This window comes from Lactuca sativa, chromosome 7 (assembly GCF_002870075.4).
Source record: "Lactuca sativa cultivar Salinas chromosome 7, Lsat_Salinas_v11, whole genome shotgun sequence".
In the NCBI taxonomy this organism is placed as follows: domain Eukaryota; kingdom Viridiplantae; phylum Streptophyta; class Magnoliopsida; order Asterales; family Asteraceae; genus Lactuca; species Lactuca sativa.
In genome coordinates this window covers 2224682-2296770 of record NC_056629.2, presented here as the reverse complement: position 1 = coordinate 2296770, position 72089 = coordinate 2224682, and the positions used below count along the sequence as shown (strand labels likewise).

Sequence of the window (72089 nt, the reverse complement as noted above, 5' to 3'; positions counted from 1 at the left end):
AATATGTATCATCAGAAGAGAGTCCTGCAGATCCTTTGACAAAGGCTCTAAGTAAGGTCAAGCATAATAGACATGCTAGGAGCATTGGTTTGAGAGGTGATATTAGTTTTAGTAGTTATATGATTAGTTTAAAACTTGTAACAAAATAAATGTAATTGACTTTTGGTGATTAAATAATAAAGATTATTTATGAGTTTGTTTACTACTTTTGTCAATTGTTTATTCTTGTGTTTTGTTTTGCATGTTTTACTCTCATAATAATTTGATTTTTCAAATTCCACAGTCGCTCATACTTTTGGAAGTAATTAATGAATTAATATTGTCATGAATTGGCTTGTATATTGTATAAGGGAGTTAAACATAGCAATTTTATTCTACAACATTCATGAGTACTTAGAAATGGAGATTTAAGTATTGGATAAACCCACACTCAACGAATTACTTCATGGATTATATCACGAGTAATTTTGAGAGGATAATATCTTATATTCTTAAAACGGAGATATATGAGCTGTACTTTACAAGTCGGTTGTGCATTGGTGTTATGAAAACACATCAGTAACATGATGTTATAAAATGCAGTGTCATGTATGATTTGGTGAGTATAGGATACAAGCATACGATTCATAGTTTATTCGTTCCTTTTCGCTAACGGGAAAAGCAATATCTTTGGGCCCTTTGGTGATTTGGTGTTGACTTATAGTGTTGGGCCCAGCCGGGACTACATTGATGTGTTCAATTTGAAGTCTGATGTTGTCATCACAAATCATAAATCGGGAAACAAAACTTGGAAAATGAGATTGATTCTAATCTATGTATCATTTCTATATGATATCTAGTAGAACGGAGGAATATTGGATCACTTATCTTAGGGACAACGCCTGGTCAGTTTAGAGTTCGGCAGTTGCTATGGAAGCACTCTTTGCTATCTAATTTAGAAGTTATAGTGGTAATTGCAGTTATAGACTTATCTAAGTGGGAGACTGTTGGATTAGGTGTCTAAGCTAGCAAAATCCTTTTAGGTTTCCTTCGTACCTAGTAATTGAATATGATGACTTTTAGAGAGAAAGAGAGAGAGAGAGAGAGAGAGAGAGAGAGAGAGAGACTAATTTATTAATTTATTACATGATTAATAAATAACAATAAATGAATTTATTGATATGTTATGGAAATAATATATTAATTAGAAATAATATTATTTAATTAATAATTATTTTAAAATTAATTTTAGGATTAATTGGATTAATCAAAATTACAAGGGTCCAACTGAAAATATTCAATAGTTGAACAATAGGTTCCAAAACCTTCATCTACATGAGGTGGATGGTTTTTGGGAGGGCGTTCTAGGGTTTCTAGAATATCCCTCATATATAATTAGGGAGTAGATAATTATCAAATTTGAGATATTAATATAATATTCAAATTAGGGTTATCTAGGGTTTTCTAATTTGACTATAAAAGGACCCCTTGGGATCTAATTTTCGGCCATCTCATTCTCACAAGGAATAGCCAAAATTTATCCATCCCATATCCTCTCTCTTTAAGCCTCATTGTTGCTAGGGTTAGGTGTGAACCATCAGATACACGAGATTTCTTGCGCTAGCTTCCAAGTTACTACAAAAAGGATTTTGATTGATTATCTACTAGTATAATCAAGAGGTATGTTTTTCTAAACCCTTTTGTTATTTTTGAAAATACTAGGGTTCTTGATATTCAATTGGTTATTGCATTCAATAGTGAAAACATAGATCCTTTAGGTTGCATGCAAACTCAGGGCTTAAGTTTTTCGCCAAAATATGGTTTTTGTAACCTATAAATCCCATCACCAATCACCTCTCTTCCCGCCAATTTGGTGTTCCAATCGCATATTTGTAACATCTATATATGTTTTCAGTTTTGATGCAGCCTTACACATATCATAGAATGCTAACCCAACAAGAATAATTGTTGTCACTTCTTCTATCTCAACCTAACCTAGTCTCTTCCTTAATTGTATATTCTTCAACATAATAATCACAACTAGGTTTGGGTTGGGTTCAATCATAAATCAACCCGAACATGCATGTGTTACATTGATATTGTGGCATAGTGGGATAACTAAGGTTATTAGTTTGTTTTGCCTATGTTGTTTGGCTGAAACGAAATCATTAAAATCCTTATACTTTTTCCCCATAATGAACAACTTTAATGCTGGAAATAACAACTCTCTTGGTATGGTAATATCCTTGTAAGATACATCCACCATCTGAGCTTCACCTTTCACAATAACATGAGTAAGTTTTGATTCATTTTCAATTTTCATTTTTTTTATAGAACATCAGAATCTGGAGCCTTGGGTAATGTAGTTTCATCAGAACCAGTAGTAAGATTTATAGCCAAGTGGAGAAAATTCCATCTCTTGAAATCCAATTATAAGATAAATATATTTTAGGTATTATAAATAATTTAAAGTTATATAAATAGACTTTAGTTTATCGTACGGTACTTAAGTATCTTGTTAATCTCAACAATATCATGGTTATTGCTACTAGGGGTGTTAAAAATGCTCGAACCCGACTAACCCGACCCGAACGCAAATAATATAAATAGGGTCAGAAAGTCAAATCGGGTTATTTGGGTTAACCTGACAAACCCAATATACATATAGGGTTTGGTTTCAGGTTGATTTATATGATTTATTTTGGGTCTAGGTTAACCCAAATAAAAATAATTAATCCATTCCACAAATAATAAGTTTTTTACATACGATTCAACTTATTGACACTATATACATTAAATGCACAAATACATCTTCTCCAAAACAAAAGTTTGACTATTTCTTGTTGTCCACGTTCAAAACCCTTGTTCGTTGTTATACAACATATATCAAGGTGAATTGATGAGTGTTTTTATTTATTGCTTACTGTAGTAAAAAGATTTTTTTTATTACCAGTCAATGTTTTTATTTATTGCTTACATACAAGCTATATCTTTGATGCGTGCAATTAGCTACACCTAATTTTAAATTTATAACCTAACTAACTTAACTAACTAAAATACACTTAGGCAGTGTACCCAGTCGAATTATAAAATAGTTTAGGTAAGTCGGGTGTCGATCACATGGAACAATTTTAATTACTTAATTTACCTACTATTAAATTAACCTAAGTTCTAGCAGAGTAATGATTTTTTTTATCTAATTTTGAAAGTTATAATTAAACTATTCACTAAGATAGGACAATGTGATTATGTATTGAATGTTATAATTAAACTATTCACTAAGCGTGTGCTTATTTTATGAGGATGAGTTGTGTTAAGCAAGAAACGTTAACAGAAGCAAAGGAAAGGCAGTTGGAAAAAAGTTTAGTGTCTTTTGTGAAACTCTTTGTAATACCAAACAGATCTTGGGTATAGTTTAGGGTTCGTTTGATTTCCTTTCTAATTGGGTCCAAAGGGTAGACTGGGACCAAAAAACTCAATTGGCATGTTTGACACATCCTCTAAAAAGTTAGACTCAGTCCAAACCTTAGACTCAGTCCGAAGAAATGTGTTGATTCGGTCCCTTATTCTAGAGTGAAGGACCGGGACATATCAGCTCAAAAATAATCAATTCTCATTATTCCCTAAACAATCTTCTACATAGAAGCACAAACTGGAAGAAGAAAGTGATTCCATAGCCCCCGTCGTATTCCTCCACAGCCTCCGTCCTCTTCCCCCGTCGATTACCTCTGATCACGCAGCCTCCGACCAACCTTCCTCCAACTCAAGTGTGACCTGCTTTCTCCTGCGTTTCTTAGTAATAATTTGATTTTGTAAGGAAAAAATTAGCAGTGAATATCCGATTTCTTAGTAATAGTTTGATTTTGTAGTACTCATCAAAATCGAAATTGCAAGGTTACCGGATCTTTACTTGTAATTCTACATATCAAAATTTATGAGTATGTTCTTGGTGCGTGTTGTTACTCTATTGTCGTTGATGTAATTTGAATTATCGGAGTTTTACTTATCTCAAGTTCATGTTACACATATCAAATGATGAACTGCAATTATAAAGTTTTATTTCAATTTCACGTTTAGCTTCTAATTTGACCTTACAATATGTAATGTATATTTGATAAATTGGGATTTGAATAACCCATTGATACAGAATCAACCTCAACCCCTCTGTAATGTCGTTCGAAAACAAAACTGACTAATCTTATTTCAATTTATATACATCCAAACCTACCTCGGAATGCTAATGGAATATTTGTTACTAATTAGATTAGAAAATTTTGACTTCTACCACTATAGAATAAAAAAAATGTGTGATGGTCAATGGTTTTGGGGATGTTTTATGTATGGTTGATCTCTATGTCCAAAGTTCCAATCCCATTGAAATTAGTTGCAGGTTTTGGGTTTTGAGTTTCTCAAGTTCTAATCCCACCGAAATATTGATGTCTTGAATTTTCACATTAAGATCATATTGGAAAACTAAAATATTCTTTTTTCAATGTGTCTTGGAATCTAGATATAGTGTCCTGGTCTGTTAGTTAAGTTTGAAAATTAAAGGACAATAGAATTAGTTATTTCCATCTAGGGGTAATATGGTAAATTTTCATCTTTTTAAATGTTTTTATAAAAAAAGTATTGTTATAAATTAAATGGTAAATCATAAAGGATTTTTTATAATGTTGTTTGAGGGTAACATAGTCATTTTGTGCAGTCTGTCAGATGCAAAATCAAAAAACAAGTTTCAGTCATAAGTTAATTCAGTCAGAACTTCTAACCTAGTCAGCTTCTAACCCGATCAGCTCTAACCGAATTAGCAACTATCAAACGACCCCTTAGTATCAACTAATTATATCTACTTTTGTTGTAAATATCCAACTAAATCTAATATTTTGATGTATAATATTTGTAAAACGTTTATGCGTATTTTGTGTATAAATGTTATAAGAAATCTGGTTATTACAAGACTAAAAAGGTTTTGCAGTATATTCAATAGAAAAAATAGTAGAATATACTTGTATCGTCTTTTTCCCTCATGAACACCGTTAACACTCAAGTTCATTATATATGGATATTTAATGATTAACCCAACTAACCCCATTGACCCAGTCCTATTAACTCGAAACCCGTTTGACCTGAACCTGTAGAACCTGTAGCTTAATAGGGTCGGGTTTCGGGTGAAATTTAATTTTAAAAAACCATTTTAATCCGAAACCCGATTGATTTGACCCGATTAACACCTAACTGCTACTACTAAATGACCTTCTTGATTAAAGTAAGGTCAAGGGTTGATTCCTGACGATGAAATGTATATGAGAGTAAAAAAGCCCCTTTTAGTATATACATACAAATACATGAAAAAGTAAATCAGTAGCAAATCTAATCTAATGAACCTAATAAAACAAGAGATAAGTCAACAACATTTCTATATTCTTTCTCATTCAGGCATCACATTTTAACCAACACCTACAAATCTACAATGCTTTGCTTTAAACCATATGTTGATTAAAGCGGATCGAAAGATCACAAAGCCTCATCATTCAAAGCATGTTGCATTATTTGTAGAATAAACTATCTGACACGTTAGATCTATAATATACATTATTATTACAGAGATTAACGGTGTTGAGACGAAAAATAATGATTCAAAATTTTGACTTTGATTGGTAGCCTTCGTTATTGTGATTGCTAATTTTTTGCGGTTAAATCAATTTTTCTAACAGTGCAACATTCGATTCGACATAACACTTTAATGGTATGTGGGTATGGCTCTAACTTCGAATCTCGTATAAAAAAGTTTGTTCAATTGCACATGGAAGAAGGTCCAGTCTCCAATGTCTAATGTATTGCGATATATAAGATGTTTACAATTCAACAGGACGTTAGAATCTTGTTGACACCTATCAATAGCAATAGCAATATCATTCTATTTGTTTTTCAACTTCATTAATCATTTTTTAATATTACTTATTTCTTATATATATATATATATCTATCTATATATATATATATATATATATATATATATATATATATATATATATATATATATATATATATATATATATATCGTGTTTTCTGATAATTGTACGTTTAACTAAACATGATTATAATTATAAGGGTAGAAATATGTATACCACACTTTTTAGATAATTTATTTATAAAATGTTCAGTTAAGTGTAACAAACATATAAGGGTAGAAATATATATATATATATATATATATATATATATATATATATATATATATATATATATATATATCGTGTTTTCTGATAATTGTACATTTATATTACTTATTTCTTTTATATATATATATATATATATATATATATATATATATAAGAAATAAGTAATATTAAAAAATGATTAATATATATATATATATATATATATATATATATATATATATATATATATATATATATATATATATATATATATATATATCGTGTTTTCTGATAATTGTACGTTTAACTAAACATGATTATAATTATAAGGGTAGAAATATGTATACCACACTTTTTAGATAATTTATTTATAAAATGTTCAGTTAAGTGTAACAAACATATAAGGGTAAGAGTATAAACAACAAAATTCTGCATTTTCTTTTATTGAATTAATGAATGTTGCAATGAAAACTATTAATTGTATGAGTAATGCAACTGAAATTGGTTGTTTTGATCATTGATACATATGAGTAGCTAAACGAGGCTTTGCAACAGCCATCAAGGGGTTTGCTCTTGGCATTGTCATACCATACACTTCTTCCGTGTCAATATCCTCACATCTCAATCCATCAGCCGGGCTCCAGTCAAAGCAATGGAAAAGTCGAGCCAATCCCATTAGAACAAATGTCACACCAAGAGGCGCACCTGGACATTTCCTTTTTCCCGCACTAAATGGTAGGATTTTGAAATCATCTCCATGACTTATCTCCACCCGACTCCCATCACCAGTCAAATGTCGTTCTGGACGAAACACATTGACGTCATCCCATATGAGTGTATTCCTCCCAAGACCATGTGTGTTAATGAAGACACGTGTCTTGGCAGGGATGTGATAGCCGTTGATCTCTGTGGCACGTATTGACTCATGTGGAATTAGAAATGGTCCAGCTGGGTGCATCCGAAAGGTTTCTCGTACCACACATCTTAAGTAGTTGAGATTTGATAAGTCCGACTCAGAGACCATTCGATCAGGACCAACAACATTGTCAAGCTCTTCTTGGATCTTCTTAAGGACACGAGGATGTTTGATTACTTCAACCATTGCCCATTCGTTAGTTACTGCTGAAGTATCTGTTGCAGCAGCTATCATATCCTAAAATTTAAATACATTGATCGTTACTTATTCATACACACATGGCCCACTTTATACTGTTCCTAAGCATGTTAGGATTATAATATGTGTATTAATAATGTTGAAACCATTTATACTACCTACTAGAGTTTTGAAGAAAAAAATATCACCTGAAGAAGAGCTTTGATTTCGGTATCATCCATATGCTCTTTACCATTTTCACCGGTCAAAGAGAGTAAAACATCAACAAAATCCATATATCCTTTGTCTTTTTGTTCCTCGTTCTTCTTTCTTTTTCTATGTTCTTCAATTATGTTCATATGAAAATCATCCACCCTTTTCTCCACCTCCCTCATTTTTTTCTCACAACCATACGGGTCTACCCATCTCCAAAATGGTAAATAATCACCCAAATAGATCAAACCTAACAACCAAAACAACTCATGAGTTATGTGCATAAACTCCAAGGCCTCTTTTGGCCCAGCTGAGCCCGACCCAAAGTATTGCTTCCCTAGCAACATTCGGGTCACATTGTTCATAGAAAAAGCACCTAAAACTTCTCTAAGGTTAATCGGGCCTTCATCTTGGGCCAAAGCCCATACATCTTGTACTAAATGTTGGGCTTCGCTTGCCCTTTGGTTTGCAAAAGATTCAAGTCTTTTTGTTGTAAGAAGTTGCTCCATGCAAATCCTTCGCATCCATTTCCATCGAGGACCAAAAGGTGCTAGTGCAACATCACCACAATTGTATGCAAGGTGGATTGCAGCTAGGGTCTGTGGGCGCGATGCAAAAACATCATCCTGTTGGATAAGTATCTCACGGATAATCTTAGGGTCATTGGTGGTAATGGCATCGATTTTTCCAAGACGAAGGTATACCAATGGTCCATAGCGCTCACAAAAAGAAGCCAAATCTCTATGAGGCAACGACCCTAATTGGAGGAGATTACCAACAATGGGCCACCTTGGTGGCCCTGGTGGAAGTCTACCTAGTGTTTCTGTTTGTAGTGAAAATTTGACAACCCATAATGATATAATTCTTGATATGAGAACCACAAAGACAATAATAAATGTTAGTTGTTGCAAGTCCATCACTTCTTGATTTGACAAGAGAAAGATAAAATGTCCCATTTGAAGAAAATATAAACATATTAAAGTGTACTTTTACACAATTTTTGCATGCTAAATTTTCTTGACATGTTTAGGTTTACAATTAGGTATGGATCGGTTAAACCACATTCTTTGAATCGTTAATATCTACCTACATAGACCTCTATTTATTGTTCAACTAATATGGTAAAACATTGTTATACGCATGTATGGAGCATGTCAAACTTGTGTATAAATTATAAATATATTTTTATAGAGAATAATGATCATCTCTAACACATTATGAATGTTTTTTTAATTATATTTCATACCAAAATGTAACGATCTATATTTGGGGCTATTTTTTTTATTATAACATTAATATTAAGATTCCAATTGTTTTATGAGTCCAATCAAAATAAGTATAATAATTATAATAGATATATTTCAAAATAAATAAATTGACAGTTGGATACATATAGAGAAAACGTATCTCAAATTATAGCAACCATATTAACTATTAAGTCAAATAAAATCTTCCTTAATAAATCAAAATCTTTTTGACACATGTCATCTTTTCATTCATTTGGACACATGACATTTTTTAGAATTTTAGAATTTTTTATTTTTCACTTGTCATTTTATTGTATTTTTATTTTATTAAATTAAAATTCCACATTTAATATGTAAGGTAATATATATGTAAGATATTTATTAGAAAAGATTTATATATGTAATGTATTTAATGTATTTTATCCTCATTAATTTTAATAATTTATTTTTTTTCTTATTTTTCTTATAAATTCAACATTTTCAAATTATTAAAATTTCATGTATATATTTTTTAAATAAACTCATGTAATACATGAGTCTCACACCTAGTAAGATAACATAGAGGTATAATGATGGAAAAAGTGACTATTCAAATCTATAAGGGTATCTAATTAACGATCAACCAATATAAATTAATCTAAATGCAACATATTTTTTTCAGTGGCAGAATCAGAAACTTTTATAAGGAGTGACACAAAAAAATTCCCGATAAAAATTAGTAAAGTAATTTTTTTACTTAAAGTTTCATTAGCTATAACAATCTAGCACAAAAGCCTTACATTTTAAAGTTGACATCTTCTTTCCCATTTTCCGAAAACGTTCTATTATTACTCGTTCGATCTTAAAAATCCGTAAGTGTTTTTTTTTCTACACTATAAATAAAAGCATCAATCGAAAAATCATCACTAGTTTTATTACACAAGTTGGTCATCAAGAGTTTCACTGCAAAAAAAAAAAACATCTTTCAACAAGTTTGGTTGCGACGGTCAAAATCAAAATCAACTTTAATAACCTATAAACAAAAGATCTTTAATGCCCTTCAAATTAGCAAATCTCACTACTAACACAATTAAAAATTTAAAATATACAATTAAAGATTTAAACATAATTTCACCAACAACATAACAAATGCATGAATAATTAACTAATTTTAAGTTTTCAATTTAACATCTAAATTAAACAAAAGTAATTTAAAAATGGATTTTAAATTATTAAATGAAATTTAATAATTAGTCAATGGGCTATTTATTGTATTTAGTGGGCTATCAAATTGTTATTTAAATTTATTCCTACATGAGCCCAATTGATTTCGCTACTATGAACACCTTGTAATATATAATATATATATAAGGCGTGTTCGGTAAAATTAATTGGTAGCGTGTAGTGGGTAGAGATTTTTAGTGTAGCCATTCAAATCTTACAGCACAGTGTAAATGTTTTAAGAAATTTTCCGACATACCACCTTTAAAATCATATGTGCAACCTCTAAGATTTTGTTTTGTGTCCGCGACCGAGCTTGTATACTATATCAGCTAAAGTTAATAAATTTATATATTAAATATGATTATAAAATTACATATAATAATTTTATATATTAAATATGATTTAAATTACATATAACAATTTTAGTATTTTCTTAAATGCAATGCTATTTAGTTATATGCATCAAAAATAATTTTTGGTCAACTTTCATTGATTTGAAATATTTATTTACAAAAATATTATCGGCTTCGCCTGGTTTAAACTTCAGTATAAATATTATAATTCTAATAAGCTAACAAAATGGTTCTATGGTCTAGTGGTTAGGACATTGGACTCTGAATCCAGTAACCCGAGTTCAAGTCTCGGTAGAACCTATTTTTTTCTTCTTCTCCTATTTATGAGCACTTTTAGTATTATATACATTTGTAGTCCCTGAAGTTTGGAATTTACTTTTAACAAGTAAACAAATTATTTTTGGACCGTGGTTTATGCCTTGTTCTTATTTCTTTTTCCCAAATTTAGGACTTTTTTTTTTTTTTTTTTTTTTTTTTTTTTTTTTTTTTTTATCAATTACAAATTTAAGGTACAGTTTTTTTATTAATAGCACCAAAAACATGAATATAAATCAAAATTCAGAACTTCATTTAGCAAATATAAAATAGAAAAAATTTAGATCAATCTCAACCTAAAAATAGGCATGGTTTCGGTGGAAAAGGATGCTATAAGGAAAAACAAGTGAAATAAACTTATAGAAACTGACACCCGCTAATAACATGTAGGATTATAATGCAAATTACGAACCCCACCAAAACTATTAAGGGCTAAAAAAGCAAAATACGAAAAGTAAAGGACACTCACACTCTGCTTTTAATTAATTAATTGTAAATTTGTAATTGTAATTGTAATAAACCCCTTCCATCTCTTTTCTCCCTTCATCATTTGCTCCCTCCAATGGAATTTGAACGTAACCAGGGGAAACTCGAAGAAACAGTGATTCGAATCCTTAAAGGTGCCGATTTAGAAATCACCAACGAGCTTGTTGTTCGAAGAGAGGCCGAAAGACTGCTTGGCATCGACCTATCTAATATAACTAGCAAGCGGATAGTTAGACGAGTCGTTGAGTCGTTTTTGCTGTCTACTTTGCCGATCGATGAAGTTCAAGAAGGAACAGAGCACGTGGAAGAAGTACAAGTGGATAAACCACCTGTTGACAATCAAAAAGATGCTTCTGATGATGGTGGTGGACGTGTTATATGTAAGGTGAGTTCTCGAAAACCTAACTTTTGAATCAAGTTTTAATCAACGATGAAACTATTAGAATATATTAGGGAGACGTCAATTAAGCTTATTTTCATATATGATTTATATTGTAACTGAAACTGCTTAATCTAGTGAGCTTTAATTGATAAGTCCTATTTAGTCTAGGGTTTAAGTCATACTCACTCAGCTATCCAAAAAAGTACATTTGAATATTTCAAAAGCATCAATTTTCATCAAAGCGATCGACTTGTGATCTATACAGAGAAAAATGCTAACATCATCTAATTTTACCACATGTATGTATGGCATGCATAATATTGTCGTTAATTTGCATCTATTCTTTGATTATGTTTAGGAGTACCTCAATAGACATCATATTTTAAAATTCAAATGTAGCTTCTTTTGGGGGGGGGGGGGGAGTTATTTGAATTTGGTAGAAGTTTGGTGTTTTTGTGAAAAGTTATTTTCAGTTGTAAAATGATTCATAGGTACAAGTCTAGTGTTATATCACATCGGTTTACAATTACATGATGTGTTTGGTATTTCATGTAAAACTAAGAAGTTTGGTAATTAAGAATTTAGTATTGGCCCGTTGAATAATAATCTTTATGAAAAGATATTTGGTTGTTGAGCTGACTTGTTTGTTTTCGTTTTCCCATGTTGTATAGCTACCAGGTATGATGAGAGTGTCAGTTAAAAGGTTTAAAAGGACAAAGTTGTTGTCAATAAGGGAGTACTATCAAAAAGAGGGAAAGGTGTTTCCTTCTGGTGGAGGTGAGGTGACCACTTGTAGCTCTTCAATTTTCATATTTTTAATCATGGGCAACAAATGATGAATGCATTTGATATTAAAATCTCCCCTCTGTGAATCTTCTCATAGTTTCAATCCATGTTTGTTTTATTGTTATATGTGACAAGTTTTGGTCCTAGAATGAAGCTTGGTTGCATATTTCCTCTAAAAACCATAATCGACACTTTTTTTTAATAGAATTTATAACTTCCCATGTTACTCATGTTATGTTCCCTTGAAGGATTAACAGTTTTTTTTGTAATATATCATAAAAACAGTTGATTATGGTTAGTCTTTAATCTGTTTATTTTTGTGTTATAATCAGGAATCACCTTGAACCCAAAAGAATGGTCAACAATTCGTCCTAGTTTTGATGATATACAAGAAGCCATCACAAAAATGGAATCAATGATGAGGTAAAAAAAACGAAACCTTACTTGTTCTGCATGAAATATATATAAAATATATGGTAGAATTTATTGTTCACTGAGGATTTAATTTAAAGATATAATATTAAGTAGTAAATGTTTAAAACCACATCAGTCTCATTACATTCTTAGAAAAATCTGGATTTAATTCAGATTAGAAGGCAATGGAATGAAGCAAACTTCAAATCCATCAAGATCAAGTAGGTTGCAAAGTATTGTGCCTCGCCCACTCATCCCGATTGCAACTACACGTTTCACAGGAAGAAATTACTACTGCTGGAAACGCCAAATAGAATTGTTTCTAAAGCAGTTCAAAGTGTATTATGTTGTTACTGAATCATGCCCAGAAATCTCTGTTTCACCAGCAGCATCTTTGGAAGAGATCTGTTTGGCGAAATCACATGCATAGATGTGGATGAATGATGATTACATCTGTCGCCATAGCATCTTGAACTCCCTGTTTGTCCAACTCTTTGACCAATACTCAATAATTAAAACAACAAGTAATGCGAGAGAATTATGGAAGGAGCTTAAGTCACTGTATGATGATGATTTTGGAACCAAAAGATGTCATGTCAACAATTACACTCAGTTTCAGATGATTGATGGGGTTTCTGTTGTGGAACAAGTCGAACAACTTCACAGGATTACAGGCAGTGTTACAGCCTCCGGGATACACATAGATGAGAGTTTTCATGTAAATGCCATCATTTCAAAGCTTCCTCCTTCTTGGAAGAATTTCAGGGCAAAACTGATGATACATCAAGAGTATCAACCTCTTGATAAGTTGATATACTGGTTGAAGGATGAGGAAGATTCCAGAAGCAGTCAACAACAACAGAGGTGGTCAAAAGGGAAAGACATGCACATGAGGAGGGGGAGAGGGTTGTGCTTTGGATGTCATAAAGAAGGACACCTACGTCGGGATTGTCCTTTTAACCCAAAACCATAACTCAACATGAATCTCATACTCTGTCTATTATTCATTTTAACCATTATTTTCCTTCCTACGTGATCATGTATGCAAGGCTATATATAGCCTTTATGTGATGAATATAATACAGTGTATCAGCCTATTGAAAAGCTTCCTCTGTATTCTTTCCTTTTTCTTCTCGTGTACACTGGGAAAAGATCATACTTGTTTTTTTTCTTCTTTGTTTAGTCATAACTTGTAGGGGCTGAACCAACAGTTCTTGTTAAGAGCTAGCTGCTTCCAAGTTTTAACTTCTTGTTGACGAGCTTCATTTATAAAATTTCTTTTTAAAATCGGTGTAGAAGTTATCATACAAGTGTGTGTCATAATTTAATTATTGAAATTAGTATGCAAGTGTGTGTGTGAATATGTAGGTAGGTGTGTTACCATTCCAAATTTCACATTCAGTATATATATATATATATATATATATATATATATATATATATATATATATATGTAGTTGTAGATTATTATTTTGTTTAAGTTATGTTTACACAGTCATACGTGCTTTTGAGAAATTCTTCCTAATGCATGTTTGGTGTTGATCGTGTAATAAGGGTGAGCAGGGTGCGAGATTTCAAAAAAAGAACCCAAACAACATGCATTAAGTAATAAATGATCATTATATATATATATATATATATATATATATATATATATATATATATATATATATATATATATCGTATTTGTTTTAGCCAGGGTTATATGATATGACAAAAAAAGCCTAAACCAAGTAAACCCTTCCTTTGCAGTTTGCAGTTTGTAGTTTGTAGTTGCATACTCTCATGACATGGTAGGCACCCTTTTCCTTTTTGTGAACCTTTTCACTGCTTTCTCGTTCTCATCATCCAAGTTGATCTTGGATCTAGTGGGTGTTCTTTTCTGGCATTTCTCGATGATGACTTATTATCCTTTTGACATCATGTGATATACTATAATACATGCTTCTTTACATTCATGTGTGTATGTATGTATATCATTCTTCTTCCTTGTTGAAGCCGGTAATTCTTTCACTACATCTCATTTCTTATCCAACTCAACAAGTCTTTTCTTGCGTAATATGTCATCTCCTTGACAATGCAAGGTGAGCCACATTTTGATTCCATATATAAAGGCTTCAAAGAATGATCGTATAAACATGATTTGGATTTTTCTAAAGTAATATGGAACACAATGCTCACATTTGATATTGATGGTGTTCATAGAATGAGCACAAGACCACAAGGCAAACCTAACACTTACCCCATGATCCATTTACTCTATCAATATAAAGGTAGTTTCTTATGTAATTGCTATAATTGGGATTTATTTCAAAGTATGGTGCTCTACTCAACAATAACTTGAAAGTATTATATTGTAATAATAGTTATAAATGAAAGAAGTATATTAAATTAAAAAAATTAAGAATACATTGCTATTTCTTGCATTTGCCTATAAAATAATAATATAAACTTGATGAATAAAATGATGGGTTAGATGCAAGAGATAACGATATATAATAATATAGACGCATTTATGCAAACTTAGTAAATAAGTTGTCAAACCCTGAAGATTATTGGTTGGATGATAAGGCCCACTACGACATCGGAAGTTCGAGAGCACGACGGTCCAAGAATAATATTTTTGGGCTTGAATTGTATGCAATTTGAGGAACAAAATTTATCTCTTCGGAAGTCGTAGATATAACATGATTATCCTGATAATATGAAACATGTAAATTCTTGTGTTATTTTATTTTCACACATTTTAAAATTTTGTGTATGTGAGTATGTCACATTGTTAATCATAATCATAACTAAAGTTTACTTGAGTCTAGCTAACTCATTAATATGAGCAAAATTTTGAAGAAATGAAGGGTGGAATCAAAGAGGTTATCTTTATGCGTTCTAGAAGATAAAAACCTACAAACTTGGTCACGTTCATTTTATGAATGTAATGTGATTAAAGCATGTTTTATCTCAATATTGATAAATGCTAAGAGGAAGCCTATCATTATGCTACTTGAAGATATTAGATTGATATAAATTAAAATAATGGATAAAATAAGAGAGAATGATGCGAAATGGGTAGATGATATATTCCTGGTTATTCAAAGACACATTAACACTTGAAAAACAACAAAGGTATTGGTTTGTCACTTGTATGCTTAGTTACTATTTTTCATAAATTAACTTTTTCTTATTTTCATATAGGTTTTAACATGGACTTTCAAGTTCGGTAGGGTCGTCAAATTGGACAATTATATTGTGTTTTTAGATGACACGAGACAATACAAATTCTTATTTATATAACATGAACATGACATGATACGGTGCTTCATTTTTTTATTAACACGGAAATGATCCAATTAAACTACGATAAACACGAAAAACTCAGATAAAAGATTTCATAAATAACCATTAGTTTATTTAGTTCATGCTTAATCATATAGAACATGACAAACATGAAAAAAATAACATAAAATAACAATTAATTTATTTAACTCATACTTTACAAAACACAACAAACACTGTAACGTCCCAAAATTTACAAGGTAAAATTTTTATCTTTTTATTTAAACATAAACACGTTTATTATTTTCTATCATTCAAAAGTATATCATATTAAAAATATTTATTAGAGTACAATCCCAAAATCATAAAGTTGCGAAAGCATGGGTGAATGTGCTGCGATCAAGCCGGACCCTTCCTTCTCGAACCAGAAGTACCTGAAAACATTTTTAAACATAAATCATAAGCACAAAGCTTAGTGAGTTCCCCAGAATACCACATACCATACATATATGTCAGCTCAAGGCTATACCGAATCTATTTCACCCCCGAGTCTATTTCAAATCAGATGTCAGCATAAGGCTGTACCGAGTCTATTTCACCTCGAGTCTATTTCAACTCATATGTCAGCACAAGGTTGTACTGGGTCTATTTCACCCTACATAAATATATCAACAGACACATAAGCATACAACACATACAACAGGAGTCACAAAGACTACAAGCACATACAATCCCTAATGTCCTACAGTATAGTAAGCAAACTCATCTTAGTCTGCTGATAATCCAACAGATGCTTGGGCTACTAGATCGGAGAATCCCTGCGCTAACCAATCAAATACAATCATAATCAATAATTGGGTCACAAACCATAATTGGGACTTAATTCACCAATCTTGACTCCTAGGGTAAAAGACTATTTTATTAACTGAGGCCCAAACTTAATGGCACTTAAAGCTTAATAGTGTCCCAAATCCAAAAGACACTCAAGGCCCAATATGGGCCCAATTCCACAAAGTCCGAAAGCCTAACGATGGCCCATCTCAGCAATACTTGTGGCCCAACAAGAGCCCAAAACCCTAAAGTCCAAAGGGTAGCCCAAAATCAAGGAAAAACCCGTTGTAGTGTATGCCTTGCGTACAAAACTTGTACGCCCCACATACGGCCCACTAAAGCATAAAGTACAACTCGCATTAGCTTGAAATCGGGGACTTCATGCATACGCTGAGCGTACACATATGTACGCCCAATGTACTCACCAGGTGACCAAAACTTCACATCAAGCACTTAATGCTTAAGACCAAAACGTCCAAACACGGATCTAGCCTCTAAATAAGTTCTTAATCAATAAAGTTGGCAACTTTATCCCTTACATGACTTAATGGGACCCAAAACCCGTTTTTATCCCTCTAAGTCCAAAATATGAACACCAACTTTAGCATGGCTCCTTAAAACCCATCAAGATGACATTTTTATGCACTAGCAACTTCAGAAATGCTAAGAACACTCAAGAACAAGCTAGGGCTTCATATTTAGGGTTAGAGGGTATGGAGGCTGAAGATAAGAGGGTTGAAAATGAGTTAAGGCCTTTAAATAAGGTCCAAGACCCTAAATTAGGGTTTGAGATTGAGTCGCGTACGCCTATCGTACATCTGGTATGCCCAACGTACGCGAAAGAGCCTTCACGATTACTCCATCCATGTATGCCCAACGTACACGGCATGCTCCTTACCGATCTATCTTTCGATGACCATAACTTTTGCGTCCCAACTTTGTTTTTAATAATCTTTATATCCATGGAAAGGTAATGAAGAGCTTTACAACCCTAACTAATCTCCTTTGCCTTAAAACCTTCTGAAATTAATGCCAACATTCATGAAAGGCCTGCACCATCACTTTACTGTCATAACATTGGGCTCCAAAGCACACACCGAACACTCGGTACCCACAACCTACATTATTCACAACCACATGGGTCTAAACCTATCTTTCCCAAAGCTCTAAGCCTTACGATACTTGATCTTCGGGTCACGACCCCAAATTATGAAATGAATAGGAACAAGGTGTTACAAACACATAGAAAACAACAAACACATGTTAATATCGTGTCCGTTTTCTGTTGAATTTTGACCACAAACACGAACATGGATGACACGACATACCATCAAGTTTTTTTTACACTAGAGACAAACATAAGACATATACAAATTCCAATTCCAATTTCGTCTGACATGTCGTTTTGTTTTTGTCTCGTCGTGCCAACATATAACACTCCTACTGTATCAGTAGGGTGATCTTTGATATGTTCACATGTTCTCGAAGGAACATTAACAAGAAATTGTGTGACGTTAGTTCACTAGAAAATTATACATTTTGTGTCTCTAGAACTTTTATAACTATCACTTTGCTCTTATAGTGTTTCTTTGCAAGAAACGATTTCTACAAGAAGCCGCATCCCTTGATAACAACCACTTTATTGTCTACCGAATCATAAAAGTAGTATAGCTTTGTTTCTTTACGTATGTAATAAATCAACATTTGTGAATTCTGTCTGTTTGCATCTTACACATACATTACATCCCGCAAATCCTAATATAAAACAATGTGGGAGCTTTCCATATCTACATATGGTGTGATGTCTTTCGAATCTAATACTTGAGACCAAATTTAAAGTGTGTATATGTTATTTTCTAGGCAAAACCCCACAACTTAAACGATTCGTTCCAACATTCTTAACATCATTATACGTCTACAGTGGTTACTCATCTAAGACATACCATTCAGTAATGATGTTTTTAAATAAAGACATGTGCGAATGTGTTTCAAGTATCCTTTAGGATGGACATGAGTTATTTTGGCTCAGACTTTTTGTATCAATAGAATTGTGTAATTGTCATTCCTATAACTTATTTTAAAACTTGTTTCAAGTATCCTTTAGGATGAGTCTTTTTCCCTTGAAACATATCCTTAAACATGGGATGATTGAGAGGGGGAAGGAAAGGAAATGGAAGAAAAAGAAAAAGAAGGGATTTTGTTTCCTTCCCCTAAATATCGAACTCTAGGTGTTATAGTCTACTCGCTCGACCATTGTCTTATTTAAAAAAAGAATCTTGTTTTAAACATGAGAACATGATGCAATAGTCTACTCGTTCGATAATTGTCTTGTTCTTAAACAAAATCTCGTCAATATATACAATTTCATTTTTAATTGTTTTAGTAGTTAGCTCTAGTTTAACTCGATTGCTGGTTTATAAGTGAATAAATCAAAAATAAATATATCTCAATTTTGGTTGTGTAGCTTAGAGGTGCACAAAAAAACCGGTTCATGATCCAAAATCGGTTTTAAAACCGAAACTAAACCGATTTGGGTGAAACTGGGTTGGGTAATTTTCAGTTTGAAACCGGTTTCAAACAAAACCAGTTTGTATAGATTCGGGTAATTTTCAGTTTTAATCGGTTTCAACCCAAATCAATTTTGATTTCGTTGACTAAAACAAGTAATTTTCAGTTTTAACCGGTTTTAGTTCGATCCGGTTTCAACCTAAATCGATTTTGACTTCGTTGACTCAAACCGAATCGGTTTAAAAAAAAATAAAAATAAAAATTTGTGGTCCGTTGGTGTAACTTGCGTTTTAAGTTTTAACAAATACTCGATTAATTCAAATGTTCAATCGATAGTAATGGGCTTGACGAAGCCCATATTCCTTCATCCCTCGGTCCCTCCTTCCTTTACTTTCCTCATTTCAAATTCTTGGACACACGCTCCAGTCCCACCTCATTCCTCATTCTTCTCCTTCACATTCACAGTCTGCAGCGCTTCAAATCGATCATTTCTTCCTACGCAGGTGCGTTTTTTCTTCACTGCTTTCTAGTTTTCGATCCCTATTACCTATCACTCTTGAAATCTTAGTAGATTTTCATTCATATACTTCTGATTTCCAGGCTCTTAAATCTTGTAAAAACCCTAGAGATGGAGTGGAATCCACAAACCCTACAGTTTCTGTCCCAATCTTTCCTCGGTACACTCTCCCCTCAACCAGAACCCCGCCGCCGCGCTGAGAAAAACTTGTCCGACGCCGCCGATAATCCTAACTACGGCCTTGCCGTTCTCCGTCTCGTTGCTGAACCTTCCGTTGACGAGCAGATCCGCCAATGCGCCGCTGTTAACTTCAAGAACCATCTTAAAACCCGGTGGATGCCCTCATCTGCTACTCCTATTCCCGATAGTGAAAAAGAGCAGATTAAGACTCTAATAGTGCCTCTCATGCTCTCAGCTACCCCGAGAATCCAGGCCCAGCTTAGCGAAGCCTTAGCTGTGATTGGGAACCATGATTTCCCTAGGTTGTGGCCGGCTTTGCTTCCCGAGCTTAAGGCAAGTCTTGAAACGGCTATCAACGCGAATGATTTTGCTTCAGTTAATGGTATTCTTGCTACTGTAAATTCTTTGTTTAAAAAATTTCGGTATCAGTTTAAGAGTGATCCCCTACTGCTTGATTTGAAATACTGCTTGGATAACTTTGCTGCACCATTGTCGAGTACTGTTGTGAGTATTTCTGGTAAGATAAACGAGGCTGCTGGGTCTGCTGCAACACTCCGTCAGTTGATTGAAGCACAGAGGATCTGTTTTAGGATTTTTTATTCGCTCAACTTTTTGGATTTGCCAGAGTATTTTGAGGATAATGCAGATAAATGGATGAAAGAGTTTAAGAATTATCTGACTGTGAGGTATCCAGCCATAGAGGATAGTGGTGCAGATGGTGTTTCACTTGTTGATGAGCTAAGAGCAGCTGTGTGTGAAAATATAAGTCATTACATGGAGAAAGAGGAGGAACTGTTCCAAAAGTACTTAAAAGAGTTTGTAGAAGCTGTTTGGAGTCTCCTTGTAGTTGCATCAGCATCACCCAGCCGTGAACGGCTGACTGTGACTGCCATCAAGTTTTTGACGATTGTGAGCACAAGTGTACACCATGAATTGTTTGCTGGCGATGAGATATTGCAGCAGATTACTCAGAGCATTGTTATTCCAAATGTGATGTTAAGGGATGAAGATGAAGAGCTGTTTGAGATGAATTATGTGGAGTTTATTAGGAGAGACATGGAAGGGAGTGACCTTGATACAAGAAGGAGAATTGCGTGTGAGCTTCTCAAGGGTATTGCTGGAAATTACAAACAGAAGATCACAGAGAGGGTCTCAACACAGATACACAATTGTTTGGCAATGTTTGCTGAAAACCCAGCTGCTAACTGGAAGTATAAAGATTGTGCGATTTACCTGGTTGTCTCTCTTGCCACAAAAAAGGCAGGTGGTGCTTCAATCTCAACCGATCTTGTTGATGTTGAAAGTTTCTTCAGATCCGTTATTGTCCCAGAGCTACAGGGACAAGATGTGAATGGTTTCCCAATGTTGAAGGCAGGTGCATTGAAGTTTTTCACGATGTTCCGTGTCTTGATCCCTAAACCCATTGCCATGGCTCTTGTTGGTGATGTGGTCAGGTTTCTTGGTTCGGATGTAAACGTGGTCCACTCGTATGCTGCCACCTGTATCGAGAAGCTTTTGCTTGTGAAAGACAACAATGGGGTGCATTCACAGGCAAGATACAGTTCAATGGACATCGGTCCCATTCTTCCGGTTTTGATGACAAATCTTTTTGGTGCGTTGGAGAAGCCGGAATCAGAGGAGAATCAGTATATTATGAGGTGTATCATGCGAGTTCTTCAGGTTGCTGATATATCCCCTGAGGTGGCTTCACCCTCCATTACCGGGCTAACCTCAATTCTAAACAGGGTCTGTGAGAACCCGAAAAACCCGGTGTTCAACCATTGTCTGTTTGAGGCGGTTGCTACACTTGTGCGAAGAGCATGTGAAAAGACACCTTCTCTTGTTCCAGCCTTTGAAAGCTGCCTTTTACCGAGCCTCCAGATGATCCTTGCTAAAGATGTGACAGAGTTCTTCCCTTACGCCTTCCAGCTGTTGGCACAGCTTGTGGATTTAAGCAGGCCTCCTGTCCCTGCACACTACATGCAGATATTTGACATCCTGTTAACACCCGATCTGTGGAAGAAGTCTGGAAATGTCCCGGCTCTCGTTCGTCTGCTTCAGTCGTTTCTCCAGCAGGCACCCAATGAGCTTAACAGGGAAGGGAGATTGAGAAATGTTCTTGGGATATTCAACAGGCTCGTGTCCTCACCCGGCACCGAAGAGCAAGGATTTCATATTCTTAACCCGGTGATTGAGAATCTTGGGTATGATGTGATGGCAGAATACATGAACCACATCTGGGCTTCCTTGTTTACCCGCCTCCAGAACAGCAAAACCCCAAGACTTGTTAGGTGTCTGATTATCTTTATGTCTCTGTTCCTGGTGAAGCATGGGATACAAACTCTTGTGGACTCCATAAATTCTGTTCAGGCGAATCTGTTTCATGTAATCTTGGGACAGTTTTGGATACCTAGTCTGAAGACCATCACCGGGTACACGGAGGTTAAGCTGAGTGCAGTAGCATCCAGCAAACTACTGTGTGAATCAGCATCCCTGTTGGATCCTGCAGCGGAGGAGCTCTGGGGGAGGTTGCTGGATGGTATTGTGACTCTTCTGTCCCTGCCAGAGGAGGAAAGAGTTGAGGATGAACCGGAAGTTCCTGATTTTGGGGAGGCAACCGCTGGTTATCAAGCCACTTTTGTTCGTCTCCACAATGCTGGTAAAAAAGAAGAGGATCCTCTCAAGGAGATCACTGATCCAAAACACTTTTCGGTTGCTTTACTCTCAAATCTCTCTTCTCAATTCCGTGGGAGGTTCCCCCCACTTATTACCAAATATCTTTCTCCTGCTAATCAAGCTGCACTTGCTCAGCTATGCAATTCCTACAATCTTGCTATACTATAAAAAGTAAAAACACAGGTAATCCTCTTCTTCTTTATGTTTTATTTTTTCAACCTTTTTGCCAGTCATTTGTTGATGATATGATATTTGTAGCTTTCCTCTTATCTCTTTTGTGACTAACCCCAACCTCCCCAAGTTAGAAATAGATTAATATAGCTTTTAGCCTTTTACTATACTAGTATAGTATCATCAAGAGTCAAGACAGTATCTCTCTATCTGTTAATTTGACCAATTTGGAAAATAAATATGTTAATTTAGCTGCAGAGTGATAACATGAACATGGTAAGTTTTTTGTATTATTTTTGAAACTATAATAATCTTGGGATTGATATTGGCTGTTGTGAAGTGATGAAAATGGGAGCCAAAAATGTTTAAGGGACCATTTTATGAATCACAATAACAAGGTTATTATTTAATTAAATAGAGGCTTGACTGCTTGAGGTTTGTGTTGTGATTAATAATTTATTAATCACAATAACAAGGTTATTATTTAAATAGACCAGATTAAAGTTGAGATCCAACTTACTTATTAATCAAAATAATAATATAACGGAAGGGGAGGTTTGATTTGTGAATTGTGATTTATCACATCCAATCACAAAGGGCAAAGGCAATGTAGTTAAAAGTCTGAAGAATTGATTGGATTAAGCATTTTTTTGTAAGTAATGCTTTGCTTGAAAAGTGGTGTGACCTTTTGAGTTTGTTTGTTTGGTAAAACATTAGGATTTGGTCTCTCCCTCTCTCTCTCTCTCTCTCTCTCTCTCTCTCTCTGATGGATGGATATTCATATACTAAACACATGACATGACATGACATGAAATATGTATTTGCTTGGTTGTGAGTTGCGACATACATGAATGTTAATGGTTACTTTCTATGACATTTTGCATGGCAGGATGGTTGGATTGGATTATGTGGATGGAAGGTGGGATTTCATACAGTTTTGTTAAATAGCAGCAGCAGGTGACATATAATATAATATAATATATGGTGAAATCCACATTTTGGCAAGACCAGGAGTATAAGGGTGTTTTCTTTCTTTTCTTTTATGTCATGTGTTGTGTGTAACCAAAGTCATTGATTCAGGTATTATATGAGTGGATACGTTTCTTGTTCCTCAACATCCTATCATATTTTTCATTTTCTCTCAATTTTTATATACAAACCCAATCACTACTCCAAACCCATCATACCTGTTGTCTGCTAATTAAGTATGCATTAAATATACGGAAATTGAATAAACTAATCATTATAAATCAGTTTTTGAAATGGTTTAAATCTTCAAATTCGGAGTTTCAGAATTGTTCATAGGATTTCCAGAATTAAAAACGATTTTTTTTTTCTTGAAATTCCAAAATTGTTCATTGGGTTTTGGATTTGTTTTTGAAAATTTGTAGTTTTTTTTTTTGAACTTCGAAATATCAGGCTAAATTCCGGAATATTGGTTTGGAATCTATTTTATTTTCAGACAAAATGTTTTTCAGTGTGGAATGTCTATTTCGGACAAAATAGTTATTTATGATATTTTTTTATATTTTTATTATTATTTTTTTTGTGTCTTCAAATACACATTATTTAAAGATTAGATTACTCTTAAATATCGTAGGATATTCTATTAAAGAGTTAACCAACTTTTAAATTTCATACATCTCAATCCTTTCAAACTCCTTCCTTGCAAAACTACCATTTTGTCAAAGCCAACCTATCATTCTTAATGATCACGTTTCTTTTAGTTTTATGAATATTGCACAAGAACTAGTCGGAGACTTTAGTTTATAAAACGATTAATAAAAAAGTAAATTAAACTAGGATTTTGTCACCCTGCATTTTGCAAAGTGAACCGCAAAAGTATATAATAAAATAAAATTTCGTTCTAAAAAATTATGTATGAAGGAGACGGACAAAAATTAGATTTGAAAATGTATCTTTATTCGTGTTAGAGATTAGGATTTCAGAATAACAATAATACTTGATAGTACATGGATTGTGATTATATCAATTTCCAAAATTTGCAATTTGTCCTTGTAGCCTGGGTACTTGAATTCAAAAGTCAGATAATCCAAAAATTTTGATTTAGATTACAATAGCTTGATGCCAGGATGATAAAAAACTTCTTACTTCCCATTCTTCATAATATTTCAATATGAAAAAAATGCAAAAAAAATCAAAATGTCGGCTTATTCAAAACCCCAATTATGATATCCTTTCTCTTCCAGCTCACACCTTGGAACGCGCAGTTCTTATAGAGTTAAAGACGTTTTGACATCTTAACCCGAAATGGCTGGGGAGAGCAAAGGTTTTTTTTTGAGGGAACAGATTCAATGAAGACGGAGAGGGGCCTGTAGCCTAGAGGATTAGAGCACATGGCTACGAACCACGATGTTGGGGGTTCGAATCCTTCCTCGCCCACAACCGGCCCAAAAAGGAAGGGCCTTTCCCTCTGAGGGGTAGCAAAATCATGATCAGGATAACAGACCAAAAGATATGGAACTTGGGTGTGGGTCTTTTGTCGAAATGAAATAACCTTTTTATTTATTATTTATTGTAAATGAGTGAAGCATTACACATAATATGCCCGCCCCCATTAGCGTATTTTTTTATGCGTCTGTAACTCTTTCTCAGCCAAGATGGGGCATAATAAGTACAAGTATTAGTAGCATAACAGAAAAGCGTTCCTCGTCATTAATATGTTTGCTCGCGATAATTGTAGCCTCTCGGGAGAATCGATGACCGCATATTTGATGCACTGTTAGTACTAGCACATCTGAGAATTATTAATTGGATAGTTGTAAATAGTCCCAGGGCTATGGAACGAAGGAGTATCCCGGGCCTACACCGAGGTGTTGACGATGATTTTCAAATCTCCTGAAGTAGGATTCGAACCTACGACCAATTTGTTAACACCTGACCCGTAATCGCAACGACCCAATTGCAAGAGTGAAACTCTACCAACTGAGCAATATCCCCCCCTCCCCCCCCCCCCCCCCCCCCCCCCCCCCGAGCCAAGTGGAGCATGCATGAAGGAGTCAAATACTTCTTCTATTCTTTTCCCTGTTTTCCCTGGCACAACTGGCCCATCCTGGACTTGAACCAGAGACCTCGCCCGTGAAGTAAATCATCGCACCTACGGTCCAACCAATTGGGAGAGAATCAATAGATTCCTTTTCGGGAGCAATTCATCCTTCCCGAACGCAACATACAACTCTCCTTTGTACTGCGCTCTCCAAGTGTGCCTATTCCCCCCTTTCTTCCTTACCATGGAAAGTCTTTGTGAAATAACTCCGATGAGAAGAAAAAAGAAGGCTTTAAGAGACCCTCCTGGCCCAACCCTAGACACTCTAAGATCATTTTTCAAACCTGCTCCCATTTCGAGTCAATACATAGATAAATAGACACATCCCATTGCACTGATCGGGGGCGTTCGTAGTGACTGAGGGGGTCAAAGACCAAGAAGTGAGTTATTTATACCAAACATTCTTCTTACGGCTAGATCCAATCTCCTGGTCCATGCGGAAAGGAAAAAGAATTTCACGCTCTTCCTTTCGGTAAGGGAGGATTAGGGAAATCCTATTGATTTCAGCTTTCTCTAGACCTCGAGGAAAAGCATGAAAAAAGGCTCGAATGGCGTGATCCCTCCGTCACCCTAGAATGAAAGGCGTGATCTCGTAGTTCTTGGTTTGTGAAGATGCGTTGTTAGGTGCTCCATTTTATTTTCCTATTGAGGCCGAACCTAAACCTGTGCTCGAGAGATAGCTGTCCATACACTGATACGTGATGTATGGATTCTTGAGAAGAGAGGAGCCATGGTGGTCCCCCCTCCCCCCTAATCGCCCGGATCCCACGAGTGAATCGAAAGTTGGATCTACATTGGATCTCACCTGAATCGCCCCATTTATCCTCCTGAGGAAAAGTTTGGTTTCAAACCCCGGTTCGAACAGGAGGAGTACACTATGCTAATGTGCCTTGGATGACCCACATCTCAGGTCAGGCGCCGATGAGCACATTGAATTATCCTTGTGGCTGAGAGCCCTCACAGCCCAGGCACACCGGCATAATTATTAGGGGCGCGCTCTACCCATTGAGCTAATAGCCCGTCGTGCGAGCCCCCCACTGGGAGCCCACTATGCCAAAAGCGAGAGAAACACCATCTCCCTTTCCTTTTTTCGCCCCATGTCGCCACACAGGGAGCATGGTGACATAAAAAGGGGGATCCTAAAATACAATTATGATGTTTGTGTTTTTGAGAGACATAAAGTTACTAATGATCAATTTCGTATATGTGAATGATCAACCATTTTCCTATAACATTTATACTTGCACTTATACAAGAAAAGAAAGTAATTAAAAAATGTTGGTTACACCAATTTGGCGCCAAATGGAGGGTAGTTAATACTTAATACACACAACCAATGTCTACATCATAATGATGTCATCAGTAAATTTTGGTGGGAAAATACAAGTTAGGACTGTTTCCTGATACAAAAATCCGTTTAGTTAACAAACAACCGCCAAAGGCTCTGCCCCTTGGACCCCGCAAGGGGAGCTACCCCTTGGAACCCCGTACCTAAGGGCATTGCCTTCAGATCCTTGTATGTCCGAATTCATATTTAACACTCCGAGTGTGCACCTGCACCTCCAGTCTTTCAGATAATAAACTGAACTCGGCTTGTCTCAACCATAATAACCATAACACTAAAATTACCAACAATCCATACAATACACATATGACAATTAATAGAAAAATTACAATAATAAAAAATAATATTAACAAAAATGAAAATTATAAAAACAAATTATATAAGGGAGCAAACACATAATTTTAACACAAAATTATATATATATATATATATATATATATATATATATATATATATATATATATATATATATATATATATATATATATATATATATATATATAGTAAAATAGGTTCTACCATAATATTTGATCATTCTCCAAAACACTCCAAAAGACTGTTTTGTATGTAGCTTATCTATAACTTTTTTTTTGAGTTGTAAATTTATATTGGTTTCACTAATTGCGTTAGGAACAAGTGATGATTAAGTGTCTAAGTGTTTTGTCATTTGTTTATACACTAAAGTTGTGTTTGGCACGCCACAACTAGCTGATAAGTTAATTTATTTTTTGAGTTTTTTTAAGTTGTTATGTTTGATAAACAAAAAAGTAGCTTATAAATTAACTTTTTTAGAAGCTACTTAGACTAAAATTTTATATTATTTATTTATTTATTTATTTTTATTTTTTTATTTTATAGTTTTCAAATATACCCCTTATTAATTTAGAAACACATTCATTTAAATGCCACCTTATATCATTTTATATTTTTCACATAGCTTTTCAGCTAATTTTACAAAATGCTATTTTTTATCGGCTAACTTCTCAGCTATTAGCTAGCTTTTTATTTAACAACTAATTTTTCAGCTATTAACTAGTTTTTCAGTTAGTACGCCAAATATAACCTAACTAGAGACTAAGAGAGACTTTTACAACAATCATCTTTATATCTCCTTATTTATATCATATATTTATATGTATTTGTTAAATTACTCTATTAATTTAATTTGTACCTTTATATGTATTTATGTATTAAATACCCTTAATTTATGATTAAACTAAAATTTAAAACTATATTGATTTTCAAAAAATTAAATTACATATTAGTTATTTGAAACTAATGTTTGAACATCAATTGGCATATTTTTTGATTAAAAAAAACTACCAAATCATACAAGATTCCTTATAGATATGGACCAGATTATTTAAGTGCATGGTGCACTTAATGAATACTAAGATCATCCATCAATTATCAAATAAATTTTTGCAACCAGATGGTCGGCCTCGGGTGCAGCATGCACTAGAGGTGCACAACCGAACCAATTTTTTGAGAACTGGTTAGATTAAATCCAACACCAGTTTAGAGTAGGGTTTTTTTTTTATAAAATATGAAACTACATTTTCTTTAAAAACCGAATCAAACCATTTTTTTTAACTAAAAAACAATTTCTAACTCAATTTCACTTCTATAGAAACCGAATTGATTATAACCAAAACCAACTAAAAAAACCTGTTATTTTTAAAAAAATATTCTTGAATAAACAAACCGGTTTAAAATAAATATATGTGCACATGCAACATACAATAATGAAACTCTTTCAAAAGTGGACAACTAAATACCAATATTTAATTTATGCTTTTTAATAAATACTATAACTACTTGAATATAATAATTAACTAGTGATGATGGCTATGCTCTACATGGGTCAAAAGGTTTGCAAAGTACATTACCATTTCATGAGGATGATTTGCCAAGGTACATGCATCACCAAATGCTATTCTTGTAGCAAAGTACATTACCATTTCATAACATTCTATAGCATCATCTAAAAGAAATTTACTCACTGCAGACTAAAATAAAACTTACATAAGTTGTTTTGTTAAAATAATTATTCTCTTTAATGTCTCACCCTGTTCTTTCATTTGTTTTTGTTGCTTCTTTATGCATAATATTCAAATTTAAAAGAAAACAAAAAGATTATGATGTCAATCGAACATGAGTCCCAAATTACTTGCCAGAAGATTGCATTCGTTCGCATCCGTTCCCTTCATCCTTTGGCATCATATATGTCACCGGGCGAAAATATAACATCCGATATGAAATTATAATTATCTTTCTCAACTTCATTCGTGCCCTATTCAAAGCAAGTAGTAGCTTCATTCAAATTACCATCAATACCATCACTCAAAGATGAACCATCGACAATAAGAAAAATGTTTAATCAGTAAAAGATGTTCCCGAATAGGGTTGTAGTTTAACAACCTAAAAGTTAAATAACATATTTGCCATGTTAACATAGCCATAATTAGATACAAATTTCAAAGTACAATGCTATAATAGGAAAAAAATGAAAAGAAAATGTTGATAAAAAATGTTTTGGTAATGGATAATTTTCTTTAGGGCTAAATGAATGGCATTTCTTCTTACGGTTACGGATTCAAAACCAATAACATGAGAGTGACAGTTGCAACTGCTGCTGCCCACACCTCAATTCCATAAATTTCTCAATTTGGCAGCTTCGTAGAGAAATATATGCATCTTCCTCCCGTGACTCTATCCGTTATTTGTTTATGTGCATATTTTTTAAACATAATTTTTCCGGTTAAAATTTAAAATCTGAAAAAAAACAGAGTTAAAAAGCTATCAATGTACTAAATTAAAACCTATACATTATTGAGAAATTGAAAAGCCTTCTCAACCCCATGACTATGTTATATAAAGAAAAAGGTTTATGATCTACAGATCATTAGAATACATATATTAATTAATTTGTGATTAAAAAAGTAACAATAAAAAGAAATTAAAAGAACAGAAGAAAAAACTCGATACCAAGTGATTGTTTAAACTTTAAATGCTAAAAGAAGTATTACTAACTTACCGAATGGTAACCACTCATTCTCCTTACATAACCTTTAAAAGCTGGCCTGCTACTAAAGTATCCTTTCCGGTTCGTATTTTCTTTATCTGCATATGTAAAAGTTTTGATTTGATCTTTTAGGATATAACTAAAATCACATTCACAACATAGAATGTATAAAATATTAATTTGTTTATGGTAGTAAGTAGGATAACATCATCCTATATAACATAATTAGTATTACTCTTTAGTAAGAAAAACAAAATAACCCTACAATACATATAAATCAAAGGTCACACAACATCGTAACAATGTTTTATGTTTTTACCCGAATAAGAGGAGATACATTGTAACGACCCGAATTTCATTCCTTGAACAATGTTAGTGTTCCATTACGAGATTCTTACGTGATGTGAAGTTATTTCAATTCTATGAAATTAAAATGAAATAAATTAAATAAAAAATAGTATTATTTAATATCTAAAAGGGTTACTTAATAAGTAAAAGGTAAATAACTTAATTAAATGGATTTATGCGATTATATGGTTAAAATAATTCCTTAAAAAATTTGATTGGTATTGAGGGGCAAAATGGGCATTAAAAGAAACTTGGAATTCCACTCATCTAGGGTTATGATATTTTATGTGAAAAGAGGAATGAAGGAGTGACCTAATTGCAAAAAAAAAAATGAAATTGAAACCCTCATACTCTTGAATCGACGTGAATGAAACACTAATGCCTAGTTCCCGAGTTGTAGCAGAGAAAAGAAAAGAAGAAAAGAAAGTAATGAGAGAAAAGAAGAGAAAGGAAAGGAAAAGAATTTTGTTTATTGTGTTGCCGAGTCGGAGAGAAGTGGAAAGAACATTAAACATTTTGTGCTTTCTTTTCAAATCCTTCAGAATCAGAAGGAAAATTAGGAGGGAAAATGATCTTTCCATTTCCTTCCACTTCCTTCGTTTAATGAAACTTGGGAACATGAATTTCTTTTACTTTCTTTTCACTTCCATCCATTTCCTTTCTTTTCTCTCGTTAAATTGAACTCGAGAACGAGGTGTAAGGATGTACATTCTTCCTTGGGGCTTAAAACGATGGCATAGTCTTACCCTTGGGCTACAATCCTTGATATAGACAGGAAAAAACCCGATCGTTTAGAGTGAGGGCAGTGAAGGTGCGACTTTAAAGGGAAGGACCGACACTCCTTGTGTGTGTGCATTCGATTTCGAGGCAGGAGAGAGGAGATGGTCGACGGGACCTATTGCGATCTGTAGTGAGGCGCAAAAATTGAAGCAATTGGTGAGTTTCTTGATTCTCCTTCTTACATGTGTGTTCTTTGTTCAAATTGGCTTGAGAATTGGTTGCTATCTTGAAGTTGATTTTCCTTCCATTTGGTGTTGTTGAGTATGCATTCTTTCACTTCAATCCATGTATTCTTGTTCCTATTATTTGATAATTCTTTAAAATCATTGGTTGAATTGTCTTCTCTGGTGATATGTCTCTTGATTCTTGAATCACCAAATCACGTGCATTCCTATGTATGATTTTTCAATACAAAAATCATGTTTTGAACTCTCCATATGAGTCTCAAAACAGCCCCTAAAAGTCTTCCTATGTGTTTAATTATGTGGGAACCAAAAATTTTAAGGTAAAAATTTCATTTTTAATTTAACTAGAGACACCATTTATCTTTTCCAAACATTCAAAAGTATATCATAATAAAACAGTTATCAGAGTACAATTCCAAATCATCAAGTTGCGGAAACATGGGTGGATGTGCTGCGATCAAGTCGGGCCCTTCCCTTTCGAACCGAAAGTACCTGAAACCATAACCATAAAAATTGTATGTGCAAAGCTTAGTGATTTCCCAAAAATACCACATACCATACATACCATTGGTCCTAACCCTCAAATTGGGCCCAACCCTCCATAATGGGCCTAGCCCTCATACAATGGGCCCAACCCAACATACAAATGCAAGAGTCACAGAGACAACTAGCATCCTACATAACAGACATCGTGTCTATCACGGGGTTAGGCGCTGTACTGATGCAGAGAGGACATGTGATCGCGTACGCCTCGAGGCAGTTGAAGCCTCACGACGCGAACTACCCCACTCACGACATGGAATTGGGGGAAGTGGTGTTCGGCCTCAAGATTTGGAGGCACTACTTGTATAAAGTTCGGTGCACCATCTTCATTGATCACAAAAAATGAAGTATTTGATGGATCAACATAACATAAACATGCGACAGAGGAGGTGGTTGGATGTACTGAAAGACTATGACTGCGAGATCTTGTACCATCCAAGGAAGGCCAATGTGATGGCCGATGCTTTGAGTCACAAAACGACAAGTACACTGATCGGGGATGTTTGTTTGAGGATGACGGTGATCTCTCCATTGTAGGATATGATCAAGCAAGCTCATGTCGAGGGTGTGAAGAAAGAGAATTGGAAGATAGAGCGGATTCGGGGTCAGTATCACTTGTTTGTTAAGGATAGCTGAGGTCTTCTGACACAATGTGGCTGGGTGTGGGTACCGGTAGGGGTGCGAGGCAAAATATTTTGGAGGAGGCACAAAAATCCAAGTTCTCTATTCACTTGGGGGTCACGAAGATGTATAGGGATCTGAGGTTGAGTTACTTGTGGCCCTGCATGAAGCGGGAGATTGCATTGTTCGTGGAGCGGTGCTTAACCAACAAGAGGGTCAAGGCCGAGCATCAGAGACCTCACGGAAAGGTTTAGCCGTTACCCATTCCTATGTGGAAGTAGGAGGAGATCACTATGAACTTCATCATGAAGTTACCAAGGACAACGAGGGGGTGTGGATGCCATATGGGTTATCGTGGACAGATTGACAAAGAGTGCCTACTTCATTCCGATCTCCGAGAGCATCTCTGCTGAGAAATTAGTGGATATCTACGTACGGGAGGTGGTGGCTAGGCACAGTGTGCCAGTTTCAGTAGTCTCTGACCAGGATGTCCAATTTACATCTAGATTCTGGAAGAAGTTCCATGAGGAATTGGGCACTCATTTACATTTCAGCACAACGTACCACCCCCAAACAGACGGCCAAAGTGAGAGGACAATCCGGACACTCGAGGATATGCTTCGGGCATGCGTGTTGGACTTTGGAGGGAGTTGGGATACATACCTACCACTATTAGAGTTTTCATACAACAATAGTTACCACGCTCGTATCAACCGAACATTGTTTGAGATGTTGTATGGTCGGAGGTGTAGGACCCTTGTTTTTTTGGGTGAGGTATGACACCGAGTCATGGGGAGCACCGAGGTGGTGCTCAAGACTATTGAGTTGATTTAGTAGGTGCGTGACAGACTACGAGTTGCATAGATCCGTCAGAAAAGCTATGCTGACCGGCGCCGATCGGATCTTGAGTTTCAGGTGAGGGATTTCGTCTTGCTGAAGGTGTCACCATGCAAGGGTGTCATTAGGTTTCAAAAGAGGGGCAAGCTAGGGCCTCGATATATTGAACCTTTCAGGATTACTACCCGGGTGGGCAAGGCGGCCTATCGCTTGGATCTGTCGGACGAGCTTAGCTAGATACACAACACCTTCCACGTATCCTAGCTTTAGAAGTGTGTCACAGATGAGGCAGCGGTTGTTTCTCTAGACGACATTCAGGTGGACGAAAGCCTGAACTACATTAAGAGGCCCATTGCGATTCTGTATAGGAAGACCAAGGTTCTTTGGAACAAGGAGGTGAAGTTAGTGAAGGTGCAATGACAACACCGAAGGGGCTCCAAATGGACATGGGAGCCGGAAGAGGAGATGTGAGATTAGTACCCGGATTTGTTTGCGTCAGCGGACTTCAAGGACGAAGTCTAGTTCAAGTGGGGGAGATTTGTAACACTTGTTCCAGGTATCATTTAATTTTCAAGTTTTTAGGGTTTTGCACTAGGACTCGACGAGTTGGGGAGCCCAACTCGACAAGTAGAGATCGATATTGGACGTGGGACTTAGGGTCTACTCAACGAGTTGGAAGGCTCCAACTCGACGAGTAGGCACTGTAAAGGAAAACCCTAATTTTCAAGGGTTTGTACCCTATTTAAAGAACTTATGGTGCATTGTTAGCCTCCCTCATCGTCTTTACAATCCATAAGCAAACCCTAATCGAGATATCCCTCCAAATTGAGTGTGTGTAAGGCTAAAGAGTGTGTTTGGTACATTTCCTTGAAGAACTCAAGGATTCAAGAGCTTGGAACGTGAAGGAGTCTATAGATCCAACATCTACATAGTTGTAGCAACCATTTGAAGGTAAAAAGTTATTACCTTGATCTTTCTTGGGTTAGATCTCTCCATTCAAGAGATTAGGGACTTTTTAGCCCATTTGGACCTATTTTTGGAAGTTGGGAATGGATTGAAGTTGTAACTTCAGATCTGAACTCTTCAAGGCCCCTATAGTCATAAAATTATCAAATTTACCAAGCTTTGGCCCTTCTTCATGCCCTAAACCTATTATCAAGTTTGGTTTTAGCATTTTAGCCTCTTGGAGCCTTGCATGCACGTAAAGTTGGCAACTTTACATGGAAACTACACCCTAGAGGACTAGATATGTAGTTTGGAGCTTTAGATTCGACTAAAAAGGGCTGAATAGTTTTAGACTGGGAAAACTCATCGAGTTGCCCTGGTAACTTGACGAGTCGGATCGATTTACCCCGTTTTCTGGATACTGAAGGAACTTGACGAGTTGATGAGACAACTCGGCGAGTTGGCTAGGGTTTTTCCTGGTTTTTTGAACTCTGGAGGATCTCGACGAGTTGCTAGATGCACTCGACGAGTTAAGTCAACATGGAATGTTAACCTTGACTTTGACCATGGTTGACCAAGTTTGACCTTAAGGGTATTTCTGGTATTTCGGGATTTTGACAAGCTAGTCACATGATGATTTTAGGCAGTTGGGTTGGAGCTATGCTTTGTGACTTATCTGATCTTATATCATCAGTTCAACATTCTTGAGAGGTGAGTCTTCTCACCATACCAATGGGTCTAAAGCACAAAGGCCGACCCATTTTATGATGTGTGGATTGTTGATTGATTATGCATTATGTTGGTAACTCTTGCATGGAAGAACACAGGGGGTTCCCGTGGCAGTAGATTGAGACCATGTGGGGGTTCCCATGACATTGGTGTAAGACCTTGGAGGGTTTCCATGACATCCTAGTATATTTGAATGTTTAGCTTGTATGATATTTCTTGGTAGTAAAGACCATGTGGTGGTTCCAATGGCACTAGGTGTAAGACCTTGGAGGGTTTCCATGGCATCCTTATATGTTGTATGCATGACTTATGTTGTTTATGTAGCTTTCATAGCTAATATGGATTATGTGATTATGTGGATTGTGTGGGGTATGCTCTGGGGAACTCACTAAGCATTAGCTTACTGTTTGTTGGTTTGTTTCAGGTACTTCTGAGTCTAAGGGCAAGGGCAAGGCTTGATGGCATGGCATGCACTATCTCAGGCGTTTTTATGGGACACTTTGATATTTGAAATAAAATTGTTGATGTAATGAATTTGAAAACAATTGTTCTTGAGATCTTGTTGTTTATTTGAAATTTTTTGATTATTTAAAAATGAAAAATTTATTTTGAAAAATTGGGTTGTTACACTCACTATTAATGGAATCTAAGATTGAGAAACAATGAAAACATAGTGATAGGATGCATAAAGTGAGTGCATCTCACTATCAACACAAACCAAAAATTTGCAATTCAAATCAGGTAATTTACCAGAAAGTTGATTATGTGAAAGTGACAAATCTGTAATTGTTGTGATCTTATGGTAAGATTTGATAACGAATCGAACATGGATAGATTCTTCGCATAAATTTCCATTTAATGTTAAACTATGAAGCTTTTGTAATCTTGAAATCTCATTTGGGACAGAATGACGACATCGAGATAATTTATTCATCCGTCTTTAACCAAAATAGAAGACATTAGAAAGAGTTAAAGAAATGGAAGCAAACATTACCGAAATTGAACTCAAATCGAACAAAATTCGTCAACGCCTCGTCAAGGCTACCAACGCAATGGCCTCTTTGTCTTCATCGACTCCAACAGGGGAAAGAGGCGATTGCTTTTGATTGGAGTCGACAAAAGTATTACAAGAAATCGGAAACACAAATAATCGATTTTATGACTTTTAATGGTGGTGCACTATGGATATCTCCAAGGCGGTGGAGGATAAAAAGAAGAAGCAGAGACGTTGAACCCATGTGATAATCGGATGTTTTGTGGAGCAACCGATGTTCCAAATGAATAACGGGAGCGGTGAGGTGAGTGGTGGAATCATAGATGAATGACCGGAAAAGCACTAGAGCGGCACATGTACTCGACAATGACGACTGATTTTTAGGACAAAAACGATGAGGCCTTTTATGAAACGATGAGCTTGATCGACACGAATTCTAATCTTATTGGCTTAGATAGTCGGTGCAAACGGTGCATGGGTCAAATAGGAGAACACGTATCATCTTGACCAGCAAACCAATGACTAAGCATATTAGCTGATTATTCCACAACTCCAAATGAGCCAGCCAAGGGAAAATTGGTTTGACTTGACTCAAGACTTGATACTGTAGATAAGAGTGTTATGGATTAATTGTATATATAATAAATATTATAACTATTTGTATATAATAATTATTTTAATAATATATAAAACTGAATTTAAATATTTATATTTTAAACAATAAATAGTTATTAAAATTTATAATAGTAGAACATTAATATATATTTAATTTGATTTAATTATATTATTGTATTACTATTAATTTGTTTTGTATACGTAGAAATTAATTAGAAAATATTAATAAAAAAGAGTATATATATATATATATATATATATATATATATATATATATATATATTCTAATAAAAGAATAGTTTTAATATCCTTTTGACATGTGTGATCATATTAAGTCTCCTAATTAATACACATTTTATTCTTTTTGTGCCATGTGTCACCCTATTAAACATCTTAATTAATGAATGCCACTTGTCAACCTATTAATTCTCTATTTCAAATTTTAAAATTTTCAATTTAATTACAATAAATTAATAACAATGCAATAAAAATTAAAATAAAATTAATACAAATTATAAGGTGATATAATTTCACATATTTATTTAAATTAACGATTATAATTGATTAATAATTTTGTGTTCTAACTATTAAAGTTTAATTAATTTTGTAACTGTGGTTTCACGAGTTATAAACTAGTATATATATATATATATATATATACACACACACACACACACACACACACACTAAAGCTAGATTCAAATATGGATGACATCTATTGTGTGGCAGATGTGTACGGACAATGCTATTATATGAAAATGACTAAGAGAATATGTTGTTTGATAATGTGAATACGTTCTACCTCACATGACCATCGTCATTATCATGCATTCTTATGAAGTTTTATTATTATTGTTCTCATGTAACATTTTTCACTAATTCTCATTCTTACATAATACGATTATCAAGAATACATTCTAACAACATTCTAACTTAATGAGAATCATAAAAAAGTCTATAGTACCCTTATTAACAATTTAATTAGTGAGAATTCATGATAATGACAATAGTTAAGTAAGGTTGAACATATGCACATTACCAAACAATCTATTATTTTAGTTATTCTCACAGAATAGAACTGTAGACATGTCCACACAATAGACGTCCATCCATATACAAACCTAGCTATATATATATATATATATATATATATATATATATATATATATAGAGAGAGAGAGAGAGAGAGAGAGGTCAGGTGAGAAACAAAACTTTCGTGAGAAATGGACTATTTGCATGCTTATGATGAAACAAGTAAATGAATAATTAGATGATACAAAATAACATGAATTAGAAAAAATTGGCTGAAAAAACGTCTCGATATTCAGTTTTTTAGTGACTCAAGCAATGATTCTCTTTTCAGACAATTTTAGTTAATAATTAAAAAATAGAATCTTTGAACCATTTTTTGGTATATTTTTTTAGGAATCATCTTATTTTTGTATCATCTAATGATTCATGTTCTTCGTTCATAAAAAACATGCATTTGATTCATTTCTCATGGGTTCTCACGTAACTTTTGTTTCTCAAAGGATCCAAATATTCATGTAGATACATGTTTTGAAAATCATAAAATGTTCTTTAGTTGTGAAAAAGGCTAGTCTAAGGCCCTATTTGATTTGGACCTGATAGGGTCCAGTCAAACAAAAATGTTTGACTCGGGTCCATGTGTTTGGTATGCCTCAGTTTTGCATTTGACTGGTCAACAATGTCTGACTCGGTCATGACAAAAAAACTTGATGACCGACGCCGATTGAAATCCATTGCTCTATTGCCTCTGAACGACGTTGCCTTCGTTGTCATTTTCCATTAGTGACATCGAATTCTCCTTTCCCATAACCGTTGTCCTGCTTCCTCATAACCAGTGCCAACCTCATCCTCCTTCCTCACATCTACCGACACCACCTCCTTCTCCATTCCCGTTGGTAGAAGGTATGTTTTTCATCGATTTAATTATTGTAAAGGGAAAACAAAAATGGACAATCACAACGAATGAGGTGGTCCGGTGTAGGATTGGCAAAAAGAAACACAAAATGAGAAGGAAGGGTGGAGCAGATTGGGCACACAACAGGTGGGGGTGGTTCTGTGGTGTTCGATCGAGACAAGAACGAAGGAAATCGAAGGCAGTGGTGGTGGATCTTGGTACGGTGATGACAAATCTATCGATAGTGGGGCAAGAGGTTGTTGCCTCTTTGATCTTGTTGGAAAAAAAACAAGCACCACTGGTGGTGTGTTCTTGACAGCAAGGAGGAAGAAAAAGAAAAAGAAAGAGAAAGGAGGAGTTGAGATCGAGATCAGTGAAGCAAATGAGATCCCATTTATAAAATTTTGATATGATAACTTATAAAATTCGATCATGGCCTATTTATTCAAATAATTTTTATTTGGATTTTTAATTGAATTGTGTGTAATTTGCATTTTGTATACAATTTGTATGTTTTTATAATTATTCAACAACTTCATCCATCAATATATAGAACAGTAGGGTAAAATGGTAATTTTTCATTGGTCAGCACATTCAGTCACACATTCAATCAGGTGTACAATCAAACAACATGGTTTCTTACTTAGTCAAAATTTATTACCCAGACAGAACTTTCCTAATCACCACTTTCTCAGTAAGCAACTATCAATCGGGACCTAAGAAAATCAAATGTTCGCTATGTTTACATATACATTCTCATTGTGAGAAGGGGTCATTTGAGCGTATCTAAATAGATACTATGTTTACATATGGATCCCTAGTTACATTCCATTTAGGATTAGGAATAGGCATAATCAGACCTGCTTTTTACATATCTCTCGTTATTTGGGACCCTATTCACCTCTTTGGGCTTCTATTGAATCGAGAAATAGGTTTGATTGTCTATCTTTTTGATATATTGGATATCTATATTTGATATATTGGATATCTATATAAGGCATTCTCTGGATAATTCAAATCGAAGCAATTGGATGTCCAATTCGGGCCAAGATGACATGACCGATCAATAGAAATACTCCAACACTCCACTTTTATCATATATTCCATACATCACACTAGATAGATATCATATTCATGGAATATGATTCACTTTCAAGATGCCTTGGTAGTGAAATGGTAGACACGCGAGACTCAAAATCTTATGCTAAAGCGTGGAGGTTCGAGTCCTCTTCAAGGCATAATATTGAGAATGCTCATTGAATGAGCAATTCAATAAGAGAGCTCAGATAGCAATATCAATTTGATCTGAGCTCTCTTGGAATAAGTTTGGCAGCGGATCACGAAATCTTGGTCATCTTCTCTATCTAATGAATGGGGAGTCCGCTTTAAAATCGTCCGCCCTGCACCCACCCCCCGAGTATATGCTTCAACAGGAATCACACAAGGGTAGATTATAACTAGTAAAATGACCGCCCGTAACCCAGCAGATAAAGTACATTACATAGCATTACATAATCCGTTTTAGGGATTGGCGACTTACCCATTTAGTGACCTTGGTACTGGACGTTCCCCAAATGGGTACTGTCGGGTCGGGTGAATTCAATAATAGACGCCTGTTGGCATTCCAGCCTTCCTTCGCCTTTCATGGCCACATATCTTTTTGGCTAAGGAATGGGAAATCCTTATCTTGTTCCATGAATCCAATTTGCATTTCATCCGGGAAAAGCCATCTTTTTCTCAACAATGCCTTTGTCATTTGATCCAATAGTGTTCCGTTAGATAGGAACAGATTTGATAAATACTGATAACTCTTGGATAGAGTATTAGAACGGAAAGATCCATTAGATACTGAACGATTGGTTCTAAGCCATCTCTGGCGATTAATCAACAATTCGAAGTGCTTTTCTTGCGTCTTCTTGATAAACCAACGTTTATATAGAGATGTATGACGATTTTTTTGGGGAGTAAGAAGCCCCTTTGACATCTCTTCATCTGCAAATAATTCTCGATGTGAAAACATAGAGACAAAGGGCTGAGCTTTGAATAGGAAAAAGAGTGGATCTGCAGGGTCCCAAATGAATTGGCTTATTCGAAAAAGGCCTTGTTCTTTGGAAGATATATCTCGTGTCTGGTACTGCACGGTTCCACTCTGCAAGAACTCCGAATCATTCTCTTGAAGCTCATCCTCTTCATCATAAACGATCCGCTTGCCCCGAAATGACCTAGACCAATAGGGAAATCCCAATTCATTGGGCCTTTCGATACAATCAAATAGAAAGCCCCAAGGGCGCCATATTCTAGGATCCTAAACTATGTGACTGAATAAATCCTCCTCTATCTGTTGCTGCTCGTCCCCCTCTTCAAACTCCGATTCGTCTTTTTCATAGAGAAATCTCTGATCAAGGATAGAACAAGATCCATTTTGCATCATATCTAAGGGATTCCTTGGTGTGGGTCAAAGAAGCAATGTCACTCGATCCTTATCAAACTGACTGCATGTCCGTGAGGATCCCACCAGAGCGCCTTCCACTCCTAATAGGCCACGAACTAGACCAGAATCATTCTCAACGAGTCCATAAGGAGCGATCCCATTTTTTTCATCGGGTCCGGGTAGAGACCAAAGATCTTGAGTGACCGATCCGGCAGAACAACTCAAAAGATAAAGAAGTATCGTTAATTTCTTCATGCTCGTTCCAAGTTCGAAGTACCAATTGTACAAATAATAATCCACTTCGTTACATGATTTCTTTTTCATATAGATAGATATAGGATCTATGGGGCAATTACTTAAAAGTACATTTTGTGCTACAACCCTTCCTATTTTATAGAAAAGGATCCCATGATCCTGGACCGATCTTACCTGGGATCGCAAATCCCAAATTTGTCTACGAAGAGCGGATCTAATTGTATTAGTATCTATAATTGATTTATTCTGTGTAATACTAATCGATAGGGCCTCATTGGTAAGTGCTACAAGATCTCGTGCATTGGAACCCATGGTTATGGACCCAAATCCATTAGTATGGAACATTTTCTTTTCCAAGTGAAATCCCATAGTATATGACAGAGTGAAAAAGTGCTTTCGTTGTTGTGGAATAAGAAGCCTTCGTATCTTAATGCACATATTTAATTTATTCGGAGATATTAGAGCGGGATCCACTTTTTGGGGAATATGAGTCGATGCAATAACAAGAATATTTCTAGTTTCATAATCCTTGAAGAGAAGGTTCACTAATAGACCCGGGGACAATTAATTCGACTCATTCACATCCAGATCATGAATGTTTGGAATCCATATTATGCAAGGAGACATTGCTTTTGCTAATTCGAGTTGAAGGGTGATATAAAGTAGGTCTTCATCTTCAGGCATCATATCCATAGTTAGCGCATTCATGCTAGTTAGCAGTTCCAGCTCCATATCAAGGATATCGTCACTAGCATCAATATCGTCACTAGCATCAACATCAATATTATCAAAACCTTGAGACTTGTTATCCAGGGACTTGTTCAGAAATACCGTAATGAAAGGAAGATAGGAGTTTTTCGCTAGGTATTTGACCAAATAAGATCGTCCAGTTCCTATAGAACCTATTACTAAAGTACCCCTAGAGAAGGATAAGGCTAAGCGGAGCGAAAAGGGTTTTCCATGAGATGGGAAATGCAAACTATTAGCCCCACACGGAGTTTGTGAATAAGTGATTGTCTGATAATGAGCAAGGAATATCCTTCTTTCTGCTAAAGAGGATGTATTGAACTCATAATTCATTAGATACTTTTTATGAATGTCAACTAAGTATCGTAAGTAAATTGCTCCCGGTTGTTCAATCATTTGATAACCAGAGTCATTCGTTGAGAAATGATCACCATGAGTCAGACTCAATAAAATTTGATCAATCATTTTTTTTGTCGTTAAGGTGGGGAACTGAACCAAGAATTCTCTTTGAGGCACTACTATTATTGTAGGTTATGCTATACCTGCCATTTTAATATTCTCTTCCCTGTTAAATTTTAAAAATTAACAACTTTAGGTATCCCTTCCACTTATGAAATTTCAAAATCCATATCCCTTATTATACAGATACCGAAAAAATTAGATACTATCGATTTTGTAACGCCAAGAATTTAAAAATAATTTTTCGCATTTAATAAAGACAAACTTCATTTAATATTCATAAAAACATCATTGTTTGTAATTCATTTCATAACATATATAAAAACCCCAAGATCACATAATATAAAAATCCTGCGTGTGTGCACTGATCAGGCCGGCGCCTTCCCGCGATCCTCACTAGTACCTGAAACAAATAACACCAACACTGTAAGCATAAAGCTTAGTGAGTTCCCCAAAATACCATATAACACATATTAGCCACTCGAGGCTATAATTCTGTGGGTCCGTGCACCCATACTCTGTGAACCCTCAGGTTCTAACTCTGTAAACAAGCATAGCATAAATCACATAGAAGAATGCAGTGCAACACATAGCATGCAAATACTCTATCATATAACTCTGGTTACCTACTCAAAGTAAAGTATAGTGAGAAGACTCACCTCGCGTGTCTCGATATCTCACAACCTGGGAATCCCTCGTGCCCGATTCTCCGAGCTCTAATCCTCCTATAACATCATAATGTCCCTAGTTAACACTTTATATCTCTAATGTTGACTATCCCTAAGAAGTCAACACAGGTCCACTCTGGTCAACGGTCAACGGTCAACTTTGACCGGACTCGGCGAGTGCTAGGGCGACTCGGCGAGTCTACACGTTCTCACCAATTCTCTAAGATTCCCTTTCTACACGTCGAGTATCCCCCCTGACTCGACGAGTTCCTCTTGGAAGAATCGCGGGGCCACCCCGACTCAACTCGCCGAGTCTGAAGAACAACTCGGTGAGTCCCAGTTCGACTCAGACCACCTGTTAACCCTCTCTAACTCGCCCTGACTCACCGATCCAACTCATAACCCGGACATGACCACTCTAAGGCAATCTTCAAGCTACTCGCCGAGTCTGTTCATCGGACTCGGCGAGTCCATGCCATGCAACCGCTCAAACTGCTTTCTAAGGTCAGATCTGCTCCGACAATTCACAGGTCTGGCCTTCCTAAACTGGTTCATCACGTAAAGCCCTCATTTCGGTGCTCATAATACACCCCATGACTCATAATTTACGTTTTGACCTAAGGCATAAGGATTCCAATCCAAAACCTCCATTGATTCCCGAAATGCTCAGGCATGGGACATTCTGGACTTCCAAGGGTCCCAATATAGGGTTCCAATCGCTTGGGGGACTAAGGAAACACTCAATCTAGCCACAAAAGGGTTCAATAAACCCTAAATCCATATACACATCAACATAGAAGAATGCAACTCGAAAATATTACATGAATAACGTTGCTCTGTGTCCCCAATCCTCAGAATGTGGCTTCTCTTGTTGTTCCCTTAACCAAGCCTCCTCCTCCTTGCAAAATAACACTTCCAAGATCAATAATGGTCTTCTACCTTGCTCAAGATGCTCACAATCGAATTAGGGTTTCTCTCAAAGGACTAGGATGAACAATGATGGCCATAAGGCCCCTTATATATGTCCCAAACCTGGACGGTTAGGGTTTCGCTAAACAGCGCAGACTCGCCGAGTCCATATCCGGACTCGTCGAGTCCAATCGCGAACCCGCGACCAGATCCGCGATCCTACTCGGCGAGTCTAAGCTCCAACTCGCCGAGTCCCCTCTTAAAACACCCAAAAATCATAAATATAACGATACCTGGAATTCCGGGCTGTTACAACTCTCCCCCACTAGGACTAGACTTCGCCTTCGAAGTCTCACTCTGAAAATAGCTCCGGATGCTGCTCCCGCATGTCACGCTTCGGCTCCCAGGTCATTTCCGATCCCTTCCGGTGCTGCCACTGAACTAACACCAGAGGTATCTCCTTATTCCTCAGAACCTTGATCTTCCGATCTTTGATGGCCACTGGTCTCTCGGCATAGTTCAGGATCGCATCCACCTGAATGTCCTCTAATGGAACCACTGCCGACTCATCGGCTATACACTTTCTCAATTGCGACACATGAAAAGTGTCGTGGATCTGACTCAATTCCGCTGGCAACTCCAAACGGTAGGCCACCCGGCCTACCCTCGCAATCACACGAAAAGGCCCAATATACCGGGGCCCTAACTTGCCCCTCTTCTTGAATCGAATCACTCCTTTCCAAGGAGAGACCTTCAGGAGTACGAAGTCGCCGACCTGAAACTCAAGCTCGGATCGGCGTCTGTCTGCATAACTTTTCTGTCGGCTCTGGGCGGTCAATAACCTCTGTCTAACCTGCTGAATCTGCTCTGTCGTCTGAAGCACGATCTCTGTACTGCCCATCACTCTCTGTCCCACCTCTCCCCAACAAATGGGGGTCCGACATCTCCTACCATACAATAGCTCAAAGGGCGGCATACCGATGCTTGAATGATGGCTGTTGTTGTAGGAAAACTCCTCCAAGGGCAAATACGCATCCCAGCTACCCCCAAAATCCAACACACACGCCCGAAGCATGTCCTCGAGCGTCTGAATCGTCTGCTCACTCTGACCGTCTGTCTGGGGATGATATGCGGTACTAAAATGCAATCTAGTACCCAACTCCTCATGAAATTTCTTCCAGAACCTAGAAGTGAAACGCACATCACGATCTGAAACAATCGAGATCGGCACCCCATGCCGAGATACTACTTCTCTCACATACACCTCCGCCAATTTCTCTGCTGAAGAACTCTCACTAATGGCAAGGAAGTGAGCGCTCTTCGTCAATCTGTCTACAATCACCCAAATTGCATCAACTCCTCTGACAGTCCTCGGCAATTTGGTGATGAAATCCATAGTGATCTGTTCCCACTTCCACTCGGGAACCTCCAATGGCTGCAACTTGCCATGCGGTCTCTGGTGCTCGGCCTTAACCCTACGGCAGGTCAAGCACCTCTCGACAAACCACGCGACGTCCCTCTTCATGCAGGGCCACCAATATTCTCTCCTCAAATCCAAATACATCTTTGTAGCCCCGGGATGGATCGAGAATTTCGATCGATGTGCCTCCTCCATCAAAGTAGTACGCGTACCGCCCACAAACGGTACCCAAATCCGACCCTGAAAGGTCATCAACCCTCGAACATCAGTAACGAACTCTGAAACCAACCCAACGACCCGTTCTCTCTTCTGCATCTCCGGTTGCATAGCCTCAGACTGTGCCCCACGAATGGCATCCAGTACTGGAGCTATCACGGTCAACCTCAAACATACATTTCGTAGTGGAGTGCTCTCCCCCTTACGGCTCAACGCATCTGCTACCACATTAGCTTTGCCCGGGTGGTACAGGATCTCGCAATCATAATCCTTGACCACATCCAACCACCTCCTCTGACGCATGTTTAGGTTGGGCTGGTCCATCAAGTACTTCAAACTCTTATGGTCCGTGTATATCGTGCAACGAACCCCATACAAGTAATGACGCCAAATCTTGAGGGCGAACACTACCGCCCCCAACTCTAGATCATGCGTGGGATATCTCGTCTCGTGAGGCTTCAGCTGCCTCGATGCATATGCTATTACATGCCCTCTTTGCATCAGAACTGCACCGAACCCCGAAATAGATGCATCACAATAAACTACAAAATCCTCCATCCCTTCTGGGAGAGCTAACACCGGGGCTTCGCACAATCTCTGGCGAAGTGTCTCAAAAGAGGTCTGCTGCTCGGGTCCCCATGAGAATGCAACCCCCTTTCGGGTCAATCTAGTAAGTGGCACTGCAATTTTGGAGAAGTCCTTAATAAATCTCCGATAATACCCTGCCAATCCAAGGAAACTCCTGATCTCAGAGGGTGACTTCGGCACCTCCCAACTCATCACCGCCTCAACCTTGGCCGGATCGACCAATATCCCTTCCTGATTAACAACATGTCCTAGGAACTGGACCTCCCGCAACCAGAAGTCACACTTGGAGAACTTTGCATAAAGCTTCTCCGATCTCAAAACCCCAAGGACCTCCCTCAAATGTTCCTCATGCTGCTCTCTAGATCTCGAATACACCAAAATATCATCGATAAATACAATCACTGACCGATCCAACATCGGCCTACATACCCTGTTCATGAGATCCATGAATACAGCCGGGGCGTTGGTGAGCCCAAAAGGCATCACCACAAACTCATAATGCCCATATCGCGTCCTGAATGCTGTCTTCTGTACGTCCTCATCCCGCACTTTCACTTGATGATATCCCGACCTCAAGTCGATCTTGGAAAACCAAGATGCTCCCTGCAACTGATCAAATAAGTCGTCGATCCTCGGTAATGGGTAACGGTTCTTGACCGTCAACTTGTTCAACTCCCGGTAATCAATGCACATCCGGTGTGAACCATCTTTCTTCTTGACGAACAGAATAGGTGCTCCCCACAGCGAGCTGCTCGGCCGAATGAATCCCTTCCCCAGCAACTCCTGAAGCTGCGAGGATAACTCTTGCATCTCTGGAGGTGCAAGACGATAAGGCACCTTAGCGATAGGCGCGACTCCCGGAATCAAGTCAATACCAAACTCCACTTGCCTCACAGGAGGTACTCCCGGCAGCTCCTCGGGAAAGACATCTGGAAACTCACACACCACCGGTACCTCCTCAACTGAACTCGGTCTCTCGGAAGTCGCTCGCATATCCATCACATACGCCACAAAACCCTTACAGCCCTGCTGTAGACACTGCCTCGCTTTGGCGGCCGAACAAAAGGCTGATCCCGAACGCGTACCCTCGCCGTACACCGAAAGAACTCCCCCACTAGGGTCTCGTATAGTCACCAGCTGACGCTCGCAGTCGATGACTGCGCTGAATCGGCTCAACCAGTCCATGCCCACAATGACACAGACATCACCCATCGCGATAGGAATTAGGTCAATCGGAAACTCAACCCCAAAAATCTCTAACACACATCCCCGGAAAAACCCCGTGGCACAAATCACTCTATCATCAGCTATGGAAACTCTCAGAGGCCGACTCAATGCCTCACGACTAACACTGATATGCTGACTAAAGGCCAGAGATACAAAAGACCGACTCGCACCCGAGTCAAATAACACTAAAGCAGGCACAGAATTCACAAGGAAGGTACCTACGCATAACCTAATATAAGCATAATATTTCAACATCAATATAAATACATGAAAGGAAACGTACCAGCCACCACATCGGGCGCAACGCGGACTTCCTCCGCAGTCAGCTGGAAGGCTCTCCCTCGAGCTCTCGGTGCCTCGGTCTTCATAGGCCGACTCTTTGTAGCTCTGATGGCGGCAGGAGCAGATCCCTGAGGTGCTCCGCGCAGCTGCGGACACTCAGCCTTCCGGTGTCCAGTCTGGTTGCAGTGAAAGCACACTGCAAACCCCTTGGGGCAGTCCTTGGCCATGTGCCCCTCCTTGCCACATTTGTAGCAAGACCCCGCTCGGCAAACTCCGTCATGCCCCTTGCCGCACTTTCCGCAAGTGCGGCCCTTCTGGCTCCCTGGTCTGGGATCAGCAGGCTTGGCCCGCTTGGCGGCCGGCTGCGACTGTGCCGGTCGCGGATCCCTCCCCTGAGACTCCGCCTCCTCCCTGGCCTGAGTCTCAAGCTCGATCTCCCTCTTCCGGGCATTTGCCTGAAGCTCGGCAAATGTCCGGTACGAGGAGTTTGCAGCGAACTCCCGAATATCCCGCCTCAAGACGCTCAAGTAGCGGCTCATACGTGCCTGCTCAGTGGACACGTGCTCAGGGCAGAACATCGCCCTCTCGTGGAACATCCTCGTGATTGCTGTAACAGACTCAGTACCCTGCTTGAGGGTTAGAAACTCCTGTGCTAAACGCTCCCTCTCCACCTGGGGAACGTACTCATCTCGAAACATGGTGGTGAACCTCTCCCAGGTCACCGCAGAAAGCTCGGCAGGCGTATAATGCGCCGTTGCAAACTTCCACCAGTCCTTCGCTCCCAAGCGAAGCTGGTTCAGCGCGAATCGGACCTTCAAATGCTCAGGAGACGAGCAAGTGAAGAAGCACCCCTCAATATCAGATATCCACCTCATCGCTGTCACCGGACCCGGGGTCCCATTGAACTCTGGTGGTTTTGTGTTGCTGAATTCCCGGAATAGTAACGCGTCCCCACCCTGCGGCCTTGCAGCAGTCACCGCTGCGGTAGCCGCTGCAGCAGCAGCCTCAGTAAGAGCGGCATAACGTTCGTCGAACGTCTCAATCAGTGTGGTCTTTATGGACCCAAACATCTCCGGAATCTCGGCCCTGATGGCTGCAGCTACCTCCTCCTGGATGATCCGGCGGATATCCTCCTTACTGGTACCGCTGCTCTCGGACGTGAAGCGTGTCCTCACCATGATCTACCGCTGAAATACGACATACAATAAATTTAGAATCCCCACGAACACACTCACACTCGTCAACTCTTTCCTCCTTGATTCTTGGCATTCCAAAGATTCTTACTTGGGCTGCACCCCGCTCCGGTGCTTCCAGTAGTACGGGCCCAATACTACTGTCCGCACCGCACCCGAATACACTCCAAGTCCTCCTCTTCGGATTCCAGGTCTCAAGTACTCTATCATGCGTAGACCACTCTCTAATATATCTATCATAAGTCCCTCGCTGCTACCTACTCACTCTCAAGCACCTCATAGCAGCTCACCTCTCCCTAGACTAAGGCATCACAAATCAGGCCAATCTATTCCTAGTAGCAATGCCTAGCCTACTCTAGCATGCAGATACATCATATCAATATTAACATTACATAATGTAAGGGTATTTTGGGAAATCACCGTTCGGGCGCGGACTGATCGTACACACATCTCTTGCTCTGCGTCTTTTCAAAAATCTTTTAATCTTTTGAAAATTACATCTCAAATCCTCAGTTTGAGTTCAAATACGCCCGAAGGTGTACTCGAATCCCTCAAACCAAGGTTCTGATACCAAATTGTAACGCCAAGAATTTAAAAATAATTTTTCGCATTTAATAAAGACAAACTTCATTTAATATTCATAAAAACATCATTGTTTGTAATTCATTTCATAACATATATAAAAACCCCAAGATCACATAATATAAAAATCCCGCGTGTGTGCACTGATCAGGCCGGCGCCTTCCCGCGATCCTCACTAGTACCTGAAACAAATAACACCAACACTGTAAGCATAAAGCTTAGTGAGTTCCCCAAAATACCATATAACACATATTAGCCACTCGAGGCTATAATTCTGTGGGTCCGTGCACCCATACTCTGTGATCCCTCAGGTTCTAACTCTGTAAACAAGCATAGCATAAATCACATAGAAGAATGCAGTGCAACACATAGCATGCAAATACTCTATCATATAACTCTGGTTACCTACTCAAAGTAAAGTATAGTGAGAAGACTCACCTCGCGTGTCTCGATATCTCACAACCTGGGAATCCCTCGTGCCCGATTCTCCGAGCTCTAATCCTCCTATAACATCATAATGTCCCTAGTTAACACTTTATATCTCTAATGTTGACTATCCCTAAGAAGTCAACACAGGTCCACTCTGGTCAACGGTCAACTTTGACCGGACTCGGCGAGTGCTAGGGCGACTCGGCGAGTCTACACGTTCTCACCAATTCTCTAAGATTCCCTTTCTACACGTCGAGTATCCCCCCTGACTCGACGAGTTCCTCCTGGAAGAATCGCGGGGCCACCCCGACTCAACTCGCCGAGTCTGAAGAACAACTCGGCGAGTCCCAGTTCGACTCAGACCACTTGTTAACCCTCTCTAACTCGCCCTGACTCACCGATCCAACTCATAACCCGGACATGACCACTCTAAGGCAATCTTCAAGCTACTCGCCGAGTCTGTTCATCGGACTCGGCGAGTCCATGCCATGCAACCGCTCAAACTGCTTTCTAAGGTCAGATCTGCTCCGACAATTCACAGGTCTGGCCTTCCTAAACTGGTTCATCACGTAAAGCCCTCATTTCGGTGCTCATAATACACCCCATGACTCATAATTTACGTTTTGACCTAAGGCATAAGGATTCTAATCCAAAACCTCCATTGATTCCCGAAATGCTCAGGCATGGGACATTCTGGACTTCCAAGGGTCCCAATATAGGGTTCCAATCGCTTGGGGGACTAAGGAAACACTCAATCTAGCCACAAAAGGGTTCAATAAACCCTAAATCCATATACACATCAACATAGAAGAATGCAACTCGAAAATATTACCTGAATAACGTTGCTCTGTGTCCCCAATCCTCAGAATGTGGCTTCTCTTGTTGTTCCCTTAACCAAGCCTCCTCCTCCTTGCAAAATAACACTTCCAAGATCAATAATGGTCTTCTACCTTGCTCCAGATGCTCACAATCGAATTAGGGTTTCTCTCAAAGGACTAGGATGAACAATGACGGCCATAAGGCCCCTTATATATGTCCCAAACCTGGACGGTTAGGGTTTCGCTAAACAGCGCAGACTCGCCGAGTCCATATCCAGACTCGTCGAGTCCAGTCGTGAACCCGCGACCAGATCCGCGATCCTACTCGGCGAGTCTGAGCTCCAACTCGCCGAGTCCCCTCTTAAAACACCCAAAAATCATAAATATAACGATACCTGGAATTCCGGGCTGTTACAGATTTGGCAACCACAAAAGGGTGAAAATCAACACTTTGGTTCACACCACCAACCTTTCATTATGTTTACTCAAATTTGTGGGGCATCTCAAAACAAATCTATTCTAAGTGTCATTAATATAATGTAAAAATCAGTTCAAGTGTCCAACAATACATGTTCTTGGTTGTATTTATAATACAATATGAATGCCTTGTGTTTTTTCTCGCAAGGGTTTCCATCCAAACATTCATGGTCTTGGTTGTTCTAGTTCCTTTTGTTCATCATCTATAACACGAATCAAAGGTAAAAACAGACATGGTAGGATGAGTCGTCCACAAGAGTCAACAAACCAATCTTTATATAAACGTGTTGGTCCTTAAGGTTATTTCGTTAATCTGTTGAAGTTATAATTCCTCAACGCTTCGTGTTCTGATCTCCAACAAATTGATTTTGGATCCAAATATTATATTGCTTCATAAGGACTGAATTAAGATTTTTGAAAACGAGCTTCAACATGGTTATCACATGCATATGAGTCAAACAAAATATCCAAAGATGCGAATTTAAAAGAATGATCATACTCTTGTCATAAATTAAAGTGCCTTTCAACACAACAAAATTTTATAGCAAATAAATACCATCAAGTTCTACCATAATTACAAATGAAACAACCCGATATGCCACTTAGCGTTCGTCACATTGAGGTTAAACACAACCGATGTTTATTGATGAGGGTCTCTCGATCGCATTAGACAAGACATGGTGACATGGAATCCAATAGTACACTATGAACCTCTAAACTCAAGTTCCTAGTAAGTACATAAAAGATAGTTTTTAGCATTACATATTCATCTTAAAGGATATTGTTAGGCTGGAGGGAGCAGTAACATTTTTAGCATGCTGCCACATGACTTTTAGAAGCCACATAGGATTTTTTCAAGCCACATATGATGTATATAACTGTAGCATCTAGGTAAGGAGTGGTAGCATAAGGTTGTTAAGTCATTTTTATTTTGAAAAAAAACAATGTTGCCCTTCCTTTCCTCTTTCTCTTTCTCTTTCCTCTCGTTTCCCCGGCCAGCGAGCCATCTTTGGCGAGGTACCTAGCGACTTTAATGGGAGTGGTGGAGACGAGGCTAGCGAGTCGGGGCGAGCTTGGCTAGCGACAACATTAAAGCGAGACTTGGATTTTAATGACCATAATAATGAATAAACAACATACCATAATAAGTGAAGAAACCCGAAGAGCGATTCAAAGGGTAAATATTGGTATAAAATCCAAGTCACATAGCTTTACTTGTATATGGGATCAACCTTTAGTTGCTAGTGTTTACGGCTGTACGTATTCGTAGCTAGAGATTCCAATGTAATCACTTTGAAAATAGTTGAATAATGGAAGAACTCGGGTTGCTGCCGGTATGTCGACATACCGAACCATGTTAATTCTCTATGTCATTTTAATGCTTTTATTTGATTGCTTGCATAATCTATATACATGTAAGTTGTAACAATGCCAACCACTCGTGCCGAAACGGTCTTATACCACAGTATATAAAATTATCCTTTATCTACTCACAAGAAAACACAGGTATCAAACGAACTTTGGTAGATTGGATAGGCGGAGAGACAATCACTGGGGCAAATTGAAAAGTGGAAGGACTGAATGAGGAAATGCCCGAACTTCAAACAACTCCCTTCAACGGACGAGTGATGCAGTCTCGAGATCCCCCCTATCTCCATAAACGACCACCTCTGATAATACAAAGTACCTTTTGAATACTATGAATCATCCAAAGAGGGTCAAATGCAAACACTATCTATAATATATGCATCCACAAAATTGGTAATGGCTTGAAACTTCAAATGAGTTCAATCCACAACGAATAACGACCGTAACAAAGATACTAAAACAAGTTAAAAAAAGAAAACATAAAAATATGTGATGGTTGGATTGACATCCTAAGATGACATTTTCAAAAAATCTGATACATATTCATCTTAAAGGATAGCACTTGTTTGATCAGATCTAAAACAGTGAATCTAATATCACTTGTTGGGATTTTATACAACTGTTCACAACCCTGAAACAAACATACACCAAGAAACCAAAAATTAATAATTGCCACCAAGACACCCACGTACAATATTCAAACTAATTAATACATTAAACAATCAACCAAACAAAAAACTAAACAAATGAAACGAAGAGTTACATTGTTTCAACATCGCTATGCGTCCACATGAGAAGATGGGGAGATCTTTATATATGTACATGACTTGTTTGAAGATGGGTAGATCTTTATATATGTACATGACTTGGCAAACACAGACTAATAGATTGGAAGTTACCATATATATATAGAGGGTTAGGTTATATTGTTCTAACTATCTATTGTGTGCATGTAGGATTGATTTTGGACCAATCATTTTAGTTATTTTATTAAAGTAATTAATGCATATTAGATATTAAAGATATAATGAGCATTAATTAGAACTTCAACATTTAATATGTATTAATTACTTTCTTAAAATAACTAAAATGATTGGTCCAGAATCAATCCTACAAGCACACTATAGATAGTAAAAACATTTGAACCTAACTCTCTCTCTCTCTCTCTCTCTCTCTATATATATATATATATATATATATATATATATATATATATATATATATGAGATTGTGACACATGATGAACACAAGAGTTAAACCGCAAACTCGTTACAAAACTATATTTATACACTGCAGTCTGCTAGCTAAGAATTGGAAGAAAACGCAAGTTTTGTACACTAGGTCTTACAATTGCTTGAAACATACTAAATGATAAACATCCAACCAACAGTCCACCCAAGAAGCAAACCTGCACCAACAAGCCCTAATCCAACAGCAAAAGCCACAGCATACTTACCGATTAAATCATCATCATCATCATTATCTTTGTAACCTGGTTTGGGTGTTTTCCTTTTGGCAGGTTTCACGTTCCATGGAGAAGCTGATGGGATCTTGTTTGCTTTGATTTGGTTATAAAGATTCTCAAGTTGTAGAAGATAGAGCCATTGCTTATATGCGAATAACTGAGAAGCTTGTTTGAATATGAGCTTCACAACATGTTGTTTCTCCTCGTAAGCCTGTTTTGCTGCTTTTTCTGCTTCCCTTGCTCGCGTTTGAGAATGACAGAGTGCTTCTAACAGCTTACGCTTGCTTGGATCCATCTCACCTCCTTCATCAACCGCTACTGTAGTAGTAGTAGTAGTACTACTTAAAGGTCTGACCAGATAAGAATAAATCAAGAAAATGAGTACCAGATTTGAAAACAAAATAAATAAATAAATAATGGTCAAAGTATATTACCTGACAGCAGTACCATGGATGCTTGCTGAATTTTGTGGCTTTGAAAGTCCAAAACAGGTGAAACTTGTGTTTTGACTTTGAGGCTGAGGCAGATCACAATTCTCCATGAAATCTTGTGATCTCTGTGCCACAAAGGATGCCAGGTCATCTTTGTGCCACCATGGCAATGGCAGCTCCTCATGGCTATTCTCACTCTCCCTTTCCATCCAGTGAGGGAATTCAGACCCCAAACTGAACTCATCCACTTGTTTAGAACCAGAATCCATCTCCACAAACTCATAAGACTCTTCCCCTAAATTATAATAACCCTTCACACTTGATTGAGAATCCATAATGTCGACAAATTCCAATGTGCTGCTGACCTGTTCCTTTTGGTACATATAGTTACTAGGGTTAGGCTGCAAATGAAGCCACCACCTTGAGTCTGAAGAGAGATTCGAGTACATGGAGTTGGCAGTGGGAGGGGCAAAATCGTCCACCCCATTCCCATTTGTTGAAGGTGTAGTAGTGTCGGCTTGTTTAAACAGTGAAGACGAGGATGCTGGAGGGACGCATGCTAATTTGGGAGCTCTTTTTGCATCTTCTTGGACAAAACAACGGTTTGCAGTTCGCTGCCATGCTGCTCTTGCTTCAGCTGCAGCCATTACTCACTTATTCCATTAATTGCTTCAGTAACACACCTATATACATACATATATATATAGTTTCACCATTTCATTAGATGACACTGCATACTATTTCTATACCTGCCAACAATCAAACACAAGACAGAACGAATACACATATTTTATTTATGTTTGGGAGCAGTTACCAAAACAGTAAGCAAGCAAGTGAATAGTAATATTAAGCCCTTACTCCTATGCTCGACTTAATTGATCAGCGATTTCAGTCAAACCTTGCAGACTTTTATGATATTTTTCTAGAAATTGGGTTTCATCTCAGAAGGAAATTCGCGAAACCTAAATCAAGGCACTCAAAATGATGAACCCAAAATAAATAAATGAACAAAGGATTTGATATTCCGGTCAACAGAATGAAAATTTGAATCAGAAACAAGAACAACAAAGAAAGATCCGATTTTTACAACCAGGTAATACAGAAAGACTCGCAAAAGCTAATCACACAAACATCTTTGAAATAACTAATAATTTAACACATGAGTAATTACTAATCCACCATGGAGATGGAGTTCTGTCATCTTTAATAGCAATAGCGACACATACACAAAGAGTGAGTGAGTGATTAAGATTTAAGAAGAGTATTGAAAACATACGAAGATGAGAGAGAAGGAAGAAACTGAAAGTAAAGTATCTCAATTCTCACCAGAGATTGATGGGAAAGTTGGTGCGGGTGGTAAGATCTGACTGCGAAATTAAGAAGGTGGATTGAATCTTCTTGCTTTATGATGATGTTGAATGAATCACCATCCGTCAGTTCACAAAGTTACAAAGATGTGAATTTTGTCCCAGTAATCAATCCACTGTCTTGTCATTTTATTTATTTATTTATCCGATTATTATCTTCTTTTCCCCACTTTTTCTTTCATCATACGACGTCGTTTATCTTTTCTTTATAGCAAAAATTTAACCAAAAACAAAAGTATATTAGGTACTTCAAGAAGATGAGTACGATTTATATGAATTACGGACACTCCATAATTAGCTTGTTGCCGTTTGCCCGTATAAAACTCTCACAAATGCTTGACATATAAAGGTTCGTTAACTTGATAAAAAGAAAAACTGAAAAAACGAGAAAATAAAAAAGAAGAAAAATGACTTAACTAGAGAAAACCGTAAAATGGTATTTTTGTTATATAATAATGTAAGCCTACTGCAGCAATTATTGGCTTTGTAGTAGAATAGAATATTGGTAAATATCTGAGTCATCACACACATGGCAGGCGAAGAAAAGATGAGGTGGCAAGTAAGGATAAGAATTAGATAAAATAGTACATGACTAATGTGTAGGCAGCCTAGACACCTTTGGAAGCAAACTGTTTTATTGGTTCATTCTCTTGTATCTTAAACGCCAGCCGTATTTATTTGTTCAGGTCGGGTCGGGTAAAATACCCATTACAGTTCTTCTATGTAAGACCATGATGTCATCACTCATCTGTTGAGATTATATCTATAGTAAAATAACAAACACTATTAGAAGGTAATCGATACAGGAGAAAAATGATGGATGGAGGTGAATGGACGGAGGTGCGGCGGCGTAACCCATCCGACAACCGAAAAGAGAATGAAAGTGAATCTAGCTACTTTGTCACGAACATCCCAGACAGAGCGACTAAATTGGAATTCCGAAAGATCTTTTCAAAGTTTGGAAGGCTATCGGATGTATACTTCGGCGGCAAGAAAGGTGTTAACGGGAAGTGCTTTGGGTTTATCAGATTCCAGGGGGTGGAAGACACCAAAGAAATGGAGTCTATGCTGAACGGCACCAAGTGCAGAAATAACACGTTGAAGATAAATATTGCAAAGCATGAAAGGAAAATCCCAGGCCAAAGCAGGGTAAGAAAGTTCCAGTGGTGGCTTGTAGAACCGTAGGTAACGGCCATGTGGACAACCGTTCATATGCTCATGTTGCAGCGGGAATCCCTACAATGTCTGGGGGTTATTCTTCATACTCGTGGCAACAACCAATCCCTCTGAGGTCTGACCACTACATGGATAGATGGATAAAAAATTACTGTCTTATTGGCGAGGCTAAGACCATGCACCACCTGGCCCACTTGCTGGAGCTTATTTCCATTCACAGCGAACACCGGCCTTCGGTTAAATATGTTGGGGGCATGTTGGCCCTCATCAGCTTTCATGCTTCGGTAGGTGCACGGGAGTTCCTTGATGGTGAAAAGAATTGGAAAGATATCTTCAAGTGGTTAAAGTGGGGAGATACCGTGGCGGCAAAGTCTGAACGTATTGCATCTGTTAGAATCGTAGGCCTCCCCATACAGCTCTGGAACGAGGCAAATTTCAGAGCCATTCTGGCAAGATTTGGGAAACTAGTGGTACCATTTGATAATATCAAGGAACGAATGGATCTCTCTGTCGTGAAAATTGGAATTTTGACAGGGGAAAAGAAAAAGCTCAATGAGATAGTTCAAGTTGAGATTGAGGGCAAAACTTTCAAAGTGGGGGTGGTGGAATATGAAGATGAACCTTGGTTTCCCTTCGTCTTCGCAAATGAAAAGGATCCCTATGAATCGGAGTCCGATGAGAAAAGTTCGCTTAGCGGGAAATCGGAAGAGGATGACACAAATGTACTTAAGAATGATGATGAGGATGAGCACTTCAGGGATGACTACAATCACAACGAGGATAAGACGGACGACATGGAATTTGAGGATGGCGAAATTCGTCGGGTGGAGATCGGAGATGCTCCTACTCCATCGATTCCTCCGGCGGGCGGTGCTCCGGGACCGGCAGGTGAGTCAATTGTTGGTGAGCCACTCGAGGTGGTTGATGGTGTCGATCAAAGTTCCCCGACAGTTTCCTTGGACTCTGAACAGTTGCGTGAGTGCTTTGTGCATGGGGAAGAGGAACCGACTCCCAGAAATCCTGATGTAAAGGAATGTAACGTCAATAGTTATTCTGGGGCAGATCAAGGGTAAGTGGACACCTCAGAGTGTGGGTCTAGAAATGGATCGGAGTCGGGGTATGTAGATACCCATAGGGAGCCCATTAATTTTCCTATCAACTTGGCCCAATCAGGTTGTTTTGGGCCTTTTCCCTCCGCTGTCTCATCTCCCTAAGCAAATAATTCTAATCTCATGGCCGGTGACAAGCCCTTGAAATGCCGGACATCTGCCAAATGTAAGAGGTGCCATAGCTCCATGTCTGGGTGCAATCTTTCCCCAATCAATCTTTTCCCTGACTTCGTTCCGGATCCGGTATTTCCACAATACAACCCTCAATCATCCTTCAACATCGCCGTGGGTATGAACCCAGATCATCCTATCGATCATCAAACTTCACATACATGCCCCGTTTTAGCTGATCCCGACCTAAACTTGAATCCTGGGTTGGCGCCTTCATTTGTGGTTCCAGAAATTGAAGCTACAGCAGTTGTGGGAGCCATAATCGGTTTTGATATTCAACCAGACAATCCGGTGTTAGTCGAAGTCCTCAGTGGCAACGGTGAGCAAGAAGGTCTCCAATGAATTTCTTGTCGCTAAATATCAGGGGGATGGGGGAGGATCACAAGGTCTCCTGGATTCGCAGATTAAGGTCGGTACACAACTTATCTTTCATAGCTATACAAAAAACTCAAATACTAGATGCTGAGCATATTGATGTTGCTGCTTGTTGGGGATCGAGCGAGGTCGGTGTTAGTCGTATTAATTCTTATGGTAGGTCTGGGGGTATTTTGAACCTATGGGATGCAAGACTATTCAAATCATCGGAGGTCATTTCCTCAAGGCATTATCTGATTAATATTGGCAGTTGGGTGGGTGTTCAGAAGCCCGTAATTTTTGCTAATGTATATGGACCACAACTGGTGGCGGATAAGGCTAGATTGTGGAAGGAATTAAAAGAAATAATTGAAACCAAGGATGGGGTGTGGGTCCTCATGGGGGATTTCAACGCTGTTTGAAGACCTGAGGAGAGGTTTAACTCTGTTTTTTGTCGAAGAACTGCCCGTGATTTCAACGAGTTCATCAGGGATTCAGGATTAATGGAGCCAAAGATGGGAGGATTTCGTTTCACTTGTTTCAGGATGCCGATACAAAGCTAAGTAAGCTGGACCGCTTCCTTCACAGCCCCTGTTTCCTTGACATTGCCTCTAATGTCACTGTCACAAATTACTTAGAGAACTATCGGACCATTGTCCGATTCTTCTATCGAACAGTAGACGAAACTTTGGCATTCCCCCATTTAAATTGTTCAGTTCTTGGATGCTTAGAGACGGATTTGAAAAGGCGTTCAACACCAGTTGGAATAACTTTGTGGGTTTTGGTACACCAGACCAATACCTACCTGCCAAGCTAAAACATGTCAAGAAGGGTATTAAGGAATGGAGGGCTGCTGATCATCCAAAAGAGGAAGTGGATCTACGTAATCATAAACTTGTTGTCGAAAGATTAGATCATGAGGCAGAAAAGAGAAACCTTACAGAAGTGGAGCTTGAGCAAAGAAGAGATAGCTTTAAGAAGGTGGCGGAAATAGAGAAATTCAAGGCGTTAGACATCAAACAGAAATCACGAATCAAATGGGCTGTTGACGGTGATGAGAACACCAGATTTTTTCATGGGTATGTGAACAACAACAATAGGAAAAATGGGATTGATGGTATTATGATAAATGGGAACTGGTGTACTGATCTGAGTCTGATCAAGATGGAGGCTTTCAATTTTTTTGCTGAAAAATTTAAGGAGAGATGGCCTTCCAGACCTAAACTTGTTAGCAGACATTTCAAGCAGATCCTTCCGACTGACAACGAGCTGCTTGAAACCCCTTTTACCCTCCAAGAAATAAAAGATGCGGTCTGGGCTTGTGGTAATGAGAAGGCCCCAGGACCAGATGGCTTTTCGTTCAAATTCTATAAAAAATATTGGGATGTACTGTTAGGTGACATAGCTGCGGTGGTAAAACATTTCGAGAGGCATGGGAGGATTGATCAATCGTGTAATTCCTCTTTTATATCCCTAGTTCCTAAAATCAAAGACCCGTCCTTTTTCAGTGACTATCGACCCATAAGTCTCATAGGCTCCATCTATAAAATCATTTCCAAGCTTCTAGCAAGCAGGCTCCAGATGGTATTGGGAAATTGTATAGATGAGGTACAATCTGCTTATGTGGAGGGGCGAAATATACTTGGCGGTCCGCTTGTTGTCAATGAGGTGTGCTCGTGGGCCAAGGCGTCGAAGAAGAAGCTGTTGCTATTCAAGGCCGACTTTAACAAAGCATTTGATTCTATTAATTGGGGGTTTTTGGATGCAAATATGAAATCAATGGGATTTGGAGACATATGGAGAGGATGGATTAAGGGGTGTCTGGAATCTGCAAAATCATCAATACTCATCAATGGTTGCCCGACGGATGAATTCCCCATCACAAAGGGTGTCCGACAAGGAGACCCGCTATCCCCATTTCTCTTCATCATTGCTATGGAGGGACTATCGGTATCCATGAGGGCAGCCTGTGAACGAGGTGTTTTTAATGGAATTAAAATTCCAAATGGAGGGCCGGTCATATCTCATCTACTATACGCGGATGACGCGTTATTTCTTGGTGAGTGGTCGGAGGATAATATCAAAAATCTGTCAAGAATTCTTCATTGCTTTCATGTTGCATCGGGCTTAAAGGTGAATTTCAACAAATTACGAGTATTTGGAGTTGGTGTAAGCACGCAAGAGGTTACAAGGCGTGCAAGACCTCTCGGGTGTGAATCGGAAAAACTACCCTTCAACTATTTGGGGGTACCCGTAGGGGAAAACATGAATCTTATTAAACATTGGAGTCCCGTTATTGATAAGTTTCATGCGAAACTATCAAAATGGAAGTCCAAAACTCTCTCATTCGGGGGCCGACTGACCTTGGTGCAATCGGTATTGGGGAATTTGCCCACATATTTTCTTTCTTTATTTGTTGCACCTCAAGGGGTGATTGACAAACTAGAAAGCATTAGAAGGCAGTTTCTGTGGGGAAATTCTGGAGACAAAAAGAAGATCCACTGGGTCGCATGGGATATTGTTACTGCATCTAAAGAGGCTGGGGGTCTAGGCGTGGGAACGATCAAATCTTTGAATATCTCCTTAATGGTTAAGTGGTGGTGGAGATTGAGGACTGGAGCATCAACAATTTGGGTTGCGGTTATTAAGGGTATACATAATTTGAACTCAAAACCAGATGGATATTATGCTAATAATCGACTACCAGGTACTTGGAAAAATATTTCCGGGGTATGTAAAGAGCTGAGAAAAAAGAACATAGCATCTGAGGACATTTTATGTAAACGAACAAATTCTGCAGTTGAATCTTGGACATGTAGGCTGACTTCGGATGGCATCTTTGCTGTCAATGCGCTACGAAAAATTTGGGACAGGAGCTTACCTATTTCAGGGAGGAAATTCGAATGGATTCGTGAAATTCCAGTAAAGGTGGTTTGCTTTATATGGAGGGCATGGCTTTGAAAAATTCCAACAAAGTTAGCACTAGTAAAACGTGGGGTATCCGTGGGAGATATAAAATGTAGTCTTTGTGATGAATGGGAGGAAGATTCGGATCATGTTTTTGTTGGGTGTGAATATGCAACTGAAGTATTGAGCTGGATCTTTAAATGGTGCGGTGTGATGATGCCCCCAATAAGAACCGTGGTCGAGTTGCTGGATTTTGCCAACAATTGGTCGAATAATCAAAGTAAAAGGAGGTTGCTCTTGGGGATTTGTTACGGTGTTCTTTGGGGTATTTGGAAACAAAGAAATGATAGAGTGTTTAATAATTCTAAGACGCCCCCAACTAAATGTGCTGATATCATTCAGTCCACATTGTTCCCGTGGATGAAAAATAGGAAGGAAAACTCTAATATGGTGTGGCATAATTGGTGTAGTAATCCATTTTCATGTTTGTAATCTGTCAATTTTAATTCTTCTACTTGTACTCATTCTGCAGCTTCTAGTTACTTGCTAGATGTCTGTTTATCTATTTATTTTATTTGCCAGTTCAAAAAAAAAGCACATTATATTAAGGAAATTAGGAATCTAACAACTTTTTAATAGTATTTTCAAAAATATTATGATGAAAAAGATTTATTTGAAAAATGACAATTTGGTCGGGAATGACCATTTCGTACCCATATTTCTTAACGAGTAAATGGTATATAGAGATCCGACCGGGTAATTATGGTCTCTCCTATAAATAATATTTAAAACAATTTCAAATTTCATTCCAGACACAAATCCAACTGAAAGAATGCTTTCTTCTAGCAATAAAGAGATTCATTTTTTTTATATCTACGTTTAGATTATCTTTAGAATTATATGTATTTATTTAACATGCCGATGAGTGTTGAATGTCACCCTTTACTCTATCATTATCTTATGTGCAAGAAATATACTTGTAATGACCCGTTTTCATAACAAAAAATTTTCATTTTTATTAAGGTAAAACTTCCCAATTCATTAATCCATTAACTAAGAAAACCATTTATTCTGAATTACATTTATTTAAAAAAATCATAGTATTGTAGAAACGCAGAATCCTCAATGTTGTTGATGAGTGTGTACAGTCATGCCTTTGCCTTCCAGCAATAACCGATGATACTTGAAACCATAAACAACTGGGTAAGCATAAAGCTTAGTGAGTTTTCTCCAAAATACCACCATATAAACAACAAACATATATGATCAAACATGTCAGGTCCAGTCAACCATCGGGTTGGAATATCCTAGCCTGGTCATCCTTCGGGACCAATCATCCTCGGGATGGAATACCCCAGGTTGGAATGCCAACATACAACAGGTCCAATCAGCCACCAGGCTGGAATACCTAGGGTTTGTTGGCCTACCGCCTCAACCTTACCGCTCTTCCCGAGCCTGCGTGCCTACGACTTACAGTCGACCCACACCGAGTATCTTGGCCTACCACACAAAGCAAGACCACCTCAACCCAAACCAAACACAATATGTCGACATATAAACAATCAGGATTAAGTAGACACATAATACAAACAAAAACCAATCATACAACTCATTACCGCCTACTAATCCTCTCACAACATACAATCCCACTATCGGCTAACCCCCATAGAATGCGTAACCATAACTAACCAGAGGTGAGATAGACACCCAAACAGATGGTCCTACTCTAGCGCCACAACCAAACATGGAACAAGCAGGAGATCTTAGACCAAGAGTTCTCAGGCTATCCTACATAACCACCGACAGTCCCTAAGGGCACTCCATAGATGATAACCGGAAGACAGATCTAACATATCACTATAACATAGTAGCATATTGAATAACAGAACACATATCTAACCAGTGTTGTAGACCTCGCCGAGTTGGCCGATTACTCCTCCGAGTACTCGCTAATCGGCCCCTTGCCAAGGCGAGTTACAGAATACCGAGTTCTCACCGATCGACCCCTAACTGAACTGAGTAGTGTTGTAATACTTGGTCAACTAGGTGATTAATATGTATAATATACTTAATGATTTATTATTTAACATACACACATGTAGTTATTACCACATATATATGTTAAATTTTCAGTAATTATTCACGAAGTGAGACCATTATGTGTTTTTTTAGTTTTGGTGTATTCACATGTATCTAATTTTGTTATATATTTCAATCAATTTATGATTTTAACTTACGATTTTGACATATATAATTTCCCTAAAAATCTTTCTACATGAATTACCAAATCCGGGTACTCCCTGAGTACTTCTAAGTACTCCCGAGTACTTGCTACTCGGTAGTCGGCCGAGCAGGTACCGAGTAACGAGTTCTACAACCTTGTATCTAACAGATCACTACAACATAGCAACATACTAAATATCAGCAATCCAAGGAATGCATGGTCGTATATACTCAGAGGTGAGATAGTCACTCGGACAAATGGTCGTATATAACCACTATAGCAATGAAGGACCCTACAATCTTCAACTCACTTCCGAACACCTACATGAAGATACTTGAGTCAATATCCGATCATAGGTCATAGTTGTTGGATTAGTGTCTAAGTCCGTAACTATATTTGGTATGTATTTGACCCGGTTGTGCATGGTCCTTTTGAGTTGCCTTCACCAAAGCAACTTGATAGGATGATTTATGGAGAAAGATGATTAATTATGATTTATTAATATATTATATGAATAAATATTAAAGGAGAAATCATATTGTTTAATTAATATTAGTCAAGAATTAATTGATAGTTAGTTTTGTGAATAAAAGACATTAATTAAACTTAGGGAACTAGAATTGTAATTATAAGATAATTGAAATTGGGCTATCGATCACCTTGGAACATAGGTTGGACGAATTCTATGAGAAGCCCCTAAGGAATTCGTCCAAGGGGTGTTCTAAAGGGAGTCCATGGGCTGCTTAGGGCCTAAGCAGTCAAATTAGGGTTTCCTAGTTGAAAACCCTAATGGCCTCACTATATAAAGACCCATATGGCCCCAAAAACGTGGTGGAACTCACTTGGAAGAACCCTAGGACGTTTTCGGTGCTCCTCCTCATTCTCATAAGTCAGTCTCTTGCTTGTGGTGTTTGTAAGCCATTAGAGGAGTGACACTTGTGACTCTAAGTTCCAAAGACAAGAAGATTCAAACCATTGAAGAAAAGGTAATCATCCAGATATGCTATTATGTGATTATTTCAAAATGCATATGCTAGATTAGGGTTCTTGAGTCTTGGATGAATTGCATGTACAATAGAGAAACCTAGATCCAAGCATTAGGGTTTGCATGAGCACATAGGACGTTCTTTTGTATAAATCCCATTAATAGTCACTTGCAACAATGACTACCTCACATGAAATGACAATTAGAGTTTCACATAAAATGACAATTAGGGTTAAGTAAGAACACTTAACCCATTAAGGACTTAATCGCCTAAGGGTAGGAATGATTAAGGTTGACTTAGTCTTTCTCGGGTGTAATAATAATCCAATCAATATCCCAAATATGCGCCCAATCATTGTCTAAAATGGAGCTCCCCGATTCTAGGGTTTTCGCATAAAATAATAACCAGGGTTAGTGTTCCACACTTAAGCCCTTAAGGACTTAATCCATTAAGTCCAATATTACATTAAGTTAATTGTAGGGGCATTATTAAGTAATTATTTAAAGTTTAATTAACAGCTTTAACGCGGGTCCCGACGAACTCCAAAAACTAGGGTTTCTTGACATTATGGTTTTCTAAAACCTAATTAGGGTTTCCAACTCCTAAAGTTAGATGATTAGCTAATTAAATAAATATATATTTAATAAATTGGGCACCACCTACTGCCACCTCGGGTAATGGTGGTCGGCGGCGGTCCATGGCGGGAGCCACCACCTCACGGCGGTGGTTATGATTTTAGGCCAAAACATATAAAAATCATTCCAAACATCAGTCCAATTACACACATATGCACATAACCACCAAAGATGGCGGCTGGTGGTGGTAGAATGGTGACAAGAGGTGGCAGCCACCACCTCACGGTGGTGGTGGGTTTTCTTCCATTTTCGACCAAGAATGTCCCTGCAACATCACACCACTAACACACTCCCATCCACAAAATATCACACACACACACAACCACTTATCACGATGGCTGGTGGTAGCAGAAGATGGCAGCATCCGGCAGCCACCATGGTTGGATGCCATGGTGGTTCCTCTTCGGTTTCCGACCAACAAACACACACACACACATGTAAACAACCACTGAAAAACACACCTACAAACACATAATAGGTCCCCCTTAGGGTGGTAAACGTCGACCGGAGCAGCAGAAAGAAGGGTCGTACGAGCGGCGACGACAGGCTAGCTGCTACGGAACAAAATGAAAGCGAAGGGCAACCGGAGTAGCACCAGGAACTGTCGTGTTGGGGCTGTAGATGGAGACATAAAAGAAGAAGAAGAAGAAGTTGGAGGAATGGTGGCAACAGATGTACTCACGATCGCCAAACTCATTCTCACCGGAAAGGAAAGCAGCTACGATGCTCGGCAGTTTGGTACAACAAGGAACATAGGTGGTGGTAGCGGTTGGGGATGTGGAAGGATAAAGAGGCGGCTGGTATATTAGGGTTAGGGTATGATGCTGCCATTTTAAATGAAGGCCAAGATAAGGGTGATGGGTGTATGCCCCGTCCATATTCAAACTTAAACCCATTATTACACTTCCAATCCCTCCCTCTCAATTGCTTTTCAACTTAAATCCATAATTTACCAAACAACCCCCTGCCTTCAGAATTGATTACGATTCAACTCCAAAAGTTACAATTTAAACCTCAATATTCACAAATATAACTTTTAACACCTATGGATAACACTGATAAATTATTACGGATTTAGGGCTAAAATAAAATAAAAATATAAAATACATCTTGGGGTTTTAGGGTTTATTATTTATTTATTTATTTATTTATTTTTTGTTTAATTTTACTTATTTAAACGGAATGTTACAATTGTTCCCCACTTAAATTAGATTTTGTCCTTGAAATTCGCTCTCGCTTCTACTTCAAGATGCACTCCCCCACAACAACCATGGTGAATGAATATCTGTGGAATCAATTGGTCTCCGAGCATCCCGACCGAATGTCGACGCTCTAATCCTGCACTAAAAGGGCACCATCACAATGAAAAATAATTGTTCTCATGTTGAATTGAACCACACTCTTACTTTGCTCCGACAACCGAGTTGAGCTATCCACTATCAACACTCGGGCTCATCCCCGATCATATGATAGCAGACAAGTAAACCCTCAATATAAGCTCCTAACACCCTAGGGTCTAAGCACATGCACGCCCTACAGATGCTATCACAACTAAGACTAATAAGAATCAAAGGGAAAATCCAATAGTTGACATTGATCTTGCCACGAAACCAGAAGATTTAGCAGTTATGTAGAGTCTGGAAACTAAAGAAATTCGACTGAAAACCGAATCTTGGCACAAAGTATTCTTGCTACAAGGTTCCACTCTTCCCTACTTGAAATATGCTAGAAACTGAGAAATTCATAGTCCTACGATACCCATAGTAACTCGAAATCCACTACTTGATGCCAACTACTGACATCTACATACACTTGAGAATCTGAACCGACACACCATTCATACATTCCAACTCATATACAATCAAGGACTAACATAATTAATCCATACATAACAAAAGATAAATTTAAACAAAGCTAAATAAAATAATTTCATTGAATTGATCATCTAAGATTACAAATGAACTTGAAACATAGACGGAAATTTCAGACGCATACAAATACTACCAGAATTGCTAGATTGAAGATCTACCAACTCAAATCTCGGTCCTCAGGACCTCGACCGTCCCCTGAAGACCATCAGGTAACTACCAAACTAAGGGTGTTGGATCCATCACCTTACTGAGAAATAGGCAATGAGCCCTGATGCGGCCTTCTTGACCGCAATGAAAACAAACTTGCACACTCCGCCTGCAGTCTTTTCCAAAATGACCCTCCTTGCCACACCTATGACATAAAAAAGGCCTGTGATCCTGAACTCTGGCCGACAGACTTGAACCGCTTCGCTACAGGCTGGGATTCATCCAGACTCTAACACTGCTCCCTCACTTGGGTCTTTATCTCAATTTCTCGCCTCCTCGCAACATCCTGAAGCTCCGCGAGAGAACCATAGCGTTGGATGGATACGAACTGCCGAATGTCCGTCTTGAGCATACTCAAATACCAAGTCATATGGGCTTGCTCTGAATCAGGGAACAGTGTTGGATTAGGTGTCTAAGCCCATAACTATTTTGGTATATACTTGACCTGATTATGAGCATGGTCCTTTTGGTATGCCTTCACCATAGAAACTGATAGGATGGATTAAGGAGAAAGAGGATTAATTATGATTTATTATTATATTATATGAATAATATATTAAAAGAGAAATCATATTGTTTAATTAATATTGATCAAGAAGTAATTTATAATTAACTTTGTGGTCAAAAGAGATTAATTAAATTAAGGGGACTGATATTGTAATTATAAGATAGTTACAGAGTTACGCTTAAGATCAATAAGGAAGTAATGGACGAATTCTATATGAGAGTCCATATAGAAATCGTCCAAAGGGGCCTTCTGGAAGGATCTTTGGGTTGCTTAGGGCCTAAGCAGCTGGATTAGGGTTTACAAGTTGAAAACCCTAATAGCCCCAACTATATAAGGATCCCTAAGGATCCCAAAAACGTGGCAAACCTTCTAAGAGAAACCCTAGACGTTTTTAGTGCCTCTTCCTCCATCTCATAAGTCGCCTTTTTGCTAGTGGTGTTTGTGACTCCATTAGAGGTGCAAAATTTGAGGCACTAAGCTTTCATAAGTCAAGATCAAGGAGGTTTGTGATTGTTGTTGCTACATAACAATCAAGGTAATGATTCTAACCCTAATCATATGTTAATTTCAGATTTGTATGCTAGTTAATTAGGGTTTATTTCTTTGATCTTCAATGTTGTATGTTTACTTAGAAAAACCTAGATCAAAGCAATTAGGGTTGCAAGACACCATAAGATTGATGTTATACTCATAATCCATTAATGGTATTAGAGCATAGGTCGTTTTTCTAGTGAGTAGATGCAAAAATGAACCACCAAAGATCTTGAAAATCGAATTTTTTGGTTTCTGTCTGGCAGACTCGCCGAGTCCCTGTATGGACTTGAGGATTCCCTGTATGGACTCGACGAGTAGGTCCTACTCGACGAGTTCCAAAGTGGACTCGACGAGTCCAAGGATCTGGTGCCAGGAATTTCAATTTTTTAGCCAGATTTTGTTGATGATAAATGCCAAAACTCGTTTTTTCTTGCCAAAATCCGAATTTTTAAGTTTGGAATAGTTATCCTCATCAAAATTGATGGATTTGGTTAAATATGGATAATATAGGATTATTATTAGTTGAATATTTGACCTAGTAAGATTGAATAGTTTCAATTTACACCCTTTAGGTTTTATAGTTTAAATTTGAACTTAAAAGTTTTAGTTTTTGAAATTTAAATAGTTAAACCCTAATATTTTGAAAGGTTTCAAAATTTGTCCTCAAGTTTTGGAATTTAAAATTTAATTAGCTGTTGACTTGGTTCTTTAGTCACTTCCTGAATCATATAGTGAGTTCATTAGAGAGTACTATATGATGGACCACGACGTGACCCTCATTGATTTGACTTATTTTTTTTATTGATGATAAATCAACAATGATTTGGCGCACTGGTCAAACAAATTTGTCTGGTAAATCAATGTCCCAACCTTTTATAGGAAATGGCAACATTGGAAGTCCAGAAAAGTTTTATTTACGCAAGAGAAAGGCTGAGTCTGAGATAGTCCCGTGTACCAATCCAGAAGAATCCATATGTTTCTACTGCCAAAAGAGGGGGCATTGGTTATGAAGCTGTCCTGACTACCTGAGAGATCTAAGAGATAGGAGAGTCAAGATGTATGACTATGCTTCACGTAAAATCCACTATCTAACTCTATTAAGTTTTCTTTTTTAGATTCTAAATACATTATGTGATAAGATTACATTTTGATGTTTTGTAGGATCGAAGAAAAGAGAGGAATCTTAAAGGAAGAAGTGAGTTGAGTCTGATCGTGAAGAAATAGATTTCGATTGCATGATTCAATGATCGGATTTTGAGATGCTACTTAGAGAGTCATGATAGATTGCTTAGGAATATGTGATAACATAGTTTTCATTTGAATTTGCGTTGTAAGGACAAGTTTTCCGCACCTTTTTATAAATAAAATAAATTTTGAGTTTTGTCTTATTTATATCTCCTTGCAATGTAATTTGTGAAAATTGATGCTTGTGTGTTTATATTATAAGCAATATTAAGTGGATGTGATTCTTAGTTATGTTATCTATGGTAGTGTCATAATTTTCTAAGTAAGGAAAGATTCCCATCGCCCAAGTTTCAATTGGAAAGAAACTTGGAATCTTATGATTTGAATCATGTGATGTACGGAAATCTAGGTACTTAGGAAATTGAGACTGATTCCTTGTTCACACAAGTATGTGAGTCAAGTGAAGGTCTAACAGTTGTAGCACACATTGTTGTGCACTGGTCAAGTCCACCACAATTAACAATAAGATTATTCGTCATGATTTACTAAAAGTCTAGTAAAAGTGGTTATGCTTACAAGATTAAGTATAATTCTGAATCATTGAAAAGTTTCAATAATAGCAGAACGAATAAGAAGAATCAATTGAGAAGAAAGTTAAAAGTTTTTCCAATCTGAAAAGATGGGAGAGTACTTTAGTATCATGTTTTATGATCAGCTCATTGGTTATGAAACCGTAATACAATTGATCCTCTAAGTAAATCTTAGTGCACTAGTGTGGATAAGAAGAGGAATAGGAAAATTGTTGAAATGGTTAAATCTAAAGGTGAATCATACTTCGTTCCAAAATCAGGTCTTAGAGTCATACTCCAAGATCGTGACTTGAGTGACACATCTTAAGAACTTTTAACACATTCATCAAATGTGGAGTAGAAAAAAGTTTTTCTTACTCTTGCACGTTTGAAATTGGGAAGTTGTGATGTCTTGGATAAGACAAAGACCAACTAAGACCAATTGTATGAAGTGTTGTCTTGATAAGAATCCACACTAACTCTTGAGTATTTGTTTGTCAAGCAATGTTTCTCGACAAGGGAATCTTATATGTCAAGAGGTCAGTGGGAGTCTTAATGATCTTGAAAAATTTTCAAGAACAAATCAAGAATAAACCTAGTTATTCATCACTAGCACACGACTTGAGGTTTATAACATATCGTGTTGACATAATTTTGTTTCTGTGCCATTGTTGTTAAAGTTGAGTATGCATGTGAGTTCTAAGAGTTCTCAATTGATTGCATAAAGCAAAGCACCTTGATTAATGAAAGTTCATTGATCTGTAAAGGTGAATTGCTTAACAACTTGGAAGCAATGGTGGGCGCTCGTGCTGCCATGAGGCAAGAAATTAAGAATGAACAAGTTTTGTCCATAAGAGTTTGGATTTTTCACAAACTTTATCTTATGATTATGGTTATGAAAAATTCACATGGATAAGAGTACATACACCATAAAATCTAAGTGTCATAAGGTTTCTCTCCGTTTCATGAAAATGATTGTGAGGAAACACTTTCACTAAGAGAGATTTGAAAGAGATAGCGATTGTGATAATTGCATTCTCAAATTCAATTATGATTACGACATCCCTCTTCCTAGTTCGAATTGTGAGATTTGGCAATTAGTTTGAACATTTAAGACTTATTGCTATAAGTTCTAAAATGGTTAAGACACACATATGAGCTATCTAAGGAAAGGTGTATGAGTTTCAGAAGCTTGATAAAAGTTTATCGAAGCATCTCGTATTAGAAATATGAACTTTGGGAAGAAAGTCAATAAGTATTGATTTCTAGAAGTCCAGCTAATTTCTAAATAAATGTCAAAGCTAGTGGGAGCATAAGTGTTATGCTGGTAATGATATAATTATCATGTTAGTGGAAACATGATTATTATGCTGCGAGCTAGCAATATTAATTATAGAAAACAAAGTTTCACTTTGCAAAGTTGCAGGGGTTGAAAAGTTGGTTTTCTATAATTAAGGGAGAGAATATTATACTTTATTTCAAATCTAAGAGTTTAGATTGTGAGATTTTAATCAAATTTAGTCTATAATATATGTGAATGTTATGTTGGAATGGTTCAACATAAGGAAACTCTAT

At 37.6% G+C, this 72089-nt stretch overlaps 5 protein-coding genes, 1 non-coding gene and 1 pseudogene across 13 annotated transcripts; 4 read left to right on the top strand and 3 right to left on the bottom strand.

The window, feature by feature from the left end:
- Positions 1–6654: 6654 nt before the first annotated feature.
- LOC111894621 (cytochrome P450 703A2) lies at positions 6655–8363 on the bottom strand. Its single transcript, XM_023890711.2, has 2 exons — positions 7443–8363; positions 6655–7293 (listed from the first exon to the last, which is right to left on the bottom strand). The coding sequence occupies exons 1-2, from the start codon at positions 8361–8363 to the stop codon at positions 6655–6657; spliced, it is 1560 nt and encodes a 519-aa protein (XP_023746479.1).
- A 2114-nt stretch (positions 8364–10477) lies between these two features.
- On the top strand, positions 10478–10549 carry TRNAQ-CUG (transfer RNA glutamine (anticodon CUG)). The gene has a single exon. It is a non-coding gene; the product is annotated as a tRNA-Gln (tRNA).
- Positions 10550–11126: 577 nt separating this feature from the next.
- Positions 11127–13062, top strand: LOC111894570 (RNA polymerase II transcriptional coactivator KELP). Its single transcript, XM_023890639.2, has 4 exons — positions 11127–11435; positions 12104–12209; positions 12551–12641; positions 12807–13062. Exons 1-4 carry the CDS (start codon positions 11127–11129, stop codon positions 13060–13062), a joined length of 762 nt encoding a protein of 253 aa, XP_023746407.2.
- A 6536-nt stretch (positions 13063–19598) lies between these two features.
- LOC111894589 (exportin-2) lies at positions 19599–23903 on the top strand. The gene is made up of 3 exons (XM_023890666.3): positions 19599–19747; positions 19845–22800; positions 23678–23903. Exon 2 carries the CDS (start codon positions 19873–19875, stop codon positions 22783–22785), a length of 2913 nt encoding a protein of 970 aa, XP_023746434.1. The 5' UTR covers positions 19599–19747; positions 19845–19872; the 3' UTR covers positions 22786–22800; positions 23678–23903.
- Positions 23904–40388: 16485 nt separating this feature from the next.
- On the bottom strand, positions 40389–52454 carry LOC122194973 (protein Ycf2-like; annotated as a pseudogene).
- Positions 52455–54056: 1602 nt separating this feature from the next.
- On the bottom strand, positions 54057–56436 carry LOC111894580 (uncharacterized). Of its 8 annotated transcripts, XM_023890649.3 has the most exons (4): positions 56038–56430; positions 55570–55673; positions 54715–55460; positions 54057–54630 (listed from the first exon to the last, which is right to left on the bottom strand). In XM_023890649.3, exons 3-4 carry the CDS (start codon positions 55356–55358, stop codon positions 54180–54182), a joined length of 1095 nt encoding a protein of 364 aa, XP_023746417.1. In that variant the 5' UTR covers positions 55359–55460; positions 55570–55673; positions 56038–56430; the 3' UTR covers positions 54057–54179. The 8 variants fall into 8 exon arrangements, with proteins under 8 accessions (XP_023746417.1, XP_023746423.1, XP_023746422.1 ...); XM_023890655.3 differs by lacking the exon at positions 55570–55673 and having other exon boundaries at positions 54715–55348; positions 56038–56436; XM_023890654.3 differs by lacking the exon at positions 55570–55673 and having other exon boundaries at positions 54715–55394; positions 55988–56433.
- Positions 56437–56894: 458 nt separating this feature from the next.
- Positions 56895–57263, top strand: LOC111894571 (uncharacterized). The gene has a single exon (XM_023890640.1). The coding sequence runs from the start codon at positions 56895–56897 to the stop codon at positions 57261–57263; it is 369 nt and encodes a 122-aa protein (XP_023746408.1).
- Positions 57264–72089: the final 14826 nt, after the last annotated feature.

Coding starts and splice junctions, on each gene's coding strand:
- LOC111894621 (XM_023890711.2), bottom strand. CDS start 8,363: ATGGACTTGCAACAACTAACATTTATTATTGTCTTTGTGGTTCTCATA. Junction 7,294..7,442: donor AAATCAAAGCTCTTCTTCAG/GTGATATTTTTT, acceptor TTTAAATTTTAG/GATATGATAGCTGCTGCAAC.
- LOC111894570 (XM_023890639.2), top strand. CDS start 11,127: ATGGAATTTGAACGTAACCAGGGGAAACTCGAAGAAACAGTGATTCGA. Junction 12,210..12,550: donor GGTGTTTCCTTCTGGTGGAG/GTGAGGTGACCA, acceptor TGTTATAATCAG/GAATCACCTTGAACCCAAAA. Junction 12,642..12,806: donor AAAATGGAATCAATGATGAG/GTAAAAAAAACG, acceptor GATTTAATTCAG/ATTAGAAGGCAATGGAATGA.
- LOC111894589 (XM_023890666.3), top strand. CDS start 19,873: ATGGAGTGGAATCCACAAACCCTACAGTTTCTGTCCCAATCTTTCCTC.
- LOC111894580 (XM_023890654.3), bottom strand. CDS start 55,358: ATGGCTGCAGCTGAAGCAAGAGCAGCATGGCAGCGAACTGCAAACCGT. Junction 54,631..54,714: donor ATCCATGGTACTGCTGTCAG/GTAATATACTTT, acceptor TTATCTGGTCAG/ACCTTTAAGTAGTACTACTA.
- LOC111894571 (XM_023890640.1), top strand. CDS start 56,895: ATGGATGGAGGTGAATGGACGGAGGTGCGGCGGCGTAACCCATCCGAC.